Below are 72,089 nucleotides of genomic sequence, written 5' to 3' on the forward strand. Positions count from 1 at the left end.
CTGATAGCCTAGGATGCATTTAAAGGGGGTGATACCAGTAGCTGGCTTGACCAGGGAGTTCTGTGCGTACTCAGCCCAAAGGTGGTACCGGGCCCAATCTTCTTGGTTGGAACTACAGTATGATCTCAGGAACCGGGTGAGTTCCTGATTGAGTCTTTCGACCTGACCGTTAGATTGAGGGTGGTAACCGGAGGTCAGGCTCACGTTTACATCGAGGGCTTGGAAGAAGGCTTTCCAAAGACGAGATGTGAACTGAGGGCCTCTATCGGAGACAATATCTTCAGGTAGTCCGTAGAGACAGAAGACCCAGTTACAGAGTAGTTCAGCAGTTTGCAGAGCAGTAGGCAGTTTGGGCAGAGGAATAAGGCGGCAGGCTTTGGAGAATCGATCAATCACAGTAAGAACGACAGTGTTACCTTGAGACAGGTAGGTCAGTGATAAAGTCTATTGCAATGTGGGACCAAGGTCGTTGTGGGATAGGGAGTGGTTGGAGTAATCCGGCTGGCAATTGGCGTGGAGTCTTGTGCGCATTACAGGTTTGGCATTGTTGGATGAAGGTAGTGGTGTCTTGGGGTTATGATTCCCACCAGAACCGGTTCTGAAGCAGATGAATGGTAGCCGTGATACCTGGATGGCCGGATGCGGGCAGACAGTGCGTGTGGTTGAGTATTTGATCGCTGGGTGGGTGGAGTGGGTGGTACGTAAACTTTAACAGGAGGGCAAGTTGTTGGAGGTGCATGTTGAGAGTTGTGTTGCTGGATAAGCGTCATGATGTCCCATTGTACGGGTGCAATGATTACCTTGAAAGGGAGTATGGATTCAGGTTCGGATGAGATCTGTTCATCTTCGTGAATATGGGATAGCGCATCTGCCTTTGTGTTCTTGGAGCCCGGTCGGTAGGTAACTGAAAAGTCGAATCGGGAGAAAAACAATGACCATCTTGCCTGTCGTTGATTGAGGCGCTTGGCTAAGCGCAAATACTCAAGGTTTTTATGATCTGTTAGTACAGTGAAAGGAAAATTGGCCCCCTCCAACCAGTGTCTCCACTCCTCGAAGGCCGCCTTCATGGCGAGGAGTTCACGGTCCCCTACGTCGTAGTTGCGTTCAGCAGCATTGAGTTTGCGGGAGTAAAAGGCACATGGGTGGAGTTAAGCGGTAGAACTCTGGCGTTGAGAGAGAATAGCCCCGATACCAGTGTTGGAGGCGTCCACTTCGACGAGAAACGGAAGAGATGGGTCAGGATGGTGGAGTATGGGTGCAGTCACAAACCGTCTCTTTAGTTCTTGGAATGCTTGGAGAGCAGCCTCTGACCAGTGTAGCCGATGGGTTCCCTTTTTGACCATTGACGTGAGGGGACTGACCACAGAGCTGAAGTTTCTGATGAAACGGCGGTAGAAATTAGCAAACCCCAGAAAGCGTTGGAGTTCCTTTAGTGTTTTGGGTTCGGGCCATTTGAGAACGGCGTTGACTTTGCTCTCATCCATGGCGACCCCCTCTGGACTGATGACGTACCCCAGGAAGGTGGTAGAGGTGGTATGGAATTCACACTTCTCCGCCTTGGCATAGAGTTGGTGTTCAATGAGTCGCTGCAGCACGGCCCTCACATGTTGGATATGTTCCTCCAGGGTATCTGAATAGATCAAGATATCGTCAATGTACACGATAACAGTCTTGTTTAACATGTCTCTGAAGATGTCATTGACAAATGATTGGAAAACCGAAGGACTATTGACCAGTCCGAACGGCATAACCCGGTATTCGTAGTGCCCATTGGTGGTTGAGAAAGCCGTTTTCCACTCGTCCCCCTCCCTAATGCGGATGAGGTTGTATGCGCAGCGCAAATCCAATTTGGTGTAGTATTGTGCAATTCGTAGCTGTTCTAATGCAGAGGGCACCAGGGGAAGTGGATGGCGAAACTTTACCGTTATCTCGTTGAGTCCTCGATAATCGATGCAAGGGCGCAAACCTCCATCCTTCTTACGGACAAAGAAGAAGCCAGCTGAAGCAGGAGAAGTGGACGGACGTATGAACCCCTTCTCCAACTACTCCTCGATGTACTTGGCCATTGCTTCTGACTCGGGTAATGATAATGGAAATACTCGGCCCCGGGGTAGTGAGGAACCTGGAATTAGATCAATGGCACAATCATGACTGCGGTGTGGTGGTAATGTGTTTGCTTGTACCTTACTGAAGGCGGTGGCGAGATCGTGATACTCCTTGGGCAGATTGGGAATGCTGGTGGACTCCGAGTCTAACGTGACGGCTTGCACAGGCATGGGAGAGATGGTCGTAAGACATGATTTCTGACACTGGGTGCTCCATCTAAGAATTTGTCCCTCTCTCCACGATACATGAGGGTCATGCAGTCTGAGCCAGGGCAAACCCAAAATAACAGGAGTGTTAGATACAGGGAGCACGTAGAATTGAATGGTTTCTTGATGTAGCAGACCGGTAAACATTAGCAGTTCTTGAGTGAGGTGAGTAATCAGTCCAGACCCCAAAGGGCGTCTATCTATTGTGGCTACAGACAAAGGATTTGTACATGAAATTAGAGAAATGTTATTCTTTTTGGCAAATTCTTCAGAGATAAAATTCCCAGCTGCTCCTGAGTCAAGTAGAGCAGTGGTAGCAACACGATCGTTATCAGTCTTGATTACAAGAGGGATAGAGACACAGTTTAGGGGACTGACTGAATTTAAAGATGCACTCACCGATTTAAATGTAGAAGAAGAGCGACGTGACGGGCAAGTAATTCGTTGATGCCCCGGAGCGCCGCAGTAGAGACAGAGACGGTTAGAAATGCGGTGGTGGCGCTCCTCAGCTGTCAGATGATAGGAGTTGATCTGCATGGGTTCTGTAGTTTCTGCGGATCGTGTTGTCGTAACGGGGGAGAGGCGTCGAGCGCTGACATGGCGAGAGCGTTGTAGGTTGTCAATGGTGATAGCTAGCGAAATGAAATCATTCAGGGTTTTCCCCTCATCACGGCAAGCGAGTTCGGTTTGCAGTTCGTGATTAAGCCCCTTGCGAAACAATACTTTAAGCGTGTCACTCACCCATGACGTTTGAGCAGCCAGTGTACGAAAGTTCATGGCATATTCAGCTGCTGTTAATTCTCCCTGCGACAACTCAAGCAGACGCTCACCCGCTCCTTTCCCCTCTCGGGGGTGATCAAACACCTCACGGAATCGCACCAGAAAGTCAGTGAAAGTGGTGTACGCTGTTCCATCCTCGCGCCATACAGCCGTTATCCATTCTAATGCTCTTCCCGTTAATAGTGAGCAAACTACGGTGATCTTACCAGCATCAGTAGTGTAAAGGGTGGGTTGTTGCTCGACGAACAGCGAGCATTGCAGTAGGAAGCCCTTACACTTGGTAGAATCCCCGTCAAACTTCTCCGGGTAAGCCAGTCGTGGATTAACTTGTGCTGGCGTTTCTGCCGCGTGGGCAATGGCGGCAGCTGCCGGTGGTGGTGACGTTACGGCAGTGCTGTGGAGGCTTTGAACAGCCTTTACCAGTTCCTCTGTGATCGAAGTCAAACGATTCAATTGATGCTGATTAGCAGCAATTTGACTTGCCTGGGCTGCCATTGTAGCACACAGATGATCGTAAACCGCTGGATTCGGTTGTGGCGAAGTCTTCTGTAATGGGTCATCACCAGACGGGGAATCCATCTTGCAAGCTTTATTAAACAACTCGTGGTCATACAGGCAGGGGTCAAAACCAGCAAACACAACAGTGGAGATAACCAGAAATTACACAGGCAATAGATCGGGGTCACAGGTAATATTCAGAGTCCAATCAACAGTCCAAGGTAAAGAGGCGGGCAGCAATGGTTCAAGAAATGGTAAACAAACAGAACTGGTAAACGGGAAACCAAACACGGGAAATAACGCTTGGAAATGTCAGCTGGAGCAAAACAAGACTTCGCGTTAAACTGATGTAGTTGTGCAGCTTATATAGCAGTACAAATAAGCTGAACCTGTGTGGTGATCAGAGTCCAAGGCACGGGGTAGATGGGTAGTGTAGTTGTGAATCAGTTTAAGTGAGTGTGTGGGTGCGAGAGTGTCAATATTCAGGAGATGGAGCCCTCTGCTGGCCAGTAGAGGGAATCATGGGGGTTCGTCTCCGTGACATATATATATTACATCTGGTTAGAAAAGAAAGGATGTGATGTTCAGAACATGGTAACTACAGTAATTATCAGTGGGAAGAGATGCACCCCGTTTGGCCAGAGGTGTTTTTAAACCGCAGACAAGATTTGAGAAGGAAAAAATCATTATGAATATATAATTATATTTTCCTTAAAATGTTCTTCCTAACTTAGGCCTTATTATCATGTCATATATACAGTACAGACCAAAAGTTTGGACACACCGTCTCATTCAAAGAGTTTTCTTTATTTTCATGACTATTAAAATTGTAGATTCACACTGAAGGCATCAAAACTATGAATTAACACATGTGGAATTATATGTGGAATTATATACATAACAAAAAAGTGTGAAAGAACTGAAAATATGTCATATTCTAGGTTCTTCAAAGTATCCACCTTTTGCTTTGATTACTGCTTTGCACACTCTTGGCATTCTCTTGATGAGCTTCAAGAGGTAGTCACCTGAAATGGTCTTCCAACAGTCTTGAAGGAGTTCCCACAGAGATGCTTAACACTTGTTGGCCCTTTTGCCTTCTGTCTGCGGTCCAGCTCACCCCTAAACCATCTCGATTGGGTTCAGGTCCGGTGACTGTGGAGACTAGGTCATCTGGCGCAGCACCCCATCACTCTCCTTCTTGGTCAAATAGCCCTTAATGCCTTCAGTGTGACTCTACAATTTTCATAGTCATGAAAATAAAGAAAACTCTTTGAATGAGAAGGTGTGTCCAAACTTTTGGTCTGTACTGTAACTTTGATGTTCTGTAAAACAACTAACTTTAAAATACTTTTTTCTTACTGGTGAAGATCAGATGGTCATCTCTGTTTTCTCTCGGCTAAATCACAGTGTAAGCTTCACAGTGAACATTACTCTCATCAGTATAGTCCATATCAACAACAAAAATATATCTTGACTCAATATAGTGGTTATTTTGGAAAAAATCCCAGGTATTTTGAGCAGTAGGATTATAAAAAAATGTGCTAAAATAAAATTTTATTAAGTAGCCTATATAAAATTGCAAACATCTATTTTGCAGTACTTTTTTACTTAAGTACATAAAAAATTGAGTACTTTTGTACTTTCACTTGAGTAAAATTGAAAAAGGAGTACTTTTACTGTGTCACGGTTTTACGCTGCCTGAAGGAATACGGAGTCGAGGATAAACGGAATAAGGTTTTTAATATATCCAACACAGGGGATATCCAACATGGAGCACAGAGGTAGACACACGTAAGTAGCAAGTGGGTCACAAGTGAGTAGCAAGTGAGCACAAGTGAGAAGACCCGACAAAACAGAACTGAAGGACAAGGCTTATGTACAACAGATAATTGGGGAAACACAGGTGGATGGAATCATTAAATTAACAGGGACATGGAACACATGAGGAAGATAATGGACACACCTGGGAACTAATCAAACACGGAAAGACAGAAACTGGGTCACGGGCAAAAAACACATTAAATGAGTCCAGGTGTGTGACAGTACTCCCCCCTCCCGGTAGGTGCGTCCTCGCACCGTAGAAACAACAGGGGGAGGCGTAGGTGGGAACTTGGGAGGAGGTTCCGGTGGAGGACGGACTTCCAGGAGGGGGCCAGCAGACAGGGACCACAGAAGGAGGAGCCAGGGAGGAGACGACGGAGGAAGGAGCCAGGGAGGAGACAGGAGCAGGAGGAGCCAGATGGTCCACCAGAGACCAGCCAGGACGGAGATCCAAGGTGGGGTCGACGGCGGGAGGAGCCATGGTGAAGGAAGGGTCGACGACACCAGGGGGCCGACAGGCGGAGACTGCACCGGTGGGTGAGGAGCCCAAGATGGAGCAGCACAGCCGCAGAGCCAGGGTGACGTCGAGGATCCGGAGGGCCTAGGTGGAGCTGAAGGCTCAGGCGACCAAGGCAGAGGCGGGGTCCTGGCAGACCGCTGTGGAGCCGGAGTGACCGAGGATGGAGGTGGAACTGGAGGGAAGGAGGAGCCTGACAGAGCCGGAGGGATGGAGTGACGAGGTGGAACCAGAGGAGTGGAGTCCCGAGGCGGCGGATGGTCGACGACTGACCAAGGTGGAGCCGGAGGGACGAGGGAGCCCGGTGGAGCAGGTGGGATGACAGGCCACGGTGGAGACGAGGGAGCTAAGAGCCAAGGCGGAGCCGCTGGGTCGAAGGACCGAGGAGGAGTCCAGGGCTCGGAGGCTGGAGGCGGAGACAGGGCCTTAACACGCCAAGGCGGAGCTGGAGACTGGCAGTCCAGCGGCGAACCACCGCACCCCGATGGCGCGGACTGAGGGTGAGCTGCGGGACTGACTGGCACCAGCAGGGATGACGAGGAACTGGCTGGTCTAGGAGGAGGAGAGAGGAGAAGGATGGGAGGAAGGACAGGAGGATCAGGACTGGACGGAACCAGCGAAAGAGGAGTAGAGGGACCAGCAGGTTTGGGAGGAGGCGGGAGAGGGAGGCTGGGAGGGAATACAGGAGACACAGAAGATTCAGGGCTGGGCGGAACCAGCGGTGAAACAGAAAAATCATGGCTGGGCGGAACCAGCGGAGACACAGAAAATTCAGAGCTGGGCGGAACCAGCGGAGACACAGAAGATTCAGAGCTGGGCGGAACCAGCGGAGACACAGAAGATTCAGAGCTGGGCGGAACCAGCGGAGACACAGAAGATTCAGAGCTGGGCGGAACCAGCGGAGACACAGAAAATTCAGAGCTGGGCGGAACCAGCGGAGACACAGAAGATTCAGAGCTGAGCGGAACCAGCGGAGAAACAGAAAACTCAGGGCTGGGCGGAACCAGCGGAGAAACAGAAGATTCAGAGCTGGGCGTAACCAGCGGAGAAACAGAAAACTCAGGGCTGGGCGTAACCAGCGGAGAAACAGAAAACTCAGGGCTGGGCGTAACCAGCGGAGAAACAGAAAACTCAGGGCTGGGCGTAACCAGCGGAGAAACAGAAAACTCAGGGCTGGGCGTAACCAGCGGAGAAACAGAAAACTCAGGGCTGGGCGGAACCAGCGGAAATGGAGCAGAGGAAATGACTGGAGGAGGTAGGAGTGGGAGACTGAGAGGGTATACAGGGGAATCAGGGCTGGACGGAACCAGCGGGGAAACAGGAATATTAGGGATTACCTCCGTAGACCAGTCCATCAGATCCAGAACTTGCTCCATATGACTTTCAGAGACTGCATATAGCTCACCCTCAGTCGCAGGAGTGTGGGCAGGGCTTTCCTCCACGCCCTCGATCTCCACGAGGACTCCCACGATGCACGGTGTTGCCGGCTCACACACCTGGTCAGTCGCGCTCTCGAGTTCCGGCTCCCTGTCAGTGGATGGCTCGGGCTCTGCGGCTGCGGTGGGCTCTGGCTCCGTGCGGCGTGATGGTGGCTGGCTGGTCTCTGGGTCGGGAGTGGGGCTGGCGAGGTCCTCTATGGGGCAGACGGTGAGAGGTGACCCATTTCTCGCCAGAGTCCACTCCACGTATGCGGCGAAATCCTCTCGAGGACCATCTTCGGACGACAACGCTCTGCATTTGGAGTTCAGGCTGGTGTTGTAGAAGGTGCAGAGCGCGCCGTCCGGGTAGCTGGTGGCATTAGCTAATAGGAAAAACTGTCTGGTATGGTCCTCGAGAGAACGCCCTTCCTGCTTCAGCAGGAGGATGAGGAATTCGGGACGATAGAGGGGATCCATAGACACTAAGAAAAGAAAAGTCTGTGAAAAAACAAAAGCAAAACGGAGGGAAGAACACGCAGTTTTCTATTTTCTCTTTCTGGTCGGGTCTTCTGTCACGGTTTTACGCTGCCTGAAGGAATACGGAGTCGAGGATAAACGGAATAAGGTTTTTAATATATCCAACACAGGGGATATCCAACATGGAGCACAGAGGTAGACACACGTAAGTAGCAAGTGGGTCACAAGTGAGTAGCAAGTGAGCACAAGTGAGAAGACCCGACAAAACAGAACTGAAGGACAAGGCTTATGTACAACAGATAATTGGGGAAACACAGGTGGATGGAATCATTAAATTAACAGGGACATGGAACACATGAGGAAGATAATGGACACACCTGGGAACTAATCAAACACGGAAAGACAGAAACTGGGTCACGGGCAAAAAACACATTAAATGAGTCCAGGTGTGTGACATACTGTTACTGGAGTAATATTTTACCATATGTATCTGTACTTTTACTCAAGTACTTGATTTGTGTACTTCGTCCACCACTACCTGGCAACACAACCTTACCCTTTCCGTCTTATGTCTGGCGAGGCTTACCCGTTCGGTGCCTTGAGTATCGAGCTCCCATCAGACATCGGCGAGAGCCTTCCGGCTAGACAACCTTACCTTTTTCTTTCTACGGTTGGTGAGGCTTACCCGTTTGGTGTTTTGAGTATTGAGCTCCCATCAGACGTCGGCGAGAGTCTCACGGCCACCTAACTTTTCGTTCCTGTTTGACGGGTCATGATGCTCAGCCGTACAACAACAAGAGTCTCGATCTCCTGCCAAACGCTGTCCAAATCTTTTCCCCCCGCCTGGTGAGGCTTACCCGTTCGATGTCCTGAGTCCTGATCTCCCATCGGATGCTGCGAGAGCCCGTACAGTCAGGTTTTCCTTAACAAAGCCTGGTTATCTGCTCAACTGAGATGTCCTGAGTCCTGAGTCTTGATCTCCAGTCGGAGGCTTCATGGGCCCTCTCGGTCAGTTAACTGCCCTGGTTGCCCACTGATTAGCAGGGGCTCATCAGCCAGTAGGGCCCGTATGCCAACACCATGACCTATTCCAGTCGAGGCAACTCAGGCCCTCCTAGTCGGGCTATCCAATCACGCTGCTTTTCCTTCCGGCTGGTAGGGCTCATCCGTTCCAATGCAGTGAGGGGGTCCTAGTCTCATGAACGAATCAGTCTATTTTTCGTTATCTGGCTCGGCTCAGTGTTCATCTTCAGTTCTCTCTCCACAGCAGTTCATTCAGTTTACTGTTTTAGTAAATGAATTACTCAGGGATATTGGTTTGTTTGAACTCAAAGGGAGTGTCAGCCACATTAAAAAAAGTTAACAGCTTAAGTAATTTGTGGATTAATGCTTATTGGGGATGCGAACTGTTTCAAACGATTCAGTTCGATTTGGTAAAATGGTTCAAAAAGATCCGGTTACATCAAATTATTCGTTCGCGAACCGGATATCACAAACTGTTTTGAACTCTCTCTCACAACAGACACGGAAGAGAAGACAATGCTGAATAAAGTCATAGTTTTTGCTATTTTTGGACTAAAATGTATTTTCAATGCTTCAAAAAATTCTAACTGACCCTCTGATGTCACATGGACTACTTTGATGATGTTTCTCTTACGTTTCTGGTCATGGACAGTATACTGTTCACACAGCTTCAATGGAGGGACTGAGATCTCTCGGAATAAATCTAAGATATCTTAAACTGTGTTCCAAGGATAAACGGAGGTCTTACGGGTTTGGAACAACATGAGGATAAGTTATTAGTGACAGAATTTTTATATTTGGGTGAACTAACCCTTTAAGCTGTTAACTTTTTTAATGTGGTTGACACTCCCACTGAGTTCAAACAAACCAATATCCCAGAGTAATTCATTTACTTAAACAGTACACTGACTGAACTGCTGTGAAGAGAGAACTGAAGATGAACACCGAGCCGAGCCAGATAATGAACAAAACACTGACTCGTTCACCGGTTGCATCGGTTTTCAGATCACCAGTAGTTCTTTCGGACAGTTCGATTCAATAAACCGGTTGAAGAAAACAGTTCACCGGTTCTTTTGCGCTCGACGTAATGGCATCATTGGCGATGATTGCCCTTGATTCAAGCCTTCAGTTTACCTGGGAGTCATAAAATTAGCACAAAATCAGTTCAGAATCAATCACCAAAAGAATCAGTTCGGTTCAGACACTCTGTGTGTCGGTCTGCTTCACGCTGAATCACACATGCGCAGTATCATCAGCTCCTCGGTTATCGAATCGGACGCGTCTGATGGAATCTGATCATTTACTTCTTTAAAAAGAGACTCAAAGTGTTCATAAATTACAGCAATTTAGGTTTGGATAGTGCACTTTAATGCCTATTTAAAAAATGGGGGGTGACAGTTAAGGGGTTAAACTGTGTCCCGAAGATAAACAGAGGTCTCACGGGTTTGGAACGACATGAGGGTAAGTTATTGATGATTAAAATTTTGATTATTGATTAACTAACCCTTTAAAGACATATTGACAGAAATCTATTAGTATAGTTCAGTACAGTTTACTAATTATTATTATTATTATTATTATTTCTTCTGATTTTTAATTTTAATGTCATGCAGCACTGTTTAGCTATATATATATATATATATATATATATATATATATATATATATATATATATATACATACATACATAGAGTCTTAGATAATACATTTGCATTAAATACAATTTTAATAAATTGTTACATTGCATATATTGTACGATTAAAATAGACATTTAAATATGATTTAAACAGACATACTTTTTGATTAATACAATTTCATGTAACTATTAAAACAGAGTATAGCTAAATGAAAATGGATCTAAGAGTAAAGAATTGTATCAAGCATATGCTAAATCACTGTTATAATTATTATGAAAGGGTCCTTAGAAAATGTTCTTCTCTGCAAGGAATCCCCGACACAAGCCTATTTCACAATCACATATGTGTATTGAAATATACATTAGTCTTTACTTGCACAATTATTAGTAATTGCATCATATACTCCATTTTTCATTCTAAATTGTAAAAGAGTGGAAATGTGTAGCACTTACATGCATGGTTGTAAGTGTTGTGACGAGTCAGCTGCCTCCTCCCTGATTATCACCGGCACCCCGTCCTAAATCGCCGCCCTTCACCAGGCTCCCGACTGGAGTGGGTGTGTGAGAGGAGGGGCGCTGGACGAGTCAGGGCTGGCGGCGTGTGATGGGGCACACCTGAAGGAAGTGGAGCCTCATTACCGCCGCTGTTTAAAAGCCCAACGCGCCTCTCCTCAGGAGACCGGTCTCTTCCCCGTGCATGCACGCTGGTGTCCTCGTGGGTCCAGGAAGGGAGCGTTGAGGGACTCCCGCGCCACCAAGACGTGAGCTGCCGGACCCGCGATCCGGAGGAGAACCGCACCCGTTTACACGGCCGACGGGCCAGGATGCCGGGCCGTCCATCCCCTACCAGCGCCGCGGCCAATGAGAGAGACGCGGCCGCTAGGAGAAGCCGCCGCCCCTCGCGCCCCGGACCTAGGAGGGGATCGCGTGCGGCCGCCGGACTCCGCCCCTTGCCTGGACCCTTCCTCGGTGAACACTGCCCGACCCACACAAACCCCGCAGCACAACGAGGACACCAGATTCCCTGTTATTTTGGACACTTTCCCCCTTTGGCCACTTTTATTCCCTTTGTTTTATGATTTCTGTTAATAAAAGCCTCTCCGAGGCCTGACGCCACGCCCGCTGTGTCTGTCTTGTGCTCCTCCCGTGACAGTGTGTCTAACCACTATCATTTCAAACCAGTGGAATAATGTAAAAACACTGCAAAGATTTTGTTTTATATTCCAGACGCTGCCTCAACCTCCATCATTCATGCTTTCTCACCTTTTAGTCACTCTCTTTGCTTTCATTCCCATTCTCAGCATGATTCCTTTAAACATTACAATTAAGGCATGCATTTAGTCAGACTCTTGCCATTATGAGAAATAATCCTCCAATGCAGTCACGAAAAGCAAAATGGCAATCAGTAGCTCTATTGTTCAGTGTGTTTAAAAACTGGTACTTCAGCCAAACGCATGACTATTTTACCCTTTCAAACTCATTGCAATTTGAGGCAAGCTTCTCATAAGTTTCCCATTGATCTACAGCGCCTAAATATGAGGACGGCTGTGCTCCAAATAACACACTGCATGAATTTTGAATTCTCATGAATATCGTGGATTGGTTTCCAGAATTTATTTTAGGTCCTGGCTGCAAATAAATTTGTACCGCATTGCGATTTAGTCAAAGCTTGGGATTTAGACTTTGTCATGGAAATTTCATCTATTTAAGGCACGATAGAATGGAGAATACCCAGTCATTGTCACAGGAAAACAAAAGTGGCTTTACATGCTCATTTATATGCTAGTTTGTTTTCTCTGTCATCCTCCATGCTCTGTCTCCAAACATGTTTTTCTATATCTCCTCTGGCCTTCATCTCCGAGAGCCTCTGTTGCTCAGTTTGTGGCAGATTAGTAATGCTTCCCCTCTGTCACGGACGGCAGAAGGAGAAAGACATGGTGCGAACGTGTGCCAGTCCTGAGCAGCTAACACCCAGTGGGGTCTCTGAGCATGTTCACCCATCACATAAGCACAAACAACTCCAGAGGCTATAGATATAATGCTGACTGCATCTTGGAACAAGATGTTGATAATGATAACTTCAACTGTTTTTGCTGCACTTAAAAGGCATCATTAAAGGGGGGTGAAATGTTATTTCATGCATACTGAGTTTTTTACACTGTTAAAGAGTTGGATTCCCATGCTAAACATGGACAAAGTTTCAAAAATTAAGTTGTACGTTTGAAGGAGTATTTTTGTTCCAAAAATACTCCTTCCGGTTTGTCACAAGTTTCGTAAAGTTTTTTTCGAGTATGGCTCTGTGTGACGTTAGATGGAGCGGAATTTCCTTATATGGGTCCTAAGGGCACGTCTGCCGGAAGAGCGCGCGCTCCCGTATAGCAGAGCACTGAGAGGCTGAGCACAGACATTCATTCACTGATCAGAGCGAGAGCATCGCGAAAAGTCACAAAAGAAGTGTGTTTTTGGTTGCCAGGGCAAGACAACCCTGCACAGATTACCAAAAAAAAACAGCATTAAGGGACCAGTGGATGGAGTTTATTTTTACAGAACATCAACGGAGTTGTGCAAGTGTTTTTGATTGTTCCCTGCATTTCGAAGATGCTTGTTTTACAAACAAGGCCCAGTTTGACGACGGATTTGCGTATCGTTTATTTCTTAAGGATGATGCAATCCCAACGAAAAAGGGTCACAATCGTGTGTTGGAACTGTTAGCGGGTAAGAATGATGGTAGACCAGGGAGGGGTGCAATTGACAGTCTTTAATAAAGAAAATAGTCTTTCTCAGAATAAAGAGAACAAAAATCACGGACTTCTTTCAGCCCAAAACAGAAATGGCCAGACGACAGGGTCTAAGGAAAAACACAAATCTCCACGAGGGCAGAGGCGGGGGCCCCGGGATGTCAACACCCAGTCCATAAACAGAGGAGGTCGCCGGCGGTGTGAAAGGCCAAGGACAGGTGCAGCACAGGTACTCTGCAAACAGGCACAGCCGGATAATACGTAGTCCAAAGACAAAATTACTCACAGTAGAAACAACGACAAAAACCATCCACGGACAAGACAGGACAGGACTAGGGAACAGGTGTGTCTCACGTAAGGTCATCGAATAATCCGACAATGAGACAGGGCTAGAAAGAAAGAATAAGAAGCAGAGACAATCAAGGGCAAAAGAGGGACAGGTGAGGGAATGAAAGGGGAGACAGCTGAAAGTGATAATGAGCAGAGGAGTGTGCGTGATAGAGTGAGTAAGTGATCACAAGAGGGAGACAGAGAGAGGGGAAAAGACCAGGATCATGACAGGAACCGCAGGCGGTGAGTAAAACTGCTTAAAATATCTCTGCCTCCTTGTTAGTGCGTCCGCCTCCCATGCCAGAGACCCGGGTTCGGAGCGAGTCATTGCTGCTGTTGCTCTTGTTCAGTTTCAGCCTCGGGATCTGATTCTGGATCATAAATAAACGGCTGAATCTGACTGTTAGCCATGGTTTGTTTTGGATGATGGTTTTTTTTCCCTCACGGTAATGTCACAACTTCCAAACGCTGGCGCTCGTGATTCTTTAGCTCTGCCCACACGTCACGCCTCCAGCCGGTCGTGTTTTTCCGGGAAAAATCGGTACAGACTATCTTTCTCTTATGAATATAATAAAACTAAAGACTTTTTGGAGTTATGAAGGATGCAGTACTACTCTATAGGTACTCAAGATTAACAGGATATTGAGTGAAAACAAGCATTTCACCCCGCCTTTAACATTTTGTGGTATTTTTGTTATTCAAATGTTAGTGCATCATGTTCATAGTTAATTAGGGTGACCAAACGTGCCATTTTCCCAGGACACGTCCTGGCCAGGATTTCTATATTGCCTTAAATATCCAGGTTTTGGCTTTGGTTTCCTGCATTCATAATTAATGAAGGTAATGTTCGTTTGACCAATAACATGCAGACATTGTACGTAATCGACCAATTGTGGTGCGTGAGAAGGTGGGATCTACAGAGAATGGTCAAAGCGATGCAAATACGTGTAGTATATTAGTGTTCGACTTGAAGCAGCACTGAGCATAACGATCGGTGTATGACATCAAAGTACTTGGGTACTTTATGACAAAGGTACCTCCAGCCTCCGAGCCCAGGACTCCTCCTCGGTCCTTCAACCCAGCGGCTCCGCCTTGGCTCTTAGCTCCCTCGTCTCCACCAAGGCCTGGCATCCCACCTGCTCCACTGGGCTCCCTCGTCCCTCCGGCTCCACCTTGGTCAGTCGTCGACCACCCGCCGCCTCGGGACTCCGTTCCTCTGGCTTCACCTCATCACTCCATCCCTCCGGCTCTGTCAGGCTCCTCCTTCCCTCTGGTTCCACCTCCATCCTCAGTCACTCTGGTTCCACAGCGGTCTTCTAGGACCCCGCCTCCGCCTTGTTCGCCTGAGTCTTCTGCTCCTCTGGATCCTCGACGTCACCCTGGCTCTGCGGCTGCGCTGCTCCATCTTGGGCTCCTCACCCACCGGTGCACTCTCCGCCTGTCGGCCCCCTGATGTTGTTGGCTCATTCTCCACCATGGCTCCTCCCGCTGTCGACTCCACCGTAGATTTCCGTCCTGGATGGTCTCTGGAGGACCATCTGGCTCCTCCTGCTCCTCCCTCCATCCACTCCGCCCTGGTCCCTACCTCCATGCTCTCTCTTCACCTGCCCCTTGCCTGCTCCTCGCCCGCCTCCAGAACCCCCACCCTCCCTCTGCTGGTATTCCTCTTGCGGTGCGAGGACGCACCTTTCCGGGAGGGGACGAACTGTTACGTTCATGGATTTCTGTTCCCTTATTTGGTCACCTTTTCTTTTCTTGTTTTGGTTAATTGATTATTGCCCACCTGTCTCCAGTTCCCTCATTACCTCCTGTCTGTTTAAATGCCCGGTCTGTCCAGTTCCTCCTGGTCAGTGATTGTATCTGTCTGTCAATGCTATAATTTGTAATATTGTGAAGTTAATGTAATATAGTATATTGTCTGTAATCTCCTTGGTTATTCCAGTAAACTCCTCATTTGATCCCGATCCTCCTCAAGCTCTTTGTCTTTCATTTAGCATACACACCCTACTTAAAATAATAACATATCTCTCAATTATTTTTCTTTGTCAAAACAAGTAGGTATATAGATAACCAGTAATTACATGTTTGTAGAGGGGGCGTTTACACACACACACACACAAAACATTTTCAACTAAAACTGGAAGTTATATTATACTTATTGACCATTTACTGTATTTACATGGCAACAGTGTTTCAGTGGCCTGAGAATGCAAAATTATCATTATCATGTCCACGTAAATGTAAATTTGTGAAAACGGTAATATCATGTTCAAGTGTTTTACTTGTTCGGTCTTTATGTATGCGCATAGGCGTGTAGTGTTTCTTCACATCATGAAATTGCCAGTTCGCATTCATAATACAGCCATTAAGTAATTTTTGCAGATCCATGTGAATAGGGATCGTTTTGACAATTTTGTTGTCTACACGCGAGACTTAAAAATGCAAAGGAAAAACTTCAGCTTTTAGTCAATCTTTGTCGTGTAAACGTAACCTGCGCACGTGTCCAGTGCTTACAAACTATCACAGGGTGTGTGAATGTTCTAAAGTAAGTAAAGAACGGGCTGGTTACATAACTATAGTTAATCATCCCTCAGCAGGAGTGAGTGGCAGCGCAGTAAGAGGCCATGCTTTGAGGGGGTGATGGTGTGGTCGCACCTACTCTTCCTTTCTGTTCATCTGCTCTCTCCATTCTGGCTCAGGCCTGGTGCCACAGACCTGCCGAGTGACAAACTTAACGAAGACCACAATAGAAACAATTAGTCAGATCAAAAAGAGAGAGAGATCATGGCTTGTGAAGCACATTGTTTGAGGTCATTTGGAAACATGATGGAGTAAAAAAAAGCATCTGTACAGAAGAAGCAGTAATACACCCCATTTACAGACATAAACCCATGAGATCTTTCTTTTTCGTGGAACTCAAAAGTTCTTTCAAGCAAAATATTGAGGCACTTTTTTCATGTAATTACTATTGCACTATATTCCAAGTCGGTGTCTTTTACTGTATATAAGAACAGATTTTCTTTTTTTTTTTTGACTTCATCTCATCGTCTGGATTTTATTGATCTGCTATTTCCTCAAATCAGGCGCAATCTAATATCAGTTTATTTTCTTGTGATTTTTTCTCTGCATTTTGGAGTATTTCCACTTCGAAATTGCTAATAAAGATCTCAAAGAATTACAAAGAAACAACAATTATCACAATGAATAGCATCATCTCGTGCAATCTTTTCAATTTCATTTGTTCATTTTCATGGAAAGGTGTAAGAGCATTTTTTATTTATAGATATGCAGTGCTGCTTGAAAGTGTGTGAACCCTTTAGAAGTTTCTATGTTTCTTTATAATATAACCCAGAAGATCAGAAAGTTGACAAAGAGAAACCAATCAAACAAATGAGATGAAAATATATACATTTTGTTCATTAATTTATTCAGGAAAATTATCTAATATTAAATATCTGAGTGGCAAAAGTATTTGAATCTCTAAGATTAGCAGTTAATTTGAAGGTATCAATCAATCAATCAATCATCTTTATTTATATAGTGCTTTAAACAAAATACATTGCGTCAAAGCACTGAACAACATTCATTAGGAAAACAGTGTGTCAATAATGCAAAATGATAGTTAAAGGCAGTTCATCATTGAATTCAGTGATGTCATCTCTGTTCAGTTTAAATAGTGTCTGTGGATTTATTTGCAATCAAGTCAACGATATCGCTGTAGATGAAGTGACCCCAACTAAGCAAGCCAGAGGCGACAGCGGCAAGGAACCGAAACTCCATCGGTGACAGAATGGAGAAAAAAACCTTGGGAGAAACCAGGCTCAGTTGGGGGGCCAGTTCTCCTCTGACCAGACGAAACCAGTAGTTCAATTCCAGGCTGCAGCAAAGTCAGATTGTGCAGAAGAATCATCTGTTTCCTGTGGTAGAGTAGAGTGAGATCAGGTGTCAGTGTGTGCCCTGTTTTATTAAAAGAACAGGGATCTATCAAAGTCTGGTCATGTTTGTGGAAGTGAATTATGGCACAAAGAAAGTAGATCACTGAGGACCTCAGAAAAAGAGTTGCTGTTAAAGTTCATTAATCACCCTCAGGAGAACACTGAAACACCACGGTGTGCATAACAGGGTTGAAAGGAGAAGGCCACTGCTCTCCAACATAAGAACCTTATCCCCTCTGTGAAACATGGTGGTGGCAGTATCATGGTATGGGCCTGTTTTGCTGCAAGAATGCAGAAGTATAGAACATTCTAAAGGGTTCCGAAACTTTCAAGCACTGTATTACACAATGGTAATGTGAAACATATTATGGCAACAAAAGTTGTTTAATGTTTTTTTTGGTCTGTTGGAGCACTGCTGTGCACATGAAGATGGCGTGTGACTCATGATTATCAGTGACGGTCCAATCACGCTGAGTAAGCCACTGAGATAGCCAGCTGGAGAGGACAAGACAGGACACAAGTGCTCATTGACTCAGAGAGGGTGTGTGCGCTGGTTCATCTGTGTCTGTCTGTGTACATACAGTACAGGAGGTGTGACTGAAGCAGTGAGTTTCTTATGCAAATGCATTATGCTTCTTTATATGAGATATGTCATGTATGGGTGAATATCATTGTTTTATGGTCTTCATCTATGCTCTTTGTAACATAAATGCTCTCAGGCAAAAGTAAAGGTGATAGAATGATGATCATACTGTTTTAATTCAACCTTGTAAGGAATTTCATAGGGTTTCCTCATGAAGTGTAATCATTTTCATTGATCAGTAGGCCTCTCTGAAAAAAATAAAAGAAGAAAGAGGTTTGAAACAAGTGGAGGGTGAGTAAACGATGACAGCATTTTCATTTGTGGGTGGACTATACCTTTAATATAGTGACTGTTTATGCAAATGGCCTCACCGATGTCCTTCAGTTTGACAAGCTGCTGAGAACTTTTTGAGTCATATTGATATTAGTGTCTAAGATGACAATGTTTATCGCCCTGAATTGGTGCAACTGATTATATTTCTCTAGATGAGTTATGGGTAAAAAGAGGCTTTATTTCTGTAGGATGAGCAGAATAACAATTTACACCGATTACAGTTTTGACACTTAATGTAGTGGGTTGCTTTCTTGGGCATCAGTGAATGTTTGCACTTTTCGTAATAATTGTATGCTCTTAAGCTCATCAACGCTGAATTTATTTGATCTAAAATACACTAAAACACTAATATTGTGAAACATTACTACCATTTAAAATAATTGTTTTATTCAAATGTAATATATTCATGTGATGGAAAGCCATTAATCCAGTCTTCAGCGTCACATGATCTTTCAGAAATTATAATAATATGCTTATTTGGTGCTCAAGAAACATTTCTTATGCTGAATGTTGAAACCAGTTACTGTATAATAATATAATGGATACATGATATATTTTTGTTGATTCTTTAAGCAATACAAAGTTCAAAATAAAATGTATTTTTGCTGTAAAACAGCTATCTTTCTTTTAACAGGTAATTATTATTATTATTATTATTATTACTGTGACTTTGACATCTGTGATTTGTGATCTGTTTTCCTATAATGCTGTTCAGTTGCTTTGACACAATCTTTTTTTGTTTAAAGCGCTGTACAAATAAAGGTGACTTTGACTTTAGCAATTTAATACATAATGCTGAATAAAAATATCAATTCTTAAAACTGACCCCACACTGTACACATCCACTATTATTTAAACAATTGTATAAATGTAATAAATTATACGTTTGTCATAAATGTGACACTCTGAATTGACATTTAATAAAAATACACACTGATCTCTTAAAAAGCTATAAAATATAGCTAACAAAAATGTAGTCAGTTTTTGATAGCGCGCCACTTTGGATCATTCTGTGTCTTTGCATCTCTCTAAAGATACAGCTCACGTGCGCGAGCACTCTCTCTCTCTTTCTTTCACACGACATACCCACCCACCATCCACCCACCCTCAGGTGAGAAAGCAGGGATGTAAAGCATCTCTCACTCATTTCTGTTTGTGTTTCCAACCTTTAACTTCGTTTTCTAATTGAACAAACAGATTTGTTCAGATGACATTTTCATCAGCTCAGGGAATTATATAAAGTCTTCGTTGCAAAGTTAATTTACTTTTTCTTAGTGCTACGGAGAAGTTTATTTTTTGTTTTTGGCGTCGAGCAAGATTTTGCGTAAATCGCAGCGCGAGGCGCGCCCGGAGCTGTCTAGATTGGGTGTCAAAGCTCGGGTGATCGCCACGGGCGTGCTGGGTGTTGTCATGGTGCTGGTGCTGGTCATTCTCATCCCGGTGCTGGTCAGCGCGGCAGGATCCGACCCGAGCTTAGAGATGCTCGGCGCGTGCCGCATGGTGTGCGATCCGCACGGAACGAAGTCTCCATCATCAGCACCGACAGACAACCGCTTGGTTCAGTCCCCACCAACTTTCATTCGCGGTCCGAAAGGAGAGCCAGGGCGCTCAGGACGGATCGGTACAAGAGGCCTGCCGGGTCCACCGGGTCCACCCGGACCTCCAGGTCCCCCCGGGGTCATAGGACAACCGGGGCCACCAGGATTACCCGGTCCGCACGGAGTCACCGGTGTCATAAGCGCAGCGACGTACAGCACTGTTCCCAAAATTGCATTCTACGCGGGACTCAAGAAGCAACACGAGGGTTACGAGGTGCTGAAGTTTGATGATGTGGTCACTAACTTGGGCAATCACTATGACCCCTCGAGCGGCAAATTCACTTGCTCCATCCCGGGGATCTACTTTTTCGTGTATCACGTATTAATGAGAGGTGGTGACGGGACCAGCATGTGGGCTGATCTGTGCAAAAATAACCAGGTACAGTAGGTCATAAAACCAGCTGTCACAATTGATTTATTTATTCATCAATTAACAAATCAATCTACGCATTAATTGATATTTCTTTTCTTATATTTGTCATATTTCTAAAATAATAAATTATTTTTATTTAACGTTTTTTAAATACGTGTAGAATAATTGTATATAAAATGTTTTTTTGATAAAAATATTTCTAAAAAGAAAAAAAAATGCACCAACTAGAATGATTGATTTGTTATATATGACACATTTTAATAAAATAATACAATTTATATTTATTACTTTTTTAACTTGCATTTTGTTTTTATTGCATTACAACAATTAAATTATATTTTCATTATTATAAAAAGCCTATACCACATATTATAATATTCTGATATTGTATTAAAAGCTAGCATATCCTCTTTAGGTTATAATCAGATAACAACGTTTAGAAATCAGCATTATTTTATTTTAAAAACACACCAAACTTCAGTGGAAAAAAAATCTTAATATTGTCTCAAGAAACTTCCATAGGGAGAATTTTGTTTAAAGGTGTTGTAAATAATAACGTAATGTGAAAATATTTCAGGAGATTAACAAAGTATTTATATAAGATGAGTCATAATCATTTTCTTGCAGGTGCGTGCAAGTGCAATAGCGCAGGATGCGGATCAGAACTATGACTACGCCAGCAACAGTGTGATTTTACACCTGGAGCCTGGAGATGAGATCTACATTAAACTGGATGGAGGCAAAGCGCACGGGGGAAACAACAACAAATACAGCACGTTTTCAGGCTTCATGGTCTATGCTGATTAACCCCTTTGGCATAGACTGCACTTTCAGATGTACCTCATTTTCAAGAAGTCACAACGTAATGAGACTGAGGTCACAAGATGTTTGACCCTCAAGTTTGTGATAACTCAAGAACAACCGAACGTCTTGCGGAATTACTGAACGATCATACATCTCAAAGCATGTGAACACATACGCTACACACAAATTAGTTTTTAGAAAAATCACTGTGATTTAGAAAAACATAAAATAAAATCTTACAGTGTAACGCTGATGATTGTAGTATACTTATTGAGAGATTAACTGGTGTGAAAGCAAAAAAATCATTTGACATCATTCCATTCCATATGTGCCTACCTTTACGCTGACACATGGCTGACCAGAAGAGGTTGTTACAGAGCACCCACCATTAGCCCGGTAATATAGTTCAGATGACATTTCTTTAACAATTGCTCATTCTTCATACACAAAATGTCACATTCTAGCCACAACTCTGTACCGTTTTACATAAATGTCTTCATTTAAAAAATATTATCACTGTCTGGTATGTGCAGTGTCATCAAAAGATTGTGAATAAAATATATTGTATGATTTGCATGTGTGTATACATTTGCTATAAAACTAAAAGCTCTACATATATAGTGCAGTACGGCAATCGACAAATACAACTATGACATGATTACTTTAAGCATTGTCATAATTGATATAGTTTGCTATTCATTTAAAAGCACTAAACAACACACAACTGTAAATTAGTAGTGCTTACCTATGTTAAAAAGGAGATCAGTTTTGTAAGCAAAATGCTCATACTGGAGCAAAAAAATAAATAGATAAATCAACATACCATCATCTAATAAGCAACTTACAGATGACTCTGCATGTTCTTTTAACATTATCTTGCTGTCACAAAGGGACAGAGCACCTGACAGTGTTATTATTTTACTAGGAGTCGCTGTGAGCGGCCACCTGCTCCAGAGAAACTCACTTCTCTGTCCTACACAATGACCTGTCAGAGCGCATGCCTTCAAATGATTAGATGTTCTGTGGAACATCAGGCTTGCCAAAGCTAAGAGGAACTGTATGTTCAGCATTATATTGCTATTGGTATATTGCTATATGTTCAGCATTAATTGCTTGAGATGTTTGCAGCTACATAACATAAGAAAGCACATTTTGCAAACTATTATTAACTAAAAATATTTTGCAAGGGCTAATTAGTACCTAATGTAGTCAGGATGTTTCATCAGATGTTTAAATAGCACTGTTCCACTTTTTCCCCCATTATCTTTGGCTTAATTGTGTTTCCCTGAGTAGAATTATTTGTCTGATTAATAACATTTTCTTTGTTAGTTCATCCCAATTTAAGTAAAAAGCACAAGATATGGATCTTACACAAAGATTAGAAATAGTTTTTTTCATGGCATCAATTGTTCCATGAAGAAACACTCAACTATTGCACTGCATAAAATGTTCTTAGATTATTAAAATAGTCTTCATAATAACACACCAATGGTTCTTTTAAGAGCTGTTAAAAGTTTCTTTGGGGAACCCAAAATGCGTAGCTATGAAAACCCCTTTTGAACCCATTTTTAAGAGTGTGCATGTATTAATGGAATTTAGCACCAAAATCAACTGGACACCAGTGTTCCTAGCAATACAAATTTGAAATTATTTTTGGTATGTTAACTTGATTTTTAAGGCAGCTGGTTTATTTAAATGTCAGCCATTGTTTGGGATTCTCTATCAGTATTTTGTCCACCTGGTTCTGAGCGATACCTCGAGACAACATTTTGGGAACAATATTCTTCAGGATGTGGGAGAAGCCATGGCCGCCATACTTGGTCAGTCGGTGCTTGGTGTGAATATCATGGGCAATGAGGATTCTGTCTTCATACCCTTCCCTGATCAGGAAAGCCAAGCTGGTGGAGACAAAAATGACTCTCAATGATCTGTTGACATTATATAAAATGGATAGTCTCATTAAATTGGTGCATTAATCAAATTGGCATGTTTATAGAATATAATTATGTACTGATTACCGAAAAACAGAAAATGAAGCAGATCTTTATGACCTATCTACTATAATGTAATACCTGCTGTGCCTGCTGGACACAGATACTCACTTCTGAACTCTCTGGCTGTCGCTGGGCATGTCAACATACAGGTTGAATGGGTAATTCAGCATCTCTGTGCCAAAGAGGTCATATTCAAGGTAGCTCCCCATCTTTGCAAACTCCAATAATTCTTGATGATCAAACATGGTCCTGTAAGACATCAGTGCCGAGTGCACATTCAGATACAATGCTTTTCTGAATAAAGACTGAAAGAGTTGTTGGAAGCTTCATGTCATGTGACCATGGTGTAGTTTTTGTTTATAGCCTACATTTAGCTACTTCTGCTGATTGTCTTCAGGCTTCAAAACACATAAAAGTCGTGTGAATTTATGATTATCATGATGAACAAAATGTGTAAGGATGCAGTATGAAGGTGTTTTCTCATTTCTCCATACCTGTCAAGATGAGACATGACTGTTTTAGAGATATCTCCACCTGCTTCTTGCAGAATGCGGATGACCTCTCCAGGAGCGTTTTCGTTCCGTCCGGGGTGGATGATGACCGGGCAGCCGAGCTGAGTCTGAGCGTGAGCAGTGGCTCGCAGGACCTTCTTCTCACTCTCTGTGATTGGCCAGCTAGTACCGATCTCTCCAATCACACCACAGCGGATATCAGTACCGTCTGCTCCATGAAGGACCTCACTGACAATGATATCAGTAAGCTTGTGGGGAAAAAACTCACTTGAGAAATGGGAACAAATCATTTTCTTCACTTTGAAAATAGAAAAAAGCATCAACAGGTTTACAATGTAGACCACTGGAAGTTTGGAATAACTAAGATTTGTGTGTGTGTTTTTTTGTATTATTAGAATTTAAAAGAACAGTTTTCTTTTTAAATATTTTAATATATAATTTATTCTGATGATGCAACGCTGGATTTAATATATATATATATATATATATATATATATATATATATATATATATATATATATATATATATATATATATATATATATAGGACATTAAATTGATAGAAAGTGAGAGTAAAGAAATTTATAATGTTACAACAGATTTCTAATTCAAATTAATGTTAAATGTTTGTCATGTTTTCCACAAATAAGCAGCACCAATTATAAATTATGATAATTAAGCACCAAATCAGCATTTCAGAATGACTGAACATTTAAATTTGATATCACAAGAATAAAGTACATTTTAAAACAAATTACAACGGAACACAATTATTTTTTGGTAATTGTAATAATATTTCACAATTTTACCATTTTACAGTTTTTTTTCCATCAAATAAAGGCAGCCTTGGTGAGCATAAGAGACTTCTTTCAAAAACACTACACACACACACACACACAGATTATTCCAAACTTATTGACAGTGTAGTTACAAGACCATACACACACACACACACCTTCTCAACCGTCATCTTTCTTGTCTCATCAGAGTGGGTCACGTCCACATAGTACCCTGCTCCGGCAATGATATGCACACCCGTCTCTTTAGCCAGCTGCCTCAGAGCAGGCAGGTTTCGGGTGATGCCCGTGGTGGTGTTCTCCACTATGGATCCTCCTCCTGCTTTACGGTAACACAACAGCTCTTCCTTCACCGCTTCAATCTCTTGATTCAACAGCAGGTTCTCATTGTGGCAGTACGGATTCTGCTGCAACCAGTGAAGATGCTTCATCTCAATGGGAGCTGCAGCAAGACCCTCATCTCCGGGTGCCGGGGGAACATGGCTGCACTCAAACGTCAACGTAAGGTGTTCGTGGGTCATGGTGCGGCCCAGCTGATCGGGCTCTATCAGACCCAACACTGTCTGGACCTTTCCTCTCTGTTCAGCCATGGTTCGGCGACCCTGTACAATAAACATTTGCATTCACTAAAACAAATGCCAAGCATTATTTAGGTTGGTCATGCAACACAGATGTATATTTTGCTGTCTATGTTATATATATATATATATTTAAATATATAATTTTTTTCAACTTATCTTTCCATTTCTACCAAGAAAGAAATAGTTGCATGCTTGAAGAAGACAAAGTGCATGCTTGGCTGGTGTAAAAAAAAATAAAAAATTCAACTTGGCTAAATCATAAGGGATGTAATGGGTATGCCACAGCTTAGTGGTTTGGACTTTGAGCTTTTTTTTTTACAATTCCTATTATTATTATTTATTTTTATTAATAATAAACAACAAAGATTACAGTATGTATAAAACAAACAGAAAAAAAAACATTACATACAAAACACCTTTCAATAATAAACTACTTATGGCTTAATAGATAACAAAAAAAGCAATATAATATAAAACATTTAGGACAGAAAGTAGTCAAAAAAATTAATAAATAATGAAAAAAGAGGGCAAACAAATAAAGTTACAATAATATTAAGGAAAAGTCTTAAACATGACACAAATTTTAGATGTTTTTATAGCTTTTTAGTTAACAGATGTTGAAATTGTATTTAAATACAACTTCAGTTCTTGTTTGAAGATGTTGAAGTGGGGTTTAAATTTAGTATATTTACATTTATGGACAAAACGTTCCAAGAAATAACAGAAGTTTATACAAAACTCCCAAAAAGAATGTGTTTATAACATAAAAAGAAATCTCATATATATATATATATATATATATAACATATTCCCACTTAAGATCATAAAAAAGGTTGTTCCAATAAGAAATGGGCTTAGAATTAGAAGTAACAAGGTCCAAAAATAAAGACCTGATTTTGTGATTGGATTGTTGAACTGAGAGGTTTGGACTTTATGAGTTGATTGAAGAATAACGTTACAGACTGCATTTAATGCAGTTCACCAAATATGGAATACACGAGTAAATTTAACTTGCAATGCATTCAAACTAATGCACGTGCCGTCGAGATTGTTAACAGTTCAATATAACCATGTAACGTTAGACGTATTCACATCTAACAAGAGATTGAAATTCTGAAATTATACAGAACTACTACACAGACTGCAAGACTTCCTCGTTTAAAACGTTCGTGGCAACAGATGTTCAGCATGCAATGTAACTAGCTGCTATTTTTCAATCAAACAACGTTACGCAGTTAGTGATTCTAAATAAACAATGAAGGATAAAGTGAGAAACAAGACCTGCAGGCAAGTTCAACTTCCAATTTAGCACTGATAGCGGAGCAACAAGGTCTCGCGATTTAATGTATACATCGCGAGACTTGATACTTGATCTTTAAACTGAAGGAAACTGAAGTTTTAACACCGAAACAATTAAATTAATAAACAATTAGATTATTAAGAATGAATGCAGTTCCTTCTAATTCGAAGATGTGACTCGTTCGCCAGTTTTTATTCTTTGAATATGTTAAGCCACGCCCCCTTTCTGTTCACTTGCATTTGTGAGAAGTGTACTTCATTATATAAGGGCTCTGTGTGGAAATCTGGACTCGAAAAACACACCCTCACTCAAGTGAGTGCCTGAAGCAAACACAGCATTTGGAAACTATTTATTGTTACGAAGCTGAAAATCCAGTAGGCTACTATTTTTGTGATATGTTATATGTGGAATTATTAAAAAATAAATGTTGTGCTTCCATGAGAACCGCATGGTAAAAAACAAAAAAACAGCTTAAGCCAGCAAGAAAAAAAAAGAAAAAAAAAAAGAAAAAAACATGATAAGGCTACTATAGTGTACAATGGTTACCATAATTTATCCATGCGCTAATCATAGTTTAACCATGGTATTTTGTGGTTAAACTGTGAAATTATAAAATGTAATGTAGGGATGTAGGGATATCATAAATCTTGATACGTTTTATTTGTTATTAAAATCACAGCAAGTGAAGTCAAATCAAGTCAATTTTATTTGTATAGCGCTTTATATAATACCGCTTGTGTCAATATGCTGCTTCACAGTGTTAAACAGAAGAAGAAATGTGCTAATACGACAGAAAACCGTAATTTCACTATGATTTCAATCTTTAATATGGCTTAAGTCAAGATATCAAGGTTACATTTTCACAGAATATTCTTTATGAAGGCTGATCATTTCCATATTGAGAAAACAATTTATGCAACAAAATGCACATGCAAAGCTTGATCTAACATTTGATCTATGATTTTAAATTGGCATGTTGAGCTGTGATACATTTTCTCTGTGCAAGTCTAATCTAACTAATAGTGACAGCCCCTGGGGAGTTATCTGACCGGGATTCGTGTACAAAATTAGTCCTGAGAGAGAGCAGGAAAGACTATTAAGTATCAACCCACTGCACATTGCCAAACAGCTGTGGGCTTTCTAATGACAGTTTTAATTTATCTCCTGTGAAATACAAAAAGCCTGTGCTCACTGTTAGTAAAATATTTATTATTAATCAGTAATCTGATTTTTATTCATCTTGATTTGGCTTGTTATCATAATTAGGGTGAATTCAGGTAAAGTGGGCCACGTTTTATTAAATGTGCCATTTTGATTATCAGAAGGCAACTTTTATTTTCTTTATCACGTTAGTTATCTTTACGGTTCAGTTGTAATATTTTAATTTAAATTCAGTTATTATGATATGTTATTTAGAATGTAGGCCTACCAATAGTCTTATTTGGCTTTCTCTCTATACCTTTTATAATCAATTAACAAGAAAGCAATACACCATTTATGATGAAATTACCTCCACAGACCTTGTTGTCAATATTTTTTCTGACAGTGTACAGCCACAAAAATATATAATATTATTTTTAAAGATGTTGTTCAGCTGAACAATGGGCCAGATGAGCCATGCACTGACTCTTGTGATGTGAATTTATTCACAGAATATTCTAGATTTACTTGATATATCTGGTCCAGTATGAAGACCCCAAGACCTTATCAAAAGCAAATGGATATATAAATGGATAGATCATCCAAAAATTACAATTGTCATCATTTACTCATGCTACTTTTGTTTATATAAAAAAGGAGGTATTATTATACATATTTCTGTTTATTTTTTTATTCATTACATGGGGTTCAGTGTTGGACCCCAACAGGGCTGGGAAGGTTAAGCTTAAGCTTAAATCCTCTCATAATTAGGGTGAATTCAGGTAAAGTGGGCCACGTTTTATTAAATGTGTCATTTTGATTATCAGAAGGAAACTTTTAATTTCTTTATCACGTTAGTTATCTTTACGGTTCAGTTGTAATATTTTAATTTAAATTCAGTTATTATGATATGTTATTTAGAATGTAGGCCTACCAATAAATATTTTGAGGCCATGCACTTGCAACATGATCAAGGATGAGACGAAGCAAGAATCCATATGCAAGCACAGTTTAATTGACAAAAGCACAAACACAGAAAATTCAGACCTGAAACAAAGAGTAAATCCATAGAAGGCCATCAGGAACAAGAACACATGCAGGAACAATGACCAACAAATGACAACTGATCACAGGGGTATAAATACACAGGTTAAGGCCATGTCCACACGTACACAAATCTTTTTTTTCAACTGAGTTCTTCCTTGAAAAAAATATTTTGAAAAAATCTGTCTGCATGAAAACGCAAACACGTGCCTTGATGCACTGTCAAGAGCATGCCAAGCCAACAGGTGGTGATATCCATTTAGACAAACTGGGCAAGCAATGCTTAAATATCATACAAGATGTTCATATTTTATGAACAACCTTATAATGTAGAAATAAAAATATTATTGTTAAAGGACTTACTTGACCTCACATTTATCATCACTTTGAGGCCAGTTTATATTTTCTGACCAATGTCTGTATCTCACCTGAACAAATAAATCATTTGTTTGGTGGATAAATATTATCTGGACACATCTTTGGAAGCATCAGGCAGAAGATTATTCAAAGCGGACACGGATCTGCAGCCTTGGGTGTGAATTAGTTCAACATAATTTCTTTATTTTGCCTGATAGACTTTAAACCATTACAGTTTATGCAAATCAGAGATTCTTTGGCACAAGATTCATATCAGCGTGTGGTTCTCTCATAACACATCTGAAGTGTTGAGAGAGGAGTTCAATTTGTGCTGTGCCAAAAATGCTCTGGATACATTCAGGCAGAAGCTTCCTTGTACATTTGTGAGAGAAACAGGCCAGAAGAAAGCCCTTTTTTGGCCTTTTAGGTCTTTGAATAATTAACAAAACTAAATGTAAGTATTCAGTTTAAGAATGTCCTTTTGTCCCACGCTATTATGCTGTAGACATGAATTAAACCTTAAATGAAGGTCACCTAACTTTGTGTGTGTGTGTGTGTGTGTGTGTGTCTGTGTATAAGTTTGGATACACCTTCTCATTCAAAGAGTTTTCTTTATTTTCATGAATATGAAAATTGTAGATTCACACTGAAGGCATCAAAACTATGAATGAACACATGTGGAATTATATATGGAATTATATACATAACAAAAAAGTGTGAAACAACTGAAAATATGTCATATTCTAGGTTCTTCAAAGTAGCCACCCTTTGCTTTGATTACTGCTTTCCACACTCTTGGCATTCTCTTGATGAGCTTCAAGAGGTAGTCACCTGAAATGGTCTTCCAACAGTCTTGAAGGAGTTCCCCGAGAGATGCTTAGCACTTGTTGGCCCTTTTTCCTTCTGTCTGCGGTCCAGCTCACCCTAAACCATCTCGATTGGGTTCAGGTCCGGTGACTGTGGAGACTAGGTCATCTGGCGCAGCACCCCATCGCTCTCCTTTTTGGTCAAATAGCCCTTGATGCCTTCAGTATGACTCTATAGTCATGAAAATAAAGAAAACTCTTTGCATGAGAAGGTGTGTCCAAACTTTTGGTCTGTACTGTATATATGTGTGTGTGTGTGTGTGTGCGTGTGTGTGTGCGTGTGTGTGTGCGTGCGTGCGTGTGTGTGTGTGTGTGTGTGTGTGTGTGTGTGACGAGTGGGGCGGGGCCGAGAGATGTGGGAAAGAGGAGTGAGGCCAGGTGTAGTGATTGGAGATGAGCTACACCTGTGACCCACCACCGGTCTTGAGTCCCACGTAGGAGATGGAAAGATAAAAGAAATCTGGAGCGACGACCGTGAAGGACGAGAGAGGACCACGCCTGGGCGTTTAGTTGTGTTTTTGCTTTTTATTTGAGCGCACCAGACGTCCGTGAGGGGCTGGTGCGCTGTTTTGTGTTTATTTTGAATATTAAAATGATGTTTGATTGTGCGCCGGTTCCCGCCTCCTTCTTCCCGATGATTATGGAGTTTTTAATATTATTACAATATGTATATAAACTTGCTTTTTTTTACAAAAAAGAAGGAAAATGTTGTATACCAGTAATCATTCCAGTTCAGTAAAAACCTGTGTGATGTTTTCAAGGACATTAAAACAAAACGAAAAAAAAACCTGCCCTCGCTTCTGTGAAACAGACACCTGTTTGAATGCTACACATCAACTGACTAAAACAAGAATACTTTAGTTGTTCAGATGTTAAAGGACAAAAAGAGGAATAATCGACCCTAATATAAAAGGTACTCACCCTCGGGCCTTTCAGGATATCCGTGTTTATTTCTTCTTTGGAGCAAATTTGGAGAAATTTACCATTACATAACTTGCTCACTGATAGATCCTCTGCAGTGAATGGGTGCCGTCAGTATGAGAGTCCAAGCAGCTAATTAAAACATCACAATAATAATAATAATAATAATAATACAAATTATTATTAAAAATAAATAAATAAATAAATACAATTATTGTGGTTGACTGTCATAAATTTAAAAGTCAGCTGGTTAGTTGGATGAATTGTTTGGATGAGTTATTTATTTATTATTAATTATTATTTTTGTTTTATGCTATATATATATATATATTCATTGATGAGGACACTCTTTTTGAAAATCTAAAAAATGGGGTAAAAAAGGGTAATGGGATAGAAAATACAGTTTGTACAATATAAAAACCATTAGACCTATGGAGAGTCTTTGTATACCACATATACCAAAATTTTGTGGTGGAGGATTAGAGAATTGGGGCTGAACACCTCAGCAACCACATGCAACACTAACAATGACATAATCAAAAGCAGTTAATTGCATAAACAAAAATATGTAATTCCATGTACATACTGTTTTGTTCAGTTGACTTTATCAGCCAACTGGTTAATGGTTATTTTCAGTGGTTTGATAAATCTTGACTATAATAAACATGGGTGTGAAATAATTTCCCAACTCTAATGAACAAAAGAAAGGTGGATACACTATATAAATGTAAGGAAGTCAATATTAAACAGGGGTTTGTTTCCCAAAAGCAACTATTGTTGTAAGTTCCATCATTACCGAGTTCAATGGAACTAAAAAGCATAGCTAACTATGCTTTTTGTATACACACCCCAAAACGTGTTTCACTCACCATTTTAGAAGTCACCTGACTGCAGTCTTTCTGAAAAAGTGCTGCTCATCTGCATTAGGGCTCTCATTACTGCTGCTGATGTGATAATTCACTCCGCTGCATGTTGTGGGGGCAAAGCAGAGTGACAGCAAAGAAGTATGAAAAAGAACTGAACGCACCTCATTCGCCATCGCAATCTCCCAGCAAGACCTCTGATTAATTTATGGAGAACCCTGCTCTCTCAGTGTGGGCTCATGACTTTGAAGGATAGGGATGAGAAATGGTGCTTTGCATCTCAATTTCAAACCTCAGAAGAATAAAGCACCCACTGTGTTGATGACAGATGTTAACATCTTGAGTCTTTGGAGAGATAAATGTCAATGACTTGTTTTATTCTTTTGTTCAAATATGAAGTAAAAACAGAAAACATGCAGCCTCAGGCAAAAGCTACATTTTCTGTTCTGCTATTAACATTTGTTACTTTTGTTGATTTTCATTGACTATCTTCATATAAAGCTATATAAAAGGGATAGTTTACTCTGCCTCATTTCATTCCAAACCTGACTGATTTTGTGTGTGTGTGTGTTTGTGTGTGTGCGTGTGTGTGTGTGTGTGTGTGTGTGGAACATAAAAAGATATTGTGGAAAATATTCTATCTTATTACAGTGGTTCACGGTGACAGTAGACATTTAGAGTATAATATCTGGAATATTATCTGTTTCAAATAAATACTGTTCTTTTGAACTTGCTATTTAATTAATATTTTCACTGTTTGCTATTAAATATGAAGCAGAACAACTGTTTTCAAATTTAATAAAACAAATTAATTTCTGAAGGATCATGTGACACTGAAGACTGGAGTAATGGCTGCAGGGAATTTGCTATCAAAAAGAATAAATTACATTTTAAAATATATTTAAAATAGAAAACGTTAATTCTAAACTGTAATAATATTTCACAGTATTACTGTTTTTTTCAACCCCAAACACAGTAATACAGGTTAATACAGTACTTTTGACAATTATACTATAATAATGCAATCTGCATACACACAAAAGAATAAAGATGCTTTGAGAGGCTCAGTTTCAAAGTCCATTTCAGTCCTATCAAATAGCCTAATTCTCCTCCAAATTGTGGAATCTCTCAAATGCAGAGTCCCGCTGGGATGTGATTTGACATTTATGCAGCATAAGCTTTCATCCAGCACCCATTTATGAAATGCATATACTGTTAACTCATGCACTGTTTCTCAAATCTCTGAAACTCTCAAATTTGAAGAAAAGCTCTGGGCAAATCCAGAGTTGCTCTGCTTTTTCCTGTTGAGGTTTTATGAACAAAAAGGGCTTGAACAAATGCTCAGGGAACTACTTCTGATATATGCTTTTATAGGAAGATATTTACTTTTTTTTTTGCAAGGTTTGGTGATATGCAAAGAAATTGCCTGTTGCTTCATTTGAATCACCAGCGGAAAACGTGGAATACAATCAAATAAACATGAGAATTAGAGAAGACAGACTACAGAAATAATTAAATGTTTCAAATGGGCATTAATATTTATTCAAATAAAATTTTTCATCTATTTTTTTTTTATGCCAAACGTGATTGATCGTGCAGTAAAAAGTGGGAGAGAAAATGATAGAATGGCGTCATCTGCTGGTTCTACTCAGTTACTACATATATGTTTTAGACTGCAAACAGTGGGATTATTGACATTATTGATCTGTGTGATTCTGTTATCTTATTAGGTTATTATAAAATTATCCTATACAAATATTTATGTTTAAAACAAAAATAACTGGAAAATTCAAACAGCTGTTAATTTTCGTCTTTGTAGTTGTTGCAGCATCGATAAACCTCTGTGACACAGTCAAAAACCTTCTAGCCATGAGGAGAACACTGACGGTCCAGGTTTTTTATTTTTATTCTATGAAGATACTCTTTTCAACTTCTACACTACTTCAAGATTCTCTGTAAGCTAGTGCACTCCACCAATATGGATAAACGATTTTGATGGCATCACCCTACACTTCAGCTTCTTGTCAAATGTCCTGTCCAATCAAATGCTTTTGAACAAATCAAATCAAATGTTTTTGGGGCAGACCTGACCTGTTGAAAGGAGATGGTCTCTTCGGGTGGTGCTGCTCTTTCTCTAGAAATATGGCACATAGTTTTAGAGTTTGTACTTGATTAACTGGGGCCCAGGCCAGGAAGCAGACAGACTGGCTAAACTGACCGTCTGATATTAGTGTCTATTTTAGTAAATGGTAATCATTTTTTTCACAGCTTTTTATTAAAAGCTGCATGTTAAACTACATAATCATGGAAATTTATGCAAATGTGTCTTGCTTACCGCTAATGACAGGTTAACTAAGAGACTCCCAGCAAGTCATGGGGTAAAAAATTACGCTAATTATAATTTTATATGAAATAAATAGCATTATATGCAAATAAGTGTCTAACAAAGAAGATAAATCTCTCGCATGCTATGTATGTATTAATAAGGCTTTGTATTTATTTATTTATTTTGCTATGTCACACCATAGGACAAATTTATGGCAGAGTTAAGTAAAAATGTAAAAAATAAAAATAAAAAAAAAATAGGAAAGAGTGTAAGATTTGACAAAGTTGGTAATCCTTTATACAGATATTTAGAGGGGTCATATGATGCGATTTTAATTTCCCTTTCTCTTTGGAGCATTACAAGCTCTTGGTGTCATGATCGGTGTTACAAGAAACACTGCGAGAGAACCAATTGCAGGTAAGTCATTTATTAAAGGGTAATCGAACGGGGTAAACAGTCCAGCCAGGGTCAAAACCAGAATATCCAAACATGAAAACAAGACAAGGAGACAAGGCAAGGGTAAGACTGAATTGACGGACATGAATAATCTTAAGACATTAAACAAGGACTCCGTCACACAGACTCAGACAGACTGGGTATAAATACACAGAAGGTGATGAGGGAACTGGAGACAGGTGGGGAACAATCAATTAACTCAAACAAGGAGGAAGGTGACCAAATAAGGGAACATGAAGTTGATAAGGTGACAGACACTGTGGGAAAGGAGGACACCTAGTGGAAAACCAGGGAACACAACCCAGACACTGTGACAGTACCCCCCCTTCTATTGAGCAGCTCCCAGATGATCCACGACATACACAAAACAGAGACCAGGAGGGAGGCGGACAGGTGGAGGTTCAGGCGGAGGGACGAGAGCCCCCCAAGGCGGAGCAGACCTCCGTGCGGCCGGACCAACGGGACGACGAAACTCTGGTAATCCCCTGGTGTCCTTACTGGACTCCAGAAGATCGGTGCTGGCCTGACTCTGCTCGCGAAGATCATTGGTGACTGGCATTTGTTCCTGAAGACCATCGGTGACTTGCACTTGTACATGAAGATCCTTGGTGACTTGTATTTGCTCATGAAGATCAATGGTGACTTGTCTTTGTTCATGAAGATCACCGGTGACTTGACTCAGTCCTAGAAGATCACCCGTGACTTGACTCTGTCCTTGAAAATCACCAGTGACTTGACTCAGACCATGAAGATCACCAGTGACATGACTTGAATCTGAAAGGTCAACGGTGACCAGCCTTGTATCTGGACAGTTCATGGTACCTAGCACTGACTCTGGAAGGTCATCAGTGACTAGCCCTGACTCTGGAAGATCAGCGGTGATTAGCCCTGATTCTGGAAGATCAGCGGTGACTAGCCCTGACTCCGGAAGGTCATCGGTGACTAGCCCTGACTCTGGAAGGTCATCGGTAACTAGCCCTGATTCTGGAGGTTCCACGAACACCTGACTCGACTCTGGAGAGTTCACAGGAACCTGACTCGTGTCTAACGGGGGTCAACAGGAACCTGACTCATCTCTGCAGGGTCAACAGGAACCTGACTCTGCTCTGGAGAGTCAACAGGAACCTGACTCGTCTCTGGAGAGTTCACTTGAACCTGACTCGACTCTGGAGAGTTCTCTTGTGCTGTGGTACTGGGCTGGCGGCCATCTTGGGTTGTGGCGCTGGACTGGCAGCCATCTTGTCTCGTGACACTGGGCTGGTGGCCATCTTAGGCAATGGGGCTGGGCTGGTAGCCATCCTGGGCAGTGGTGCTGGGCTGACGACAACCCCAACGGAAGAGACCGGAGTGGCTGGGACATCCCACGGAAGCCGATACTGCAGGTAGCGCACAAATTCCCAGAATTCCAGTGTCTCTAACTGTGCCATCTCCTCCTGAGACACTGGGTCATCCAGCCCGCCATTAAAATAGTCCTTTAGGGCCGCATCGTTATAACCCATGCCCTCGGCCAGGGACCAGAACAACTCTTGGCGGAGGGCGGTCAACCGAAGATATTTGGTTCTCCGCTCCGCCATCTTGGCTGGGGAATGGAAAAACAACATACCGCTGGTTCCTACTGTGACGGAGTCCTTCTGTCACGATCGGTGTTACAAGAAACACGGCGAGAGAACCAATTGCAGGTAAGTCATGTATTAAAGGGTAATCCAAAGGGGTAAACAGTCCAGGCAGGGTCAAAACCAGAATATCCAAACATGAAAACAAGACAAGGAGACAAGGGAAGGGCAAGACTGAATTGACGGACATGAATAATCATAAGACATTAAACAAGGACTCAGTCACACAGACTCAGACAGACCGGGTCTAAATACACAGAAGGTGATGAGGGCACTGGAGAAAGGTGGGGAACAATCAATTAACTCAAACAAGGAGGAAGGTGACCAAATAAGGGAACAGGAAGTTGATAAGGTGACAGACACTGTGGAAAAGGAGGACACCTAGTGGAAACCCAGGGAACACAACCCAGACACTGTGAACCTTGGTGCATGAAAAAGTTCTGTAAAGTTGCAAAGATTAAAGTCTCAAATCCAGAGAGAAATTCTTTATCAAAGTTAAGACTCTGCCACTCCTCCCTAAAACGGCTCGTTTTTAACATGCCCCCAAATGTTTGTCACAATGTGGAAATATTTGCAGATTTCTGCCCAAATGTTCACGCAAAGAAAGTGTTGAAGTACCAAGGCGGAAGCAAAAACACTTTATTTGGCCTTTTCGAAAGTAGATGCATTTTTAAGATTATTTACAACAGAACAGCAACACATTTTATGAACGACCATTTCTTGAACCTAGGAGAGGAGGTAATTCTGACTTTGCTACGATGTTATGTGTGTGTGTGTGTGTGTGTGTGTGAGAGAGAGAGAGAGAGAGAGAGATAGAGAGAGAAAGAGAGAGAGGTAACTCAGTGGAGTCAGCTGTCTTAAGCGTCCGTGGCTTGTGTACTGCAAACACATGTGAGCTTCATCACTGTGTCTGTCATGCCACTCTTTCCCCCTTTTGGGCTTGAACTGATGGTAAAACTAAGGACAGTATTAAATGTCTTTACATTTATTTTGAAAGATGAAGCTTGCGATTATGAAAAGGGGCATTACATTTCTGATTGTGGTGTTTGGCCAATCACAATGCACTAGGTCAGTTGGCCAATCAGAGCAAACTGTGCTTGTCAGAAGGAGGAACTTTGTAGAAACAGAAGGGGGGGGGGGGGCATAAAGGACCTACAATAATGTAGAGCATTTGAAAAATAATGTGTTTTCTGAACATTAAAGCATGTCAACATATTCTGTTACAACAAATACAGAAAATAATGATCTTGAAAAAAGCATAATATTACCCTGTGGCGGGGGAGACGTGGTTAACGAAGTCTTCAACGGGAGAGCGAGTGAAGAGACGAGCGGCGATAAGTGGTTCAGGTGAGAAACAAGTAACACCTGGATCTCATTTCAGTGATTGGCGTGGGGAACTGGCATTTAAGGAGCACGACAGCCGGCGAAGTGTGAGAGAGACGGGGATTCGTGAGCGTGGGAAACTGGAGAGCGGTCGAGCCAGACAGACGCAGTAGCAAAGCCGAAGTGCATTTAGAGAGTATGCGCACCTGCCGCGCTTGTTTATTTTGTTGCCTTTTCGTGTATAAAGAAGAAAGTCTCTCACGAGCCCCGTACGCCGACTCTGTTCTCCTTCCTCTACCCTGATTGAACCATCGTTACACTGGTGCCAAAACCCGGGAGGAAGGAGAGCGTTCACCATGCAGACTCCGTCAGCTACATCAGCTACATCAGCTACATCAAGACCACCGGTTCCAGGCGATGATGCGGGTCCAGCAGGAGGACCGCGAGCTGGTCCGGAGATTGCTGGACCGGGAGGGTCGAATGGGGACGGCCTCCCCCAGCGCCCCGCCCCCTCACATGCCGCTCACCAAGATGGGACCCCGCTGACAATCCGGAGGCTTTCCTCGACTTGTTCGAGCGGCGGAGGCATGTGGGTGGCCGGTGGGCAGCTGGCCCATACGGGTGATACCTCTGCTGTCAGGGGAGGCCCAGAAGGCGGCCCAACAACTACCCGTCCCGAACCTCCTGGTCTACGCCGACCTCAGACGAGCAATCCTCCAGAGGGTGGGCCTCAGCCCAGAACAACATCGCCAGCGCTTCCGGTCTCTGGAGCTGGCCGAGGCGGGCCGACCCTTTGTGTTGGCGCAGCAGCTCCGGGACTCGTGCCGCAAATGGCTATTGGCTGGGGACGGCGACGCAGAATCCATCATCAACGCGGTGGTACTGGAGCAGTTCATCTCCCGCCTTCCAAAGAAGACCGCCCAGTGGGTCCAGTGCCACCGCCCGGCGTCGCTGGATCTGGCCATCCAACTGGCGGAGGATCAGCTGGCGGCGTGGTCCGGGGTCGGCGAGCCCGTCCCTGCTGTCTCTCTCTCTCCCTCTGTTTCCCCCTCCCTCCCCACTCCGAAATCTCTCCGGCTGCTTCCCCACGTCAATCCCCTGAGCCACTTCCTGCCACTAGGGCAGCGGGGAGACTCGGGCCAGCCTGCTGGTGTTGTGGGGATCCGGGCCACTTTGTGGACAGGTGCCCGATGATGGAGGTGGGGACACTGGTCCAGATCCCGGACGACCCGCAGGCTGCCCCCGATCAAGCCGAGCTGTACAAAATACCCGTGAGTATTAAGGGGGGTACCTATCAGGCTCTGGTGGATTCAGGTTGTAACCAGACCTCCATCCATCAAAGCCTGATACAATCTGGGGCATTGGATACGGGCCACATGGTTAAGGTGAGGTGTGTGCACGGGGATATACGGGAATATCCATCAAAAGCCATAGGCATTAAATTTCGGCGCCATAAGCATAGTGTGGAGGTGGCCGTTAGTCCGCGCCTCCAGCATCCGCTAATTTTGGGGACGAATTGGCCAGCGTTTCAGCATTAACTAGGGTGTTTGACAGCGGGTGCCGTCGGGGGATAGAGAACCGGCAGGGAGAGCACTCAGGTGGGAGAATCTTTCCTGGGACCTAGCGGGGCGGTCTCAGTGGAACCGAGCGGTGTGGCGAGGCTAAACCTTGCCGGCCGTGATGACTTTCCCCTGGAACAATCCCAGGACGAGACGCTGAAGCATGCCTTCGAGCAGGTCTGCTCGATCGATGGGCGGGTCCTCCACCCTGAGCGTCCGCTATTCCACCCGTATTTTGCCGTTATTAAAGACAGGTTGACCCACGACGCTCAGACAAATGAAGATATAACCCAGCTGTTAGTACCACGGAGCCGTCGGGAAATGCTTTTCCAGACGGCGCATTGTAATTCTATGGCAGGGCACTTAGGAGTAGCAGCAACACTAAATCGTCTAACGACCCGATTCTTTTGGCCGGGCATTCACGAGAACGTGCGCAGGTGGTGCTTGTCTTGCCGGGAATGTCAGCTGGTAAACCCACCGGCCATTCCAAAAGCGCCTTTGCACTCCCCTATTCCTCTAGTGCAGGTCCTCTTCCAGCGAATTGGTATGGACCTGATCGGGCTGTTAGAGCGATCCGCACGGGGACACCGTTTCGCGTTAGTCTTAGTGGATTACGCGACACGGTATCCTGAAGCAGTGGCGCTCCGCAACATCTCAGCCAAGAGTGTGGTGGATGCCTTGTTTCGTTTAATCTCCCGCGTGGGAATCCCAAAAGAGATTCTCATGGACCAGGGCACCGCGTTTATGTCACGCACGTTAAACAAATTGTACGAATTATTGGGCATTAAAGCGGTGCGTACCAGCGTACCAGAATGTGGACCTCCTTCAAACGTACAAGTAAATTTTTGAAACTTTGTCCATGTTTAGCATGGGAATCCAACTCTTTAACAGTGTAAAAAAACTCAGTATGCATGAAATAGCATTTCACCCCCCCCCCCCCCCTTTAAAAATAAATAGATACATAAATAGGCAGTGCAGTATCTGCACAATATTGCAGTGCAACAGGATGAATTTAAAAATTATATTCAAAAGTATATATTCATATAGACTACTATTCAAAAGTTTGGGGCCAAACTTTTTTGAAAGCTATTAATAGCAGAGCTAAGAAGTGTTTCTTGAGTAGCAAATCAGCATATTAGAATGATTTCTGAATCATGTGACACAAAATATGTTAGGATAATAAAGAGTTATTTTATGGGGAAGTCATGGCCTAATGGTTAGAGGGTCGGCCTCCCAATCGAAGGGTTGTGAGTTCTAGTCTCGGGCCGGATGGAATTGTGGGTGGGGGGAGTGCATGTACAGCTCTCTCTCCACCTTCAATACTTGAGCAAGGCATCGAACCCCCAACTGCTCCCCGGGCGCCGCAGCATAAATGGCTGCCCACTGCTCCGGGTGTGTGCTCACAGTGTGTGTGTGTGTGTGTGTGCGCATTTCGGATGGGTTAAATGCAGAGCACAAATTCTGAGTATGGGTCATCATACTTGGCTGAATGTCACTTCACTTTCACTTAAAGTGAAATAATAACAGACTTCTTTCAAAAACATAAAAAATATCTTACTTTCCCTAGGATCTTACTGGTCTATTATGTTCCCCCTTAAAACATAAAGCGATATTACAGAGACAATATTTTCATGAGTCAGCAAAATGATTAAATATATAACTGTTTTATTATATCTTCCAAACAACCTTTCATGAATCTCAGTGATAAATTACATGTTAATGTCTTATGGTTACCTGGTACATTTCGTTAACTTCTCCATTAGAGTTCACAAGAATGATTCACACGCCACATCTGATGATATCTTATTATTGATGTACTGTATAATTTGCCTTTCGTATCCGTAATAAAGACACTACATGAGATATATATACAGCATGTTCAGATACAGATCCAATACTCAAAGGTATAATGGGGCATATTCTTGAGATAATCTCCTATTAAAAATGAAAACAACAGTTCACGCATGGAAATTTATGTGCACGTCTCATGATTGTGCAACTGGAAGGCTGATGCTGATGGCAAGGTGAGAAACACCATAGTTCATCATAGATCAGTTTATAAAATGAAAAATAAAACAAGGCATATGACAATATACATCACTCCACTTCCAAAAAACACTCGATGACAACATTTGATGTGTTTAGTGATGACCATGCTAACAAACATTTTTGTATGGAAAGCATTATTTTCAACATAAATAAGCAGGAAAGCTATTTCTCTGATCGCAGTATGCAATATAGCTCAATATTGCTCCCATCACTTCCTCTAAACCTAACCCTAGCCATATTTTTTCCCTAAAATCAGAGGCAAATGATGCACCTAACCCTGGTTGCAAGCCTAAAACTGACAGTTCCTGAAATGTATTACTCAATTCTGATTGGTTGATTGGAATGTTGTTGTTTTGTTGTTGATGTTGTTGTTGTTGTTTGTTTGTTTTGTTTTCAAGATCAAGGAACATTGGTACTTGGTGAAATCACATTCACCAGTGATATAAAATAATTTAAACTATTTATATTCAAATTTTAAAATAATGATGTGAAAGATAGAAATGCAATACGTGATACAATTTTGTACGTTTTATTTCCACTTGAAATGTTTTGGAACATTTTCTCTGTTTTGACAGCTGAATGATTGACAGTGAGGTACAACCCACTGAAGAGACTGTTTTATGCCCCACTGCATCTTTTTGATTTGTGTCAAATTAATTACGGCTAAATTATTGCATTTTTTATTCATGTAAAAAATGACTTTACACCTCAAAGACGATCTTATATTTTGGGTTGGTTCTCCAACACTGTCAAAATAAGATGCATGATGGTGCTGATAATGTAGCTTCATAAGCTAAACCAAATCTCAAAAGCTAAATTTATCCAAAACTTCATCACAGTTCTCTTGCGTCCTTGAAAGCACAAGCATTTTGTTGAGGAAATGCAAATCTAATCTTCATATCATTGCAAACTTCCAATATCAGTGTTTTTTATATACCTTTAACATTTTCATGTTATTTTTATGGCTGATAATTTATTGATTCTTACTGAAGTTTCATTAGGCATCAAATGATTTGATTGGAAGCGATTAACCAAAAGTCACATTTTCTATGCTGCAGCTTTGGAGTCTTTATAAAATGCAACAGTACAGAATGTGGACAGCAGCCATACAAACATTTTAAATTAAACTTTTAAACAGTAATTGGCACTTTAAATCTTACTGCATGTTTCTGTCAGTCAGTATTGTGCAAAATAACAAAATAAAAAACAACATGATAAGCAAATGAGGAAATGGAAAGGGGTCACATTCACAAAGGTATATGTACAATAACACACAGAAAAATAAACTCAATATGTGATTAAGGCATTCAACGAAATATTGCATGTAGCCCCAATGTTATATGTCAAGGTCCCTTTGATATCCAAGCAGACAGATCCCATATAATCTGCAGATGAATGCAGCCAAATGTAACTCAATAATGATCGATAAGCCAGTCATCTCACAATATCCCATGAGAATGAAGCAATCCTCTTTGGACACTAAGGGCATATTTGGTTTGGGTTACAGTTTTTCAACACAAGCAAGTATTTCGGAGTGACACAGATGAGTTCAAACCTTATAGAGTATCTAGATCAGCAGTCCAATGATAAATAATTCTCAAATCAATTGAAAAGTTGATAATTATGGTTTGTAGAGTAACAGTTTACTCCCGCATATGACTCTAGGAACCAAAATGGCCGCCCAAAGCCACACAGAGTTCCAAAACCATACAAAAACAACACATTGCCATCTTCGAAAAGCTGACAGTGGGAACAGGAAGTTGGCATGCTGTTCATTTATGTCGTTCTTCGTGTCTGCCCACAAATACTGACACAAAGTCAGTGTCTCAAGATAAGCACATTTTTTGACCTTCGACAGGATTTTAAAGATGGAAATAGTTTTAGCAGAAAGAGTGGGAGCTTTAAATCTCAGACCCACTCCTGCATGGATCGCTTGCAGTACAGTATGTGCCGCTGTGTATCCTTCCTCTTGAAGCGGAACACGGTGTAAAGCAACACCATCATGCACAGAGCCAGGACACAGGGGATGGCGATAGCCACCGCTTTCTCTGCTCCACCGCTGCTCTCTAGCTTGAGTACGATGTCAACGTCATCAGTGTCATATTGTGGAGGTTCCTCTTCCTGTGGAGGGATCCAATCCCAGTCAGGGTCGGTGGGTAAGCCATCGCAGCCCATAAAATCACGCAGGATAGACCTTGGGTACCCTGGCTCCACTCTCAGCCGCTGGTTGTTGAACTTCCAATACTCCTTCCCCTTGTAGAAGTATGTAAATCCTTAGGAGAGAAGGAAGACAGCTCATGTTGAACAGTGCATACTGGAAAACATACATAGTGTTATTCTTAGTTCAAGAATTTTAAGTCTAAGCAAGAATGTGTTCAGTTTCAACTATTTCTTCCATTTTATATTTTTGGTTAAGAATAAGAAACACTTCTTCCGATATTTTCATTCCAGCATAAGAAAACATTTCTGGAATCTGCATGTGAAAATAGCATGTATTTACACAGCTTATGTGTCTCAGAGGGGACATGGATGCATTTAAAGATACAGATGTATTAATAGGCCTCATGTTTTGTTTTTAACACAAAACATTGAAAACTGATATTTGAAATAGTTGAAACATGAAATAAATGGTCGAAATGTGAAATTTGTGAAATTTGCAAGTGATTGTTAACGAGTGAGTCATTGAGATTCAGCCGATTCAATCAAACGGCTGATTCATTCAGAAACAAACCATGTGTTAATGAGTGAATCACTGAATCATTTATTCAACAAATTCATTGAAAAAGCTGAATCATTCAATAAGGAAATACTGTCCATTGCTCAGAGACGCAAAACAGTGCTGTGATCTGTTTGGAACTAGCAAAATTTAGAGAAAAAAAAAAAGCAATATTATGTCTAAAATGTAAGTAATTTATTGCTTCACTGAACTTGCATAAAATGATTATTGAATGTGTTCATGCATCTGCGGAAACACAGTACTCTTTTTGTAAACTAGGCCTACATAAAATTATATAAATATAAAAAGCATACAGAAGGATTTTTGCTGTCTACAATTTAGAATGCTTGGAATTTTGAGTTTTAATAGACTAATAAATCAATGTGCATGTACTCTGTGTGGTTGGTGATATTTGGTGGCACATCATTACAACAACACTTACCATATCATCACAAACAATGCTGTATCACACACCCCTCGGCTTGAGTGGGAAATGAAATCATCCACGGCTGTGCGCACACTTGTTTGCACTTGAGCAAAGGTGTTTTTATGAGTCTAACTAGCAAACACCAGACCACTGATTCATCAAACCTGCTTTCCTGCAGTCTGTGTTGATCTGATTATTTTGTAGTAAGTAATGAATACACTTTGGGGAAATGTATCAGAGTAAAATCATAAATTTTATTTAGGAAATGTAATGGAGTAAAAGTAAAAGTTGCCTGAAATATAAAAACTCATGTAAAGTACAGATAACTCCCAAAAAATACTTAAGTACTGTAACAAAGTATTTTTAATTTGTTGCATTACACCACTGTACAAATGCATATGTGGCAATTAATAAATCTGAGTTCCAGCATTGTAAAGCTCAATGGCTACATTTCAAAACTAGGTTTCAAATTTTCAAAACTAGGTTTGTAGAGTGCAAATTAGTTTGGTGTCTTTTGCAAGGCATCGCATAGTAAGCTAGGATAATTTCAATGTCTCACCATTTTCTTTGTCCACAAAAGCTCCCTGTGGAGAGTCTGGGATGCCTTTCCACACAGTAATAGGTTTTGGATATCCAGGGTCCATGGTTCTCATATCCTCATTGTACCTCCAGTATCTGTAATGGTAGAAAGAGAAAAAAACGTATCAGACATTATGAAACAGTCCAGTGAAAGCGGTATCCACTGGGTCCTATTGTACAGCGTAGTTTAAGCTATAAAACTGACCTGTCCCCTTTGAAGAAGTAGGTTTTGGCCACATCTTCCCACCAAACAGCTGTTTCAATGCTCTGCGTGGGCATTCCATTGCCAAAAAGAGAAATGTCCTGAGGATATGTGGGCTGCAGGGTTGTATCCTTAAACACCCAGAACCGGTTACCTTCAGAAATTCAAAGAAATGAAAAAGATTGCCTTTAGTGTTTTTTAAAAATGCATGTTCTTCTTCTAAAAATTATATTAATAGTATTGGAATTATTGATTGTAATGATGACCATTATGACTTTTTTAGACGTTTTAAGATCTGTAGATTATTTGCTTGCTTCTTGGTTTAGCTGGCTTTCACATGGCAACATTTGAGAGCATGCCGAACTCTGTCCTGTGTACACCTGTTTATGTTCCTCATAGCATCATCCATCGAAAAGTTAGCTTCACAGGTTTATTGTGACTGTAACCATCATTCCTGCTCTAACTGGTAAATCAGAGCGGGAATAAATGCCAGATTCATATCAACACATCAGTTTAAGATGAAGAGGTGCTCTTTCAACTGTGTGATTATAACTAATGTGCTCACCAACAGAATCAAACGCTGCTGCTTTTTACATAACAAATGTCCCATTATGGATGATAATACAGCTTAGTTCATTGGTCCGCTGGCTTGGATTGCTTTCTCAACACATATGAACAGTTCCAGAGTTTGTGTTCAGTCTGGTCAAGTCTGTGAAGACCTCGTTCAGATGATCCTGGACGAGTTATGTGTGATTGCTGTGTTCATTTACTGTATGTGTAAATGGACCGAACTAAAAGACAAAACATGCCAAGTTCTGAAGCAAACTCCAAACAAACCAGGTATGGAAATGCCATCAGTAGATCCTGAAAGCTGAGCACTTTCCTTCAGATATTCACAGATATATTTAGCCTGTAAGATTTAAAAGTCAGAAGGAAAAACATGTTACCTTTGAAGAAGACAAACTTCCCCTCGCTGTTTTCGTAGACAGCATCGATCTTGGGAGGCAGACCTCTCCAGAAGTAGCTGATTTGCATCGGGTATCCAGGCACCACTGAATTATCTCGCACTCTCCAGAACCACTGATCCTAGTAAGAGTGTTCTGGTGTTAGGAAACACACAATTTATGCTGCACCAATTCTCAGTGAAGCTGTTCATCATTCATACCTTGAAGATGAACAACTCCTGTCGAAGGATTGCCAAAGTGTTGAAACCTCCGTCACAGATGTTGGGTTTGGAGTTTGGATGGGCTGGTTTCGACCTCTGTGGAGGGCGATGAGGGCGACCCTGCCGCTCATGCTTTCGAGGGTCAGTTGGTAGGTGCAAGCGAGGAGGCGTAGCGGTTGTGAGCAATCTTGTAGGCTGAGGACTTCTGTCTGGTGGACCTGCAGAATCAATGTGCTAAGTTCAAATAAGTGTACACCTTGTAATTCATGTGATTGTGCAAAACTTTTATTCAATTTTCAAGAAATGTACTGACTCTAAAAAATGTCATGAGATGAAAGTAATATTATATTATCCTTTTTTTTCATGAATGGACAAAGTCATGTAAAAAAAAAAAAAAGTTTGATACAGTTCAGGTTTAATAACAAATGTAACTTAACAGATATACCATGTGATTTTATTGTATTAGTAAATGTTGAAAAAAATGTACCACATGCAATTATACAGAGTTACTTGACCATGAAAGTGAGGTAACTTTTCTTTTAATAAAAAGTTAAACATTTCTGATATTTTAAGGAACTTATTGATCTCGACACAGTTATGGGGGTCTGCAGGGGTATATGACTGTATTTATGTATATATATATTTATTTATTTATTTGATCACACCAAATAAATATGATTTTGGTGAAAATAATGAGAGATTATGCCAAAATACATATGGTTTTATTCTAGTAATATTCTATTTTTTTGTATTTATTATTAAAATAAAAAGTAGAGCATCATTACCCCTTATTTAACATTTTTGTAAATTATTACAAGGATACATTTGTTTCACTTACAGACGAAACCATTAAAAGTTTGGCTACAAATTAAAAAAAGTAAATTAAAATTATAATAATTATTATTAATCGTATGCATGTTTTTAGAGAGTTCTGGGGGTTTGCTGTAGTTCTGGTTTAAATGTAGTTGCTTACTGGCCAAATAATTCAAATAATTCCACCCAACATGTTTCTTTAATAACTTGGTCAATATGATATGGCTGAGCTTTTGTTTTAATTTTTGATTTGTATTAATATTACCACTTTGAACAGTTCTGTAGAAGCCAGTGGATTATGGGAGGTTTAAACACACCGTATATTTTCTGGATGCCCTGTAGATCATCATGAGGCAGTTTGAAGCTCTCAGTGTCCATATACTGATAGAACGGAGCCATTATAGCCGTAGGGTCATTAGAATGCTCAAGTCCCAAAGCATGACCAAGCTCATGGACCGCCACAAGGAACAAGTCATTACCTAAGGAGTATAAAACAACAGTGAAAATACAAACACAAGATTTGCTTTGTTTTTTTGGTGTGCTTGTACTCTTGTCTATGAGAAGCATCTGGCATTATGACTCACCACTCAAGTGCCTGATCTGAGAACCATCTTAATACAGTGTGTAGGCATGACAGAAACAGTTGGAAACAGAATGCAAAACAGATCTCACATTGCTTTATATTATACAACAACAGGTACAGTAACTGGAAATATCTTCCATCATGACTTATCCTTGATATCCTTGTCAGTAAATGTGTATTTTATTAAATGTACACTTGTAGAGAAATTCTGTTTGTGTGTGTGTGTGTGTGTGTGTGAGTGATGAAATGATGAAATAAAAAGCTATTCAAGTCTATGTATACAGACACAATTTTAACAAGAGCACTTTGTAATGTCATTAAAATATTGAATAATCTTTTTCATGCATTAAAGAAGGACACATGGTGATTATATTTAAAGTAAATATATTTAATTTGAACTCCAGTGTTACTTAATGTAACATTAAAAGTAAATACACAGGTGCATCTCAATGAATTATAATCATGTGAAAAACTCAAATTTTGAAACTCATGCATTAAATAAATTAAATGCACACAGCCTGAATACATTCACTGTAAATCTTTGGTTCCCTATCTGTCGGTCACTACGAGTTATGTCGACCGACAAATGGGGTCTCACTTGGGAGGCCAATCATCTCTGATTTTAAGAGAAAACGCCAATGAAATTGGCAAGTGGATTAACACACCTGAGCCACTCCCCGTGCCAGCGGGTATAAATAGGGCGACAGGTGCATCCACTCATTAGGCCAATCATCTCTGATTTTTGCTTCGGAGCCGAGTAGTCGATGAAGAAGATCACTACAAAGCCATTCATCTTTGTTTTTGCTGGACTGTTCCTGGTCGGTGTGACGGCGCGTTACAGCGGTGTCCCTGCGAGACGGCGATTCCCCTGGGCGCTTCGGCTAAAAGAGACAGTTCTAAAAGAGCAAATCACGGACGATTCGCGTCTTTTTCAAGATGCCGTTTCGTCCGTGTCCTTCTGGATGCGGTCGTTTCCTGTCTTCGGTTGACGGTCACGAGCGTTGTCTGCAGTGTCTGGGCGTCCAACACGCTGAGGCTGCGCTCGTGGATGATTCATGCGTCTACTGTGGGCGTATGAACATGGCAGCGCTGCGATCGCGTCTCTCACTCCTCAAGGGGAGTGCAGCAGACCCCTCTGTCGCCACCCGTCCCGGTCTCTCTGGCTCGAGCAGAGGGCCGCCGGCTGGCGCTCTGGGAGATCTGAGGATCACAGTGAGAGCTTCTCCGCCGGGCCACGCCCCACGGACCTCTCACTCCTCACGCAGCGACTGTCCCGTGCAGCTGCCGATTGATTCTGCTGGGCCGTCTCACAGCGGTCCCAGCGTGTCTTTCGGTGCGCCGCCCGAAGACCAGATGTCGATTGCTGCATCGGGGGCTGGGTTATCGACCTCTGAGGATGAAGGTTCGGCGGGGCTGCCCCCCTCGGGTGTTGTCGCTACTGCCGAATCGGACTTGGAGTTGTCGGCCATGCTTGCCCGGGCAGCCGTGAGTATCGGACTGGAGGTGACTACACCGCCCAGTCCCGAGCTCTCACGGCTGGATGATTGGTTTCTCGGCGCGGGATGCGGCTCACAACCTCGTTCTGCTCCGGTGCCTTTCTTCCCGGAGGTGCATGAAGAGGTGACGAAGACGTGGACGGCCCCTTTCACGGCCAGAAGCCGCTCTTCCCCCTCTTCCATCCTCACCACCCTCGATGGCGGGGCAGCCAGGGGGTACGTAGAGGTTCCCCAGGTGGAGAGGGCGGTTGCGGTGCACTTGTGCCCACAAAACGCCGCCACTTGGAGGAATCGTCCGCGCCTCCCGTCCAAGGCCTGTAAGCTGACGGCCGCACTCGCTGCCAAGGCTTACAGTGCTGCGGGCCAAGCTGCCTCTGCCCTGCATGCCATGGCTATCCTGCAGGTACACCAAGCCAAGGCACTCAAAGCCATGCACGAGGGTGGTACCGACCCGGGGTTGATGCAGGAGCTGCGCACGGCAACTGACTTCGCCTTACGGGCAACGAAGGTCACGGCGCGGTCCCTCGGGAAGGCGATGTCCACGCTGGTGGTCCAGGAGCGGCATCTCTGGCTGAACCTGGCTGAGATGAGGGACATGGACAAAGCACGCTTTCTCGACGCCCCCATCTCCCAGGCAGGCCTGTTCGGCGACACTGTCGAGGACTTTGCCCAGCAGTTCTCGGCGGTACAGAAGCAGACTGAGGCCATCCAGCACATCCTGCCCCGACGTGTCTCTCCGGCTGCCACCGTTCCGTCGCGGGTAGCGCCTCAGCCTGCTCGTCGCCGTGGGCGCCCCCCTGCGTCCTCTACGCCAGCTCCGCCCCGTGCTGAGAGTTCTTCGAGGCCGGCGCGTCGAGCCCCGCGCAGGAGAGCGGCGCCCCCCGTGTCACTCCCGGCTGCGAAGTCCTCCAGGAAGTCGACCAAGCGGCCCTGACACGGGCAACTCGGAGATGCGGAGAACTGCTCTTCAGGAGATGGCGAAGACAGCGCCACTCCTTCCCCCGGAGGAGGGCTGGGCGGAGAATCTTCAGTTTCTGTTTTGTTCTGTTCCGCCACTGGCCGGACGGTACCCACATTTTCAATAAAATAGCAAATTCTCCTTCCTCCGAGTTGCAAGGCTCGTGGCTTGACAATGAGCGACGCACAGCTTCCTCACTCTCACCCACGACGCCCCCTTTCGCCAGCGGCCAGCAGGTCGCGGTTCGGAGACGCACCGCCTCTCCACGCGTCTCTGGCCAGTTCCTCCGGGAACACGAGGAGTGTGGTTGCGATGACCCAGGACGCAGTACCTTCTGGGCCTTCCGGCACGACTCCCCATCGCTGCACCACTGCGGGTATGTCGACTGTCCCTTTGGTGCCACTTGTACGGTATCTGGGAGCGTGGCTTGCGCTGCCCAACCCGTCACGCTGGCTCATCCGGACGGTTCGACTCGGCTATGCGATTCAATTCGCCCGGCGACCCCCCAAGTTCAATGGCGTGCTCGAGACTTCGGTGGCAGTCCAGGACGCCCCTGTCTTGCGCGAGGAGATTGCTGTCCTCCTGGCGAAGGATGCAATCGAGCCGGTCCCTCCAGCCGAGATGAGGATGGGGTTTTACAGCCCTTACTTCATCGTGCCCAAGAAGAGCGGTGGCCTTCGACCTATCCTGGATCTGCGAGTCTTGAATCGGGCCCTACACAAGCTCCCGTTCAGGATGTTGACGCAGAAACGCATTATCAAATGCGTTCAGCCCCAGGACTGGTTTGCAGCGATCGACCTGAAAGACGCGTACTTTCATGTCTCTATCCTCCCTCGTCACAGACCGTTCCTGCGCTTTGCTTTCGAGGGTCAGGCATGGCAGTACAAGGTCCTCCCCTTCGGGCTCTCCCTGTCCCCCCGTGTCTTCACGAAGGTCGCGGAGGGCGCCCTTGCCCCACTGTGGGAAGTGGGCATCAGGATCCTCAACTATCTCGACGACTGGCTCATTATGGCCCGGTCCCGAGAAGAGTTGTGCGATCACAGGGACTTCGTGCTTCGGCACCTCAGTCAGTTGGGGCTTCAGGTCAACCGAGAGAAGAGCAAGCTCTCCCCTGTGCAGAGAATCTCTTATCTCGGTATGGAGTTAGACTCGGTGAGTATGACGGCACGTCTCACCAGCGAGCGTGCCCACTCAGTGCTGAACTGCCTGAGTTCCTTCAGAGGCAGGACTGTGGTACCGCTGAAACACTTTCAGAGGCTCCTGGGGCATATGGCATCCGCAACCGCAGTCACGCCGCTCGGGTTGCTTCATATGAGACCACTTCAGCACTGGTTACACTCCCGAGTCCCGAGATGGGCATGGCGCCGCGGTACACATCGTGTCACCATCACACTGATGTGTCGCCGCCTATTCAGTCCTTGGTCGGACCTTGCCTTTCTACGGGCCGGCGTGCCCTTAGAACAAGTGTCCCGGCACGTTGTTGTCACAACAGATGCCTCCAACTCGGGCTGGGGCGCGACATGCAACGGGCAGGCAGCCTCAGGGTCCTGGACAGGACCTCGACTGCTTTGGCACATCAACTGCCTGGAGTTGCTGGCAGTGCATCTAGCTTTGCGACGGTTTCGTCCGCTAGTGCTGGACAAGCACGTGTTGGTCCGCACGGACAACACTGCGGCTGTTTCGTACATCAACCGACAAGGCGGGTTACGATCACGCCGCATGTCTCAACTCGCCCGTCATCTCCTCCTCTGGAGTCAGACGTGGCTCAAGTCGCTGCGCGCTGTCCACATCCCGGGGGAGCTCAATCCCAATGGCGACTCCATCCCCAGACGGTCCAGCTGATTTGGAGTCGATTCGGGGAAGCCCAGGTAGACCTGTTTGCTTCCCACGAGTCCTCCCACTGCCAGCTGTACTATTCCCTGTCCCAGGCCCCCCTGGGCACAGATGCACTGGCACACAGCTGGCCTCTGGCTTTACGCAAGTATGCGTTTCCCCCAGTGAGCCTGCTCGCACAGACACTGTGCAAGGTCAGGGAGGACGAGGAACAGGTCCTGTTGGTTGCGCCTTACTGGCCCACCCGGACCTGGTTTTCGGAACTCATGCTCCTCGTGACAGCCCCTCCCTGGCGCATCCCCCTGAGGAGAGACCTTCTCTCTCAGGGGCTTGGCACCATTTGGCACCCGCGTCCAGATCTCTGGAACCTCCACGTGTGGCTTCTAGACGGGACGCGGCAGACCTAAGTGATCTGCCCCCAGCGGTGGTAGACACTATCACTCAGGCTAGAGCCCCTTCTACGAGGCAGGCCTATGCTCTGAAGTGGAGTCTGTTCACGAATTGGTGTTCTTCTCACCGAGAAGACCCCCGGAGATGCCCGGTCAGAGTCGTGCTTTCTTTCCTGCAAGGTAGGCTGGAGCGTGGGCTGTCACCCTCCACCCTGAAGGTGTATGTGGCTGCCATTGCGGCACATCACGATGCAGTGGACGGCCGGTCCCTGGGGAGGCATGACCTGATCGTTAGGTTCCTGAGGGGTGCCAGAAGGTTACATCCTCCTAGGACACCCCTGATTCCCTCCTGGGACCTCTCTATTGTCCTGGCGGGACTTCAGAGGGGTCCCTTTGAGCCGCTGGATTCGGTTGAGCTGAAGTTCCTGTCTCTCAAGACAGCGCTCCTGATCGCGCTCACTTCCATCAAGAGGGTCGGGGACCTCCAAGCATTTTCGGTAAGTGAAGAGTGCCTTGTGTTCGGGCCGGCCTACTCTCACGTTGTCCTGAGACCCCGGCCTGGATACGTGCCCAAGGTTCCCACCACTCCCTTCCGAGACCAGGTGGTGAACCTGCAAGCGCTGCCCCTGGAGGAGGCAGATCCAGCCTTGTCGTTGCTGTGTCCCTTAAGAGCGCTTCGCATATACGTGGACCGCACCCAGAGCTTCAGAAGCTCTGAGCAGCTCCTGGTCTGCTTTGGAGGTCAGCAGAAGGGGAAGGCTGTCTCTAAGCAGAGGTTGGCCCACTGGATAGTGGACGCCATCGCCTTGGCTTACCATTCCCAAGGCGAGCCGTGCCCCCTGGGGGTGAGGGCCCACTCCACACGGAGTGTGGCCTCCTCCTATGCGTTGGCGCACGGCGCCTCTCTGGCAGACGTTTGTCGAGCTGCGGGCTGGGCGACACCTAACACCTTTGCGAGGTTTTACAACCTCCGTGTAGAGCCAGTTTCCTCCCGTGTGTTGGGTAACAGGTAATTGGCGGGAAGGGCTGGCTGGGTGTCTCGCTTGCTGCGCCATTCCCCCTAACACGGGGATGTGAGCGCCTTCTTCTCACAGTAGAGTTCCCCGGTTGGCGTACCCTGGTCGAGCATCCTCCAGCACCCTCTGCGTCAGACTTGGCGGAGCAGTCTGGCGCCAGGCCCAGTACTGGCGTTAGCATGCCCGGAGCCGGTCAGCCCCTGTACTGGGCTAGGTGTCCATATGGCTGGGTTCCCTGCGGGTAATCCCATATGTGTATTCTTCCACGGTAAGGTTTCCCTCTTGGCAAACCCGTGTCTTCCCTTGACAGATCGCTCTGTCGGTCTCTTCTGGCAGCCGTTCCATCCCTACTCCAAGGTAGGACCTGCCTCAGAGACCCTTTCCATATGTAGTACTGCCCCCTGGGTCAGTCCATATCGGTATATCCACATGTCACCTCCCTACGGGTAGGATGTGGTCTCCGTAGCAACCTTTCCTAAAGGCTCGCTTCCCCATTGTCTTGCCAGCTGAAAGAACAAATAGGGAAGATTTGAAGCAATCTTTCACTGAAGGTTGAAATCCCTTCCATTTACTTTATGTGGGCGGAACAGCAGCATGGCCTTCTCCAGCAGCGATGTACTCACCCTTTGGCCCCTTCGGTACCAAGGTCAGTGAATTTGCGCTGGGGCTTTGGGAAGGTTACGACCTTAAGCGTAGCTTTTGTGGCACGCCAAGGCTTGTCAACAATTGCAGCGCCTCAGGGTTGTGACGAGGTTCAGGTTATGGCGTTTTCCATAGGACCCCATTTGTCGGTCGACATAACTCGTAGTGACCGACAGATAGGGAACGTCTCGGTTACGTACGTAACCCTCGTTCCCTGATGGAGGGAACGGAGACGTTATGTCCCCATGCCACAACCTTGAACCATTCGCTGTTGCCGGGACACGTTCTCGGCTCCTCAGCGTAAAACCTAATAAGTGGATGCACCTGTCGCCCTATTTATACCCGCTGGCACGGGGAGTGGCTCAGGTGTGTTAATCCACTTGCCAATTTCATTGGCGTTTTCTCTTAAAATCAGAGATGATTGGCCTCCCAAGTGAGACCCCATTTGTCGGTCGACATAACATCTCCGTTCCCTCCATCAGGGAACGAGGGTTACGTACGTAACCGAGACTTTCTTTTATTTGTGATGATTTTGGATCACTTTTTATAAAAACCCACCAATTCACTATCTCAACGAATTAAAATACTTCATAAGACCAAAAAAAAAAAAAAACATTTTTAGTGAATTGTTGGCCTTCTTGAAAGTATGGTAATTTTCTGTACATGGACTCAATACTTGGTAGGTGCTCCTTTTGCTTTAATTACTGCTTTAATTCCGGCAGTGTGGGCAGGTGCCAAATCCTGCTGGAAAATGAAATCAGCATCTTCAAAAAGCTAGTCAACAGAAGGAAGCATGAAGTGCTTTATAACTTCTTGGTAAACAGGCGCAGTTACTATGTTTTTCAAAAAACACAATGGACCAACATCATCAGATGATATTGGACCCCAAATCATGACAGACTGTGGAAACTTAAAACTGGACTTCAAGCAACTTGGGATATGAGCTTCTCCACTCTTCCTCCAGACTCTAGGACCTTGGTTTCCACATGAAATGCAAAACTTGGTCTCATCTGAAAAGAGGGCTTTTGAACGCTGGGCAACAGTCTGGTTCTTCTTCTCCTTAGCCGAGGTAAGATGCCTCTGACGTTGTCTGTTGTTCAGAAAATTCCTTGACATGTCTCTATGTGGTGGCTCTTGATGCCTTGACCCCACCCTCAGTCCATTCCTTGTGAAGATCACTCAATTCTTAAAATCGATTTTGCTTGACAATCCTCATAAGGCTGGGGTTCTCTTTGTTGGTAGTGCATCTTTTTCTTCCACACTTTTTCCTTCCACTCAACTCTCTGTTAACATGCTTGGATACAGCACTCTGTGAACAGCCAGCTTCTTTGGCAATGAATGTTTGTGGCTTACCCTCCTTGTGAAAGGGTGCCAGTGATTGTCTTCTGGACAACTGTCAAATCAGCAGTATTTCCCATGATTGTGTAGCCTAGTGAACCATTTTGAAGGCTCAGGAAACATTTGCAGGTGTTTTGAGTTTATTAGCTGATTGGCATGTCACCGTGTTCTAATATTCTAAGTGAATTGGTGGGTTTTCATTAAATGTGAGCCAAAATCATCAAAATTAAAAGAACCAAAGACTTAAACTACTTCAGTCTGTGTGCACTGTATTCAATACACAAGTTTTACAATTTGAGTTGAATTACTGAAATAAATGACCTTTTACACGACATTCTAATTTACTGAGATGCACCTGTATGTTAAAATGTACAAAACTTCTAATTCATAATTACAAATCTGTAATTCCATATTTATTTAGATATATGACATACTGTACAAGGTTTAATAGAAGTTACATTAAAGTTTTTTTTTAGTTTAACATAAATGCTTGTCATTACATTCCAAAGTGCACCTAACCATATTTCAAAGATAATAGATGTAATTATGTAATTACATATAAAGATTGCATTAGTAGTTCAACTAACTGCATTTTAGGGCTGTACTAGAATAATCGAATATTCGAATATTCGTTCGGTGGGGTGGCATTCGATTTTCAGTTTTGAGATTCGAATATTCTTTTTTTTTTTCAACACGTGACTTCCGTCGCGGATTCATTCTCACTCATGCTTGAACCGCCCGTTGGCGAACGTAGCGATTTATTTCATCTCATACTAAATAGGTACAAAATACCCAAGACCTCAGCTGTTTGGGAGCACTTTAAATTAAGTGAGGATGACAAGACAAAGGCAGTGTGTCAAATATGCGATTTGAAGCTGGCCTACCACAACAGCACCACAAGTTTGAAAAATCACCTGAGTTCTGTAAGTAGCACGCGGCAAAAAAAAAAAAAAAAAAAAAAATACAGCTTTTATGCGCTTAATTTGCTATGATAAATAGGCTAATTGCAACATGCTTTCAATAAAAGCATCGCGCATTTTAAATATTTAAATTAACAAAAAGTCAGAATAAGACAAAATAAATCCCTTATATAGAATAAAACTAATTGTAATAGATATTACATTTTGTGTAATTTTAAAAACAATTCATTTATTCTTATTCAACTGTTTATAAGCATGCTACCGTGTTCTTTATTTATTACAGTTCGTTGAAATCACTGTGTGTTACTAATTTAATTTCTGTTTTGGGATTCATTTGTTTTAAAGAAATGTTCGTTATTAATACCTTATTAAAGTTCATGCTCTCAACAGACTTTGTGTTTTGTATCACTTGTGCACTGTCCGTTTTCGGAGCATAAACCTGCCCGTGTAATGCGCACCGGAAACTGTTCTAATTAAAAGATTATTAAATGTTTATTAATATTTAAAAAATGTGTGCCACCTGATCATATTGCACCAAATGCAACACTGCACTCCACTGGGTCTGCTGCAACACATTTACGATGCCGAAGAGTGAAACGTGAAGTCGTGAAAGATGATACAAATGCAAACTGACACTATTATTATATATTTAGCCCCACCCACCGAAGCTTCGAATATTCGATATTGATTGCCACCTAAGCTTCGAAGCTCAAAAAATGGCATTCGAAATAGCCCTACTGCATTTCAATCAGGACCACTTCCGTCAAGTATGTTTATGACATTTATAATTGCATACAGTTAGTGTTGGCGGTATGGTTATGTTCTGGGCAACACTCCACACGCCTGTCCATGCAGCCATGCTTGGACAGAGCAGGGAGAGCAACAAGACAAACCCCCCTGGGGTACAAACATAACCATTATAAGCATACATAAGTACAATTCACAATTACATGAGTTGTAAACAAAATGTGATAGAGACTGCTTCTAATGAAGAGACTGTAAAGAAAGAACAAGTTAGATCGGATTACAGGTTCAGTTGGGGAAGTTGGGGTTGGAGGAGGGATTTAATTGCCAGCAGCGATACGATGGAAGAGATGCTGAAGAATGGGAAATCTAAATAGACCGCAGGTGATAGGTGTCAAGACTGGATTGGTACACGTCAGGGACAGCTGACTGTCAGCTGATGCAAGCGTGACTAACGTGGCCTGACTGCAATTAACGCGATGCTCAATTTAATTTAAATTTAAACCATAATACACAGGTTTATAACTATGATATATAATAATATAATTTTCATTTAATTGCATAATTTTGTTCCTCACACAAAGCTATCGTAGGTCTCAAAACACTTCGAATATGGCGCAAGAGTCATGTGGACTATTGTTATGGTGCTTTGGGACATTTTTGGAGTTTGGTACAATCTGATCTGGTAACAGTTTGTGAATGCTGTGGGAGGCATTTACTTCTAAATGACCCATTAAAAATTGGTCTCCCAGTTTATTTTATTACATGTTGAAGCCAAGCAGCCTTAACGTAAAGAAAGAAAACCACACAGTGTGTGGTCCATATAGACTGTGGTCACTCTAATGAAGCCTGAAACCACAGGAAGCTATTATGCCAGGCACGTGTAACATCAGAGACGGCAGCAAAACAAACAGCCGGGGGGCATGAGTGCAGGCGGCAGTAAAAAAAAAGAAGTGAATGTAGTCGCAGCCATTCATTGCTGTCTCTGTTGAGACATTTTGTGAAAGGAGATGAGTATCTTAAAAGCTCTCTGCATCCAATAGGCCCAGGTAATTAAAGCTAAGTGCCTCTAAGTGCAGCTTGCAGTGAAGAGATGGATCTGATTACCTCTCATTTAATGGGTGCAACTGTGATGCAAATTCTACATATCAAACAAAGCTGACACCTAACATGCACAGATATTGACATGTGCACAAAAAGATGTATTCAGGGAAAAATTCCCTAAGAAACCTGATCAGCATCATTACTCTGCCCAGCTGGTCATAAATATGGCTGTAAAAGTATCATTAAACTCTTGTTAACACATTTAGAACTTTATTGTAATGTCTTAACAAATTACATACATTTAGTGGCTACTTAAGCTGGTTAAAGAATACAGTGTTGAGTTTGCACTTACAGTACAGACCAAAAGTTTGGACACACCTTCTCATTCAAAGAGTTTTCTTTATTTTCATGACTATGAAAATTGTAGATTCACACTGAAGGCATCAAAACTATGAATTAACACATGTAGAATTATATATGGAATTATATACATAACAAAAAAGTGTGAAACGCCTGAAAATATGTCATATTCTAGGTTCTTCAAAGTAGCCACCTTTTGCTTTGATTACTGCTTTGCACACTCTTGGCATTCTCTTGATGAGCTTCAAGAGGTAGTCACCTGAAATGGTCTTCCAACAGTCTTGAAGGAGTTCCCCGAGAGATGCTTAGCACTTGTTGGCCCTTTTTCCTTCTGTCTGCGGTCCAGCTCACCCCTAAACCATCTCGATTGGGTTCAGGTCTGGTGACTGTGGAGACTAGGTCATCTGGCGCAGCACCCCATCACTCTCCTTCTTGGTCAAATAGCCCTTAATGCCTTCAGTGTGACTCTACAATTTCCATAGTCATGAAAATAAATAAAACTCTTTGAATGAGAAAGGTGTGTCCAAACTTTTGGTCTGTACTGTATATAACACACGTGGATTTAAGCAGTCATATGCGCAGGATGCAGAAGATTACATCTGACAGACATTATTGGGAGTGTACGACAACTTCACTCCACCAATGCAATCTAGAACGGACTCTTTAAAGGGGGGTGAAATTCTATTATATAGCACTGAGTTTTTTACACTGTTAAAGAGTTGGATTCCCATGCTAAACATGGGACGTTTGAAGGAGTATTTCTGTTCCAAAAATACTCCTTCCGGTTTGTCACAAGTTTCGGAAAGTTTTTTTCGAGTATGGCTCTGTGTGACGTTAGATGGAGCGAAATTTCCTTATATGGGTCCTAAAGGCACATCTGCCGGAAGAGCGCGCGCTCCCGTATAGCAGAGCACTGAGAGCACAACAGATATTCACTGATCAGAGCGAGAGCGTCGCGAAATGTCACAAAAGAAGTGTGTTTTTGGTTGCCAGGGCAAGACAACCCTGCACAGATAACCAAAAGAGAAACAGCATTAAGGGACCAGTGGATGGAGTTTATTTTTACAGAGCATCAACGGAGTTGTGCAAATGTTTGTGTTTGTTCCCTGCATTTCGAAGATGCTTGTTTTACAAACAAGGCCCAGTTTGACGCCGGATTTGCACATCGTTTATTTCTTAAGGATGATGCAATCCCAACGAAAAAGGGTCACGATCGTGTGTTGGAACCGCAGGCGGTGAGTAAAACTGCTTCAAATATTTCTGTGTTGTTAACTTAGCTATTGGCGCGTAAGCACATCAAGTAAACAACATGCGATGTTGTCATCAAACTGCACTTTCCACATGTAAGTTACAGCTTAAAAAAAAAAAAAAAAAAAAAAGGACGACATAAAGTGGAACTTAGTCATTTTCCAAAACCGCTAAGCAAATACATACAGTTTCAGTACATACCACATAGAGACGTTGTTGCTGATGCTGCTCTTGTTAAATTTCAGCCTCTGGATCTGTGTCACAGCTTCCAAACACTCTCAACGCAAAAGCCTACTGGCGCTCGTGATTCTTTAGCTCCGCCCACACGTCACGCCTCCAGCCGGTCGTGTTTTTCCGGGAAAAATCGGTACAGACTATCTTTCTCTTATGAATATAATAAAACTAAAGACTTTTTGGAGTTATGAAGGATGCAGTACTACTCTATAGGTACTCAAGATTAACAGGATATTGAGTGAAAACGAGCATTTCACCCCCCCTTTAAATGTCAACAGTGCGCTTGACTACACCACATGTCTGGATATACAACCAGCATTTACTGCCATGATCAACAGATATTTTCACAAAACATATTTTTACAGTAGAATCCAGTTTACTACATGTTTTCCATTATCAGTAACAAAAAGGTGAAATGTCTGCAGTGCAATTAATGAAAATGGCTAAATAAGGGCAGTGAATACAAAAATACATGAGCAGAGATACCAAGAAAAAACAATGATCACTGGATTTGATCCATATCAGGTTGCAGAATTTTTTTTTTCAGATATCTAATTAGAACAGATATTAATAAAGCTGACATTTAAGGATATTTCAATTATGATAACTATGAATAAATCTAAGCATGTTAATGTTAATATGAAACTGTTAATGTTTTTGGTCTTGGCGGAATATATAATATAGGTATAAATAAATCCTATAGCAGAACCAGACAGGTGGAGCTGGGGGAGGTGGAGGATTTCAGAGGAACCTGCTGCAGGACCAGCTTACAGCAAACAATGAATCAGTGTTCAACCAATGATGACCAAGCAACCTTACTGGCTGCAGAAGCCAATCAGCTTATGTCATGTAGTAAATTGTGTGATCACTAACAGATTGTATGTAAAGGATCCATCAGCCTTCAACTTCTATATTTTAAAGACAGAACAATTTATTTATACATTTTCATTACCTTTACACATTTAGCAGATGTGTTTAGCCAAAGCAACTTACAGTGCATTCAGGCTATACAATTGTTTTTTTGTTTTTACCAGTGTATGTGTTCCCTGGGAATTGAACCCACAACCTTTTGCACTTCTAATGCAATGCTCTACCACTGAGCAACAGGAACAACATGCACTACTGATAAAAAATTTGTTTAAAAAAACAAAAACAATGTTTATAATGTAAAATATTTTTTAATATTTCCAAAAATTGCTGTACTTTGAGCTCTCTGTTAATCAAAGTGGAGATTAAATAAATCATGGTTTCCACAAATTTTTCTTTATTTTTATTTTTTTTACCTGTTTTTAATCTTGGTAAGAATAAAAAGTGTGTCTTGAACATCAAATCGGCATTTTAGAATGATTTCTGAAGGATCATGTGAAACTTAAGACTGTTGCTGAAAATTCTGATTTGCCATCACAGGAATAAATTACATTTCCAAATATATTCAAATAGAAAATAGTTTTTATTTTAATAAATGTTATAATTTTATAATTATTTAAATATTATTTCACAATATTACTGTTTTACTTCATTTTTAATCAAATAAATTGGTGGTTGCTTGGTGAGCATAAGATACTGAAAATCCCTGACCCCAAACTTTTGAATGGCAATGTATATGTAATTATCCACAAATCATCTTTGTATACTTATAGACTCTGAGTATAGTCACTGAGTGCATATATACTGTATGCAGATATGCAGTATATAATGTTTATACACAATCAAATTATCTATTATATATATATATATATATATATATATATATATATATATATATATATATATATATATATATATATATATATATATATATATATATATATATATATATATATATATATATATATATATATATATATATATATTGATGGATTGTGGATTAAGAATATACTATATTTTCTGTGAATGTTAGATTGGGTAACATCTGTGATCTTAAGTTTGGTAAAATAACATTTGTACAGTATCCAGCATCATTACTCTTCCCCACTGATCATAAATATGGCTGTAAAAGTATGTTAACACATTGAATGTCACTGTAAAGTGTTAAAAAATGACATCTGGTACTAATGACTCCAGCACATTTAGTGGCTGTCAAGCTGTTGAAAGAAGAATACAGTGCCGAGTTTGTACTTAAATACCACGCACCGGTGGTGCAGCAGTTTAGTGAATTCTCCCCTTAGTATTTACAAAGCTACAAACTGCTCAGATCAATAAAGCACTCATTTCAGCATGTGAATTATAGCACTAATTACTTTAAGTGAGTCTTGTTTTGCAGAATTGCTCTTAGCTGTAGCTATTACACATTGTGAAGTAATTTATTTTTCAGCGGTGCTTGTGAAACTCTCCAGATGTCATTAATGATTTAGTTGCTTTGTTACTTTAACATTCCTGCTGAAACAGCAGCTTTGTTTCTTTGTCAGTTGTTGAAATGGAAAATGTGGCCTAACCTGCCGTTCTCTCACCATCATGGTTTGGGTTGCCCAGCGTCCAGGGTTCATCTGAGTCAAAGTGTGTGTCGCCCCCTATGCCTGGCCCTGGGAAATAAGCGTGTGCCAGGAAGCCTCCCTCTCCATCAAAAGGAGAGCTATCACCGTGGAAACCAGAGGCAAAGATGATGGTGATATCGACGTCCCGTTTGCCGCTCTCCAGAGCGCTGTAGGGCACGGCCTCAAAACGTAGCGGTGTGACACCTTGCCATACGTCGAACGCCCGGCGAATGGCCTCATGCGTTTCTCGTGCTCCCACTTTCGGAGTGACATTTTTAATACTAAACACAGAAATAAAAAATATTTACTAGTAAATATAAACACCAAGCCATGGCACAGTCCAATTTATGGTTTGATTTAGGCTTGATTTTGTTTTTTATCGCTCCTCAATGCCTTAAAACTTTGTATTTCAGGAATTGAATTTGACAGGCACAGAGTGTACACAAATAGCCATTTCTTTAATTTAATTCTCACAACTGGATCAGAGAAATTATCAATAACCAAGCCACTGTAGATGTGCTCTGTTATTTAAATTCTGTATTTTTTTTTCTGTAATATCAGGTCTCTAAGAGATGTAATTTACAATTTATACACTGTAAAAATTTCTATTGTTTTAAAACTATCTTAGAAAATTCACCCATAACTCTGTTTGTGATTAATTTTGTTACACAATCAGTGCATTATAAAACTCTGTACAACCTTAGATGTTTGCTCTGATAGCTAATCCATGAATTAGACAAATTTAAGTTTCTTAATGTAAAGTCTGCAAAAATAATGTTTACATTGTATGAACAATATGCAAATTAAAGCTTGTTTGAATAGCTTATTGTATTATGTTCACTTCAAACACACAGGTTACAAGTTTGAATAAACTTTTAAAAAGCCTTAAAGCTGGTTGCCTTTTTTTATTTATTTGGTATATAAACAGTGTTCTTGTTGTTCCATGTTTTGAGATTGTGTCTATGTGAGATTTAATAAGATATTAACATCAAAACCGTCACTATTATCGAAATCTACCACAATCAAATGTCACAGTAAAAACCCTAACTATTATGATGTGTTAATATCACAGAGAAGAGAAGCATTTTTAATTCTAAAGTGACTGGCATCTCTGCTGAGTTTCCCACATTGAAGTCTTTATCTTCCTCGAACAGACCGAGAGGCCCTGAAAATCTCAGCTGACTCTTCTCTATAGAGGCCAGTCACTCACTGCCAAGCTTATCTTCATTTACATACCATTTGCATAGGTGGCCCATCAATTAAAAAAAAAAGCTGGATTTGAATAAATCATTTCCGTTATCGCCCGCTGTAACCGGGAAAGTCTAAATTGAGGTGAGAGAACACTCTATTTCCACCGAGCCCTTTAGAAGGTAATCTTCTGGGAATTCAAATATGTTTCTTGAAGGTTAAAGAGTGACTGCTGGAGGTTATTATATGCTTGGCTGTCTCTTCATTGCAGAGCAGCATATATGATGGCAATGACAGGATGATTTGAGCGAGGATTTCATTTCACAGTTCTTGTCGTTTAATGTCTCTGCTATATTTATAGACCAAATTGTTAAATCATTAACACCGACAGAGGCATCCTGTCTCTGTCTAACCTGTATGTGATGTGTGCACGCTGCCACTTCTGTCCAGTTAGTGCATAGCGCTTCTTCCTTCGGGATCCAGATATGCCGTCAGGCAGGTCTGGTACTCCACATCTGGGTTTCTTCATCCAGCTAGAGGAGAGAAAAGAGCAAAGGGAGGAGGCGAGAGGTTATTTTTGACCTCCGTCACATTGTAAAACTAGGTTGGCTCATGTTGCTACTTTAGGGGATAACTATAAAAGTGTTTGATTGGATTTTAAAATAACTGCTTCGGTGTTCATTCGTCAGAATACTCATCAGATTTTTAAATTGAATCAGTGTTCTTGTGTTTAGTTCATTGTTCTGAAATACTTGAAGTCAATGCATTACAGTTCTGGAAACACATTAAAAAACACACAAACAATTAATGCACAAAAACATATATATCAGGCATTCAGCACCAAATTATATTAATCAAAATCACAGAATCCCTAGTGTCATGAAAAACCGCTCTTAGAACCCACTGTTCTATTTTATTGCAAGTAAAAGTATAGCTTACGTTAATTAGCACTTACAAACTCACTAACATAAGATGTTTAGTTAAAAAGATAATGTATTTATTTACATCATTGAATGTGAAAATCAGTGCTTCGTCTTAACTTGCATTCAATAAAAAATAACAAAGGCACAAACAGCATAAAAAGAACTTTATAACGGCAGAAAAAAATCGACTGCAAGGTCAAACAGAGACTGCTCATGCTTCCTAACACAGTGCAGTCCTCCTCGAATGACTTACACAAGCAGTAGAAAATGTTCTCAAAACATTTTAGATTGGAAAATGGCTTATAGTGTCCAAGCTAAACATCAGAGACCAGGGTTGAAACACTCAGTCCAAAGAAAAGGTGATTCATTTGAATCACACATTAAATTCTTTAATTGATGACTCATTTCTAGAAAACTGTTTCATTTGTGTGTCATTTTTTTGTGCTCAATACTTACTACTGCTATAATAACCATGGAAAATAGATACTGGACTTATATTGTTTGACAGAGCTAATGTTTGAAATTTGGAAAACCGTCCTTGTTCATAACCATTACAGTTTAATGGGTTATACAGAATTTTTATTATACTATAATTAAAATAACATGGTTTCAATACCAGAAGCAGAGAGTGCTACACGGTATCTTTATATAGCCACTGGTGCTTACTGGATGTGATGGAGGTAAACATCAAATTATGTGGACGAAATACTTCCAAGGGCTTAAATCATTACAACTATGTACATTTACATTACATTTATTCATTTAGTAGACGCTTGTGTTTCGGCAAAACAGGCTTCTTCAGGACACACATAAATTGCTCAAACAGGTATTTTTAAACTAGTATTAATTAATGAATCAAAGACAGCTGATTAATATGTGGGTGTGGCTAAGACTAGCCTCTTGTTACAAAAAAATTAAAGGGGGAAATAAAGTGGACAAAAAAAAGTAATAAAAATTAATAAGTGGGGGAAAAATAGATATAAAAATTTACAGCATTAATATTGCAAATTACAATATATATATATATATATATATATATATATATATATATATATATATATATATATATATATATAGCAGTGCCTTGTCTGTAGTCTGTAGGCTAGAATGTGATTGTGGATTTTTTTATGTAGGTCAAACTAAGAGGAAAGTGCATTTAAGAGTGGCTGAACACAAATATGCTATATGTGTGAAAGATATGTTATATCCTATGGCGAGGCATTACAATGAGGTGGGTCATGTCACTGAGAGTTCTCTTAAAGTGATTGGAATTGAATCCATCCCATGTTTGATAAGAAGTGGAAATAGACAGAAACAGCTCCTACAACGAGAGATGTTTTGGAAGCATTTAGTCCACATAACATGGTTTCAATGTTTAATTCTTGGTTTCTGGCATAATTTCAGAGGGTGTGACGTCAAAGGGTTTTTTTTTTTTTTTTTGACTAAATGTCATAATTATGTTATATATATATATATTATGTTCACTCGTGTGGTGTGATGATATTCCCTAGATAAGACCGTTTCTAGCCGTTATAGCATTTACCTTCATCTCAGTAATGGTCAACACTGCAACATTTGGATTGTACCTGGGTCAAATAGTTATTGCACAAAACATGTTTTGTAAGAGAAATGGGTAGTTTTTTCTACATTTTAAAATATGATTTATTATAAGGTATATTAACTGAATACTAAACTAACAGAAACTACCCAGTTGTGTATTAAAATCATAAGAAGCATATATTCTAGAATTATTGCAAGTTCAAATATTAGCACTTCAAGGTTAGGTTTAGTAACAATAAATAGCAATTGGCATTTTGCAAGGACATTTTCATCCACAAGCAGCACAGTTTTATGAGAATGGGCCTGGTATGCTGTAGTCAGTATATTTGTGCATTTTATGTGTGACTTTACTGTATGTATGTGTGCTTAGGAGTACTTACTCTATAGTCGCCTTGTCTAGAGTCCCTGTGATGTTTAGTCCATACTTGTGCTGCATGGCAGCAATAGCAGAATGCATGGTTTGGGCTGATCGCAGGAAGGCCATGTTAGGTTGTGTCTGGTGGAGGTAGCCATACCTCTGTAACCACACCTGCAAAAGACAGAACAAACCTGACAATACTGTATGTCTTCAGCTCAGCTGTAGCCTGAACAACAAAACAATGAATAAGAAGCTAAACAAGGCTTAGAAAAAAGCTATTAACTGTAGATATTAACTGTACTGTATATGCATAAACAGCAGCAGAAGTGCAATTTACCATGCAAAGAAATAGGTCAGACACGGGACTAAATATTATATTTGGATTAGCCATAACCGTGTGAAAAAAAAAAGTGCACTCCTTGTGTACCTCAAAAAACAAATGCAATATTAATGAATTAAAAGGCCACTTAAGTGTACTAAGAGAGAGATGTGTGTAAGACACTATGTTTTGTTACATTTAAAATGAATATTTGTGTAATTCCAAATATATGTGTATATATATATATTACATTTTTTTTCAGTAGAAATTACATTAAAGTATATTTTACCATAAATGCTTGAAAACACTTTGGCCATATTTTAAAGAAAATTGAAGTAATTATGAAATTACATTTAAAGGCTTAAGTCCTACAGAATTTAGTCACACAGAGAACATCAGTTTACACTTGCATATGTTGCTTTAAAGCATATTATTTCCGTAATATGTACTATTTTTCAAAAGTATGCTAGAATGCAATTCTTTTTCACAAGTGCACCAAATGAATTTCTGGCAAAGTGCTGTCAAGTTTCACAGTGACGCATGCCATTTGTCATTAACAACAAAAGATGTATTATCGTGCCTCTCTTTTGCTTAGGTTGCTACACAAACTGTACACATTATATTAACACTTAGGATTGTTTCTTTTCTTGCTCTCCATAACTGTATCACAACAGAGCTGTTGCCAATTTTAGGTCATTTAGTTGCAAAACCCTTTTTTTTAAATGAGTCGTGTTAAATAATGGACTGCGATTTTAACATATAACACACTGACCTTCCAGAGATGCTAGCTTTGCTAGCCTCATGATTTAAATGGCCGAATTTAGAACAGCATACTAGCATTTTTACCAAATGGCAGAAATAGTGAAAGTAGTACTATATGTTAGAACGTAGTTCTGAATTAATCAAAAGTCATACCTAGAGAGTGCTACTGTATATGTGAGCAAAATAACATTTTATGAACTCTCTTTATTGTTACAATGAACTATAATGTTGTAATGCATCCTATTAGAGCTGTGAATCGAGGTGAGTGGTATTCCTAAGGTGCATGTTAAGATCATTTCATCCCAAACAACATTATGCTGGAAAAAGCTTTTAAGATAATGTACTTGAGGTCAAACATACTTCGAAACAATCCATTAACAAAAAGGAAACTGAACGCTTTGGTGCTCTGCTGCCACATAAATCAATAATTCAATAGGAATGTCTGTATAATTGTACTTGTTTTATGTATAAATATATACACGTGACAGATATATAAGAAAAACATTTATTACAATATTAGTGTTTTACATATTTCTTGTAAAATGTCATTCATTTATATTCTAGGCCTAGTTCTCCTTATGAGAAAGTGAAGACAGTTGAGAGCCAAATTGATTCTCTAGCACTAATCAGACCCTGCGTCTCTAACCAACATAAGGGCTGATTACTAATTTATATGATGAAAACACAGATGTGCTATAGAGCCGCAGGGGTCTGGTATGGCAGGGTGTAACCATGGTGATAAAGAGTCATAGATAGAAGCAACTTTGTCATCCTCCGGGAGTTGCAATCACTCTCTTTTAAAGCCATAATTACAGAGCACAGCCAAACTGATGCACATTAAAAATGTCAATGAAAGAAAAAAATTCTAATATACTCAGCGTGTGTCAAATAAAACCGGGGTAAATAAAACTGCGGGTTAAAACAGACTCATATTTATGCACAAATAAAGCAATGCAATGAAAAAAAGGCTTAATAGTTTAAAAATGAAGCATCTAGAAAAACATTATCGTATAATTAACATCTTCTCTGTGGTCCAAGAGTGTTCCAACATCCCCAACCAAAATAATTTCATCCAAATAAGCCAAATTATCAGATTTTTCTCAAGTGTAACTTTTTATTGAGCCAACAAAGTAAACAAAGAAATATAGAAAAACAGAAAAATAATAAAGTCCTAATCAAATTGTTTACAAAACAAGGTACTCTACCTTTCAAATTATAGTTTTTTTTATGTTTTTGAAAGAAAAGGAAAAAAAAAACATTATTATTGCACATGTAAAATTATTGTTTTCTATTTTAATATACTTGAAAATGTAATTTATACTTGTGATGGTTTTCAGCAGCCATTACTCCTGCCTTTAGTGTCACATGATCTTTTGGAAATCTTATATACTGATTTGCTGCTTAAGAAACATGTTTTTTTTTTCATCATTATCAAAGTTGAAAACAGCTGTGTTGCTTAATATGTTTTTGGAAACGATGCTACATTTTTTCAGGATTATTTGAGAAATAGATATTTCAAAAGAACAGCATTTATTTGAAACATAAATCTTTTGTACCAGTATAAATGTCTTTACTGTTGCTGAATAAAAACATTAATCATTCATACTTTATTCTATAACTTCTTAAACATAACATACTGTAACATCACTTGAATCAAAAACCATATTTCTATATCTTTCCAAATCTCTCTGGTTGTCCAAATGTATTATACATTATTCAGTGGGTTAATGTATGTTTTTGTTTTACAGTGTTTAATAGAAAAGCTGCTTATACTTAACTGCAGTAAAAATAATATTCCTTCTCATACTTTCCAAATCATTCCGGTTTTGTATATCACCCACTTCACTAATTTGCTTTATACACTCAACACTGCAAGTTGAGGGACCATTAATATTTTTCTGGGGGGAATTTCTTTTGACAGAAATACACATTTCATCGTAATACTAGCCAAATGATCACTCCAAAATGTGTCTACAGTATTTACAATAATACAGACTTTCTTGATTACATGATTACATTTTTAAAAAGACCTGAATTATCTCTGTTTGACAGAATCTGACAACAGTCTATATTACCCACAGAAAGATAAGTTGCAAAACAAAGGAATGATTTGATTCTCTGTGAAAGTCCATAACACACGTGCAAGAAGAACTTTTAAAACATGGGGTTTGATTTTAAAAGCTACCAGCTAAGACAGGTTTTCTTGATGTTCAAAGTGCTTAGTCATTAGGTGGTGGTGTGCATCCTGTCACAGTCTCACCCTACCATGACAACATGAAAATAATCATTACCCAGAAGCTGCTGCCACATATACCAGATGGCAGAAACAGACAGAAAAGGGGGCATGGCGAGATGATGATGAAAAACAACCTTCTGGTAGACTTTGGAACAACGGTGTTCCTTATGGAGACCCCTGAGTGTGTCCACTTCCTTCATAAGTACATGATGTCTTGAGTGTGACATCTGATTGACTGTGTGCTTTTACATATTATTCTGGAAGTCCAGTCACATTTAAAGTGTGTGTTTCATCTGCAGTTAATGTTTAGTCGTTTATATCAGAGTTATTATATAACTAAAACTAAAAATGAAAATAAACTTCAAACCATTAAACAAAACGTTTCATCATTACTTGAAATAAAATAAATGTTACATGAAATAAAACATTTCTCATTTTAATTTAGTTTAACTTGATGTACTAAAATAACTAAAACTCAAACAAAAATGAATAAAAACTATATGGACATAGAAAAATGCTAAAAACACAAAATTACTAAAACTTTAGCTAAAATTAAAATTGAAAATATAAAAATAAAACTACTATTTGAAATATTAATAAAAGCTATAATAGTATCTCAGTGACACTTAAATAGCTCTTTATATCTGCAGCGCTGTTCTGTAAAGGTTTTTGTTAGAAAACTTACAGCTTTGAGTGCAAACAATACTGTCTTACAGTCATTATAGAGTGGTATTTTTGACTGTACAATATATTGTTCTTAGTTGTGTGTCAAAAAATGATCAAATAAAATTTAGAGATTTTACTCTAGTCTATATTTTTTTGCATGAATATAAACTGGTCATGGCCCAACTTAAGGGAGCATGTCTTTCATCTCTTTCCACTGCAGAATTTTCTCACTTGTTCTTTCTCTGTAGCTAAATCTCTCTCTCTCTCTCTCTCTCTCTCTCTCTCTCTCTCTCATACACACACACACACTTCTCTCATGTGCATCTTGCAGCAAAAGCCAATCAATTAAGTCAATTACAGGAGTCAGTATTTTGGAATGCAGTTGCATCCAAAAATGTGCTACTGTTTCCAGGCAAACAATTTGAGCAAATAAGCTGGCATATTTTCCCATGAGTGCAACGCCATCAGTTTCCTTGGGGTCCGTGGCAGAACTAACAAATGATAGAGGTAAAACCTGAAGTACTGCTATTGTAGATAGTCTGCCTACTAACCAGCAGCCAGGAATTGCTTGTCTCTATCTCGCCCTCCTTCCCTTTTCTTTCTGCAAGTTCCTGTTGAACCTAACAACCCCTTTTATCCACTTTCTATGCCTTTAATCAGCTGTAAGCACATGAGTGTGTGTATGGTGCGCATTATGAGCTGAAACAGGTTTCAGGCCCATGAGTCAACGATATTGTGAAAACTGGTTTATTTGCAATCTCTATTAGCAAAGGAAAACTTGGGAAATATACGAAGATAAGGAGAAATTACAGGAAAACTTAGTTAGAAAGTTGTTGTTTTTTTTACTTAAATGCTTATTGTTTACAGAAACTGTAAGTACTTTAGTGCATATAATCTGATTTCAAAATATAACTACGTAATGTTTTGCCTAATAGAATTGTTGTGTTAATTTGTATGATTTTGTATGAGTTTGTACAATTTGAATGCATTTTGTTTACGATGCTATTACTGAAACATTTACAGATCCCCCCATTCACTTCCATTTCACATGCAGAGAAAATGTAATTAGTTAATGTTTGGTCATGAATGCATATTAATTTGTACAATTTTGTTTAAATTGGTATGATTTTAAAACATATTGTTTATGTGGTTTTACTGAAATGGTAATGAGTATTTTAATATTTCCCATTTGTTTCCAATGTCATCCCATTGTAAGTGCTTTGAGTGATCGACCCGATCTTGGTGAATTAGTAGTGAATTTGTAAAATTGTGTGAAAACATGATTTTTAGAAGAAAAAAAGGCATAAAGGTCTACCCTTAAACCTATCATATGCAAATGTACAAAAGAGATTATATGAATGCATATGCATTTGCTACCAATTCCCTAAAAAAAAAAAAAAAAGAAAGAACTGCCCTGAGAGTGTGTTGTTGGTGCACTGCTTTATAGGGACAAGTCAAAATTCATATCCATAGCACAAATGTTTAGCAAGCAGTGGTAATAATTATTACTCCTCCTCCCTTTACGACATCATGACAGATTCAAATGCATTTAAAACTTAATTTAAATCGATTAAGGTACCGTACTGTACTGTACATTCATGTCCACCTCTATCAACCACAAAATCCACAACATTTTATGCAAACCATCAATAAGATGTATGACTATTTCATCATATTTCTTGACATCTCTGTGGTCAATATTACATAGCAACAACCCCTGACTCCTTATTTCTCACATATAGAGCAAGAGCTACGTGAAATGTCATTACCAACTTAGCACCGAGCTAAGCACATTTGTAGCTGTATCTGAAAGAAGTGCATAATTAAAGCCCTGGGGGGCCCAATCTTGATTTTACCGCTGAATCCTTGAACCTTGCACTCTCTAGTCTATTCCTAGTTCAGGATCAGAGGTCCCCCTCTGAGCAGTCATTACTCATCTCACACACACACACACAATCTCTCTCTTCCCCAAAGACCACTGACCTGTGCACTCAACTCACAACTGCTGCCAACCACTGC

At 41.5% G+C, this 72,089-nt stretch overlaps 3 protein-coding genes across 4 annotated transcripts in view; 1 reads left to right on the top strand and 2 right to left on the bottom strand.

The window, feature by feature from the left end:
- Positions 1-19,384: 19,384 nt before the first annotated feature.
- LOC128022344 (complement C1q-like protein 3) lies at positions 19,385-21,744 on the top strand. The gene is made up of 2 exons (XM_052609775.1): positions 19,385-20,378; positions 21,000-21,744. Exons 1-2 carry the CDS (start codon positions 19,812-19,814, stop codon positions 21,177-21,179), a joined length of 747 nt encoding a protein of 248 aa, XP_052465735.1. The 5' UTR covers positions 19,385-19,811; the 3' UTR covers positions 21,180-21,744.
- Positions 21,430-26,426, bottom strand: LOC128022337 (phosphotriesterase-related protein). Its single transcript, XM_052609762.1, has 5 exons — positions 26,342-26,426; positions 24,638-25,081; positions 23,665-23,930; positions 23,279-23,419; positions 21,430-23,074 (listed from the first exon to the last, which is right to left on the bottom strand). The coding sequence occupies exons 2-5, from the start codon at positions 25,067-25,069 to the stop codon at positions 22,864-22,866; spliced, it is 1,050 nt and encodes a 349-aa protein (XP_052465722.1). The 5' UTR covers positions 25,070-25,081; positions 26,342-26,426; the 3' UTR covers positions 21,430-22,863.
- A 14,047-nt stretch (positions 26,427-40,473) lies between these two features.
- Positions 40,474-72,089, bottom strand: part of LOC128022351 (matrix metalloproteinase-16-like) — a 33,703-nt gene continuing 2,087 nt past the window's right edge. The window contains exons 2-10 of one of the 2 annotated variants that reach the window (XM_052609800.1): positions 66,110-66,258; positions 63,660-63,779; positions 62,035-62,339; positions 47,097-47,258; positions 45,967-46,184; positions 45,749-45,887; positions 44,805-44,955; positions 44,580-44,695; positions 40,474-43,150 (exon numbers count right to left, since the gene is read on the bottom strand). In XM_052609800.1, the coding sequence (XP_052465760.1) occupies positions 42,786-43,150; positions 44,580-44,695; positions 44,805-44,955; positions 45,749-45,887; positions 45,967-46,184; positions 47,097-47,258; positions 62,035-62,339; positions 63,660-63,779; positions 66,110-66,258 (1,725 nt within the window). In that variant the 3' untranslated portion in view covers positions 40,474-42,785. Of the gene's footprint in view, positions 43,151-44,579; positions 44,696-44,804; positions 44,956-45,748; positions 45,888-45,966; positions 46,185-47,096; positions 47,259-62,019; positions 62,340-63,659; positions 63,780-66,109; positions 66,259-72,089 lie in introns of both variants that reach the window. The other variant, XM_052609789.1, reaches the window with a different exon arrangement.

Source organism: Carassius gibelio, chromosome A2 (genome assembly GCF_023724105.1).
Source record: "Carassius gibelio isolate Cgi1373 ecotype wild population from Czech Republic chromosome A2, carGib1.2-hapl.c, whole genome shotgun sequence".
In the NCBI taxonomy this organism is placed as follows: Eukaryota; Metazoa; Chordata; class Actinopteri; order Cypriniformes; family Cyprinidae; genus Carassius; species Carassius gibelio.

Excerpts from the sequence above, each read along its gene's own strand:
- LOC128022344 (XM_052609775.1), top strand. The coding sequence starts at position 19,812 with ATGGTGCTGGTGCTGGTCATTCTCATCCCGGTGCTGGTCAGCGCGGCA. Across the intron at positions 20,379-20,999 it reads ATCTGTGCAAAAATAACCAG|GTGCGTGCAAGTGCAATAGC; the intron begins GTACAGTAGGTC and ends ATTTTCTTGCAG.
- LOC128022337 (XM_052609762.1), bottom strand. The coding sequence starts at position 25,069 with ATGGCTGAACAGAGAGGAAAGGTCCAGACAGTGTTGGGTCTGATAGAG. Across the intron at positions 23,931-24,637 it reads GAAAGATGACGGTTGAGAAG|CTTACTGATATCATTGTCAG; the intron begins GTGTGTGTGTGT and ends TTTCCCCACAAG. Across the intron at positions 23,075-23,278 it reads GACAGCCAGAGAGTTCAGAA|CTTGGCTTTCCTGATCAGGG; the intron begins GTGAGTATCTGT and ends TGTCTCCACCAG.